This window comes from Botryllus schlosseri, chromosome 8 (genome assembly GCF_051294905.1).
Source record: "Botryllus schlosseri isolate E-star chromosome 8, Bs_hap1, whole genome shotgun sequence".
Lineage (NCBI taxonomy): Eukaryota > Metazoa > Chordata > Ascidiacea > Stolidobranchia > Styelidae > Botryllus > Botryllus schlosseri.
Window position 1 is genome coordinate 24,311,622 of NC_137243.1, and position 72,089 is coordinate 24,383,710.

Here is a 72,089-nt window from a genome sequence, read left to right on the forward strand (position 1 = left end):
TTGATACTCCGTGAAAACAGCCCCGAAATTCCTCAGGCTATCTTCTTGATTGAAAGATTGAACTACTTCTACTTGACAAACTGAAAATAGCGAAAAGTAAGTAGATCACAAAATATTACGAAGTAGAAGTAGCAAAAATCAGATCTACTTGAGTAAGTACCAGAAGTAGAGGATAACTACTTGAGTACTTCGAAAACGTAGAAGTACTTCGTTACTGAACACCTCTGTTATGTACACACTTCCTCTGGAAGGGATCGGTATTCCGCTTCTGGATTTGGACTCCAGAATGCTTCAATGTGCGTATAAATAACATATTATAGTTAAAAAATCAAAATATTCCTGTATTAATTTTGGGTCGACATGTGCCACGTAATCGCACTCATCAATGAATGTCTGCGTAGGGATTGTTCACAAACGTAATTCTCATCACAGGATCGAAACAGCAGTTTGATCTTATTTATAATGTCGTCAGAGTGATTGACTGAGAGAAAAATCGGATGAGATCTTGTTCGTGTCGTTTCAAGGTCATAAACGTTGCAGTGGTGGTAGCGAGTAATCGTATTCTACACGGTATTAACCCGATACTTCCAGCGGAATTTACGACATCATATCGTTTCTAAAAATGCGGAGTTTATATTAGAGTTGATTTAATCCCTTTGATTCCGTCTACTGAGATGCATCAAGTGATTAGCAGGTGACATTCTAGGAATTTTTATTAGTTTGTTTTGTTGTAATCCGGCACTGGGTTTAATAAAGCTTGGCATGAACAATTTACTTCGGCAGTTATTTTATGTTCACAGAAACTCCAACATCGTGACTTGACGATTTTCACATGTGCCAGGCGCGAAATGTTGCATGCTTTTATTATGTCATGAACTTTTCTTCAAGAACGCATGGCGATTATTCAGTTTTATTGACGCTGTATGTAATACAATGGCAGTTCCATCATCGAAAGATGTGAGACGACAATAGCATGAGCTGTAGTTGCTAATAAATGTAAAATGATCAACTTTATAAGTTTCGCTGAGATTAGTATCTTCTTGCTGCTGAGTTAAAGGCTCCTTTATGCCTTTTGGTGATTTTTGTTGGTGGCATTGCATTATGGTGCAGCAATGGCCTATAGTGCACCAGGCCTATTCTATTTTCATTATTTCACGTGATGTCTCTCCCTGTCAACAAAACAAATTGGATTGCTGGGGAGAGAGTGGCGGGATGTGTCAAGATGCTTTCTTTAGAGATTGGCATGCCTTATTGCTTAGCTTCATATTCCAGGTATTCCCGCTCGCCTGAATATCTGGGGCAATGGCTGAGGAAATGATAAACAAACTCTTGTTGCTGGTAAGGCAAGTACGACATAACCTGACTTCGTGGTTCTAATTCGGAGTATATGGTGGGCAAGTCGGCAGTGCTTAGTCTGTTGCCGTAGGAGGATTGACAATTGTACTCCGACATCTTGATCGGTAGGTCGTGGGTGCGATCCCCGGCCGAGTCAGACCAAAGACCTGATTAGTAACACTGGTATCCATGACTTCCCTGCTTGACGCTCATACATTACTGGGATAGCATGGAGGGTGGTGCAAGACTTAGAAAGCCGTAAAGGGCTATATCTGCACCGAGAACATTAGAACTTGAAGTTCGCCCCAATACTACTATAAAAATCACTGAAATCTCAACAAACTTCACTATCACATCACTTTTAAAAGCTACCATGCGATAGAAGATCAGGTATTACGTCACATTTCCAGTTCATGGTGATAAAACATGACCCGTTGTTGATTCGTGACTGAAAGTTGTGACCTTTCGTAAAATTACTCGATTTCGGATTGACTGGGTAATTGAATAAAAATGACTCCAGTTGAGTAGGTCAAACGTTAACATCAGAGAAGGACTTGCGACTCGCGACGGTGACTTGGTAATCCTACGGGCGATACAATCTATGAAACTTTCATGGGAAATAGTAACATATCAAAAGGTCGTAGCTTAAGTTGCGTAGGGTATAGCCAAGTTAAAAATTGTTGAGAACCTTCGCCCAAACCTACTCACGGCATATGTGGGAAGCTAGCGAATATGTGTGCAGTAATAGCAACTATGCAATCCTGAACTCTCAAACCCGCGTATATCAAATCTACACAACTACGTAGGCTATATAATTTTGCTGGGACGATTTTTATCTATATCCAATTGAATTAGTAAGTCAGTACTACGTAAAATTCTGCATCACTCGAAATGTAGATAACGATACAAGAGTTATTCGTCCGCCACGAGCGTTGTTGCTGTTGTTGTTTTAGCAATTGTTAGTATTTAGCTATGGTGATCGGCTACTATGGCCTTTTAATCCAGGTCTGAAGAGTCTAAAATTCCGTTCGGTATCAATTCTTTGCGAGCGTGTGTGTACGTACGTATACTAGTAACACTCAGTACTAGCCTACCGGTCACTAGTACTTTTCCTGAAATGGAAAATCCTGTTGAGTTGATTTCCATTAGGGTTGCATTCAAAACAAAGGGTGTTTTAAGACACTTTGTTTAAAACATGTTTTGAACAAGGTTTTTAAAAAATTGTGTTTTTTTAAGCTGCAAAATCATGCCATAATTGCTGTAAATACTTTCCAAAACATGTTGTATTAGCCTACGGACAATTACCATTCGATATAGCCGACGTATATCGATATGGGATGGTTGGAGCCCTCAAAATAGTCGGTTCGACATTAATAGTACAGATATTTCGTCAAAGGAGTTATATTTACCCTATATTTTCAATTGTCCATGTCAACCACTATCACGTCACAATTGAATATTAGTGACGCCATGGCTTAAAAACATGTTTTAAATTAGGGCCTTGTTTTAAAAATGTTTGTTTAAAATTGATTTTGGTTTTAAATGCAACCCTACTTTTCATGCACCCGACAATTTATTCTTCATGGTCGTTACCAGCCACGAACCATACGTTATGGTAGCTTGCCCTTGGAAAAGACGCTTCTACTGATCTGATGCGTTTCTCAAATGAAATTTTTTTCTATTTCAAAATGAACTAAAATTACCAGAAATGAACGCCGATATTATCCGATTGATTTGCATTGCTGGTATTGCTATTTATTTTCGTCTCCGCGAGCCCAAGAGAATACCAAAACGACCCATAGGAGTCGCGAGTCTAGGGCTGGGCAAAATCGAGTAACTGAGTGATTCGATTCTGAATCATGTAAAATGCTTCGAGTCGAGTCGAGTAATCGAGTATCACCCATTATGACGTCATAACAGAGTATAATATGTCGAAGTTCAAATATGTACCGTTTATGCGACCAAAAAGGATATAATGCCTATTATCCATTACATTAAAGATACTTTGGTATTTTTTCGACCATGACGATTTCATTGCGCTATAGGTGACAATGTTGTGGGATGATCATGAGTTCGGAAATGTGCTATTTCCAGTAACGTTCGTAACTTTGTACTATATGTTTCGTATGCTACGATGCAGCCAATCACTGTTTCAAGGCATCCACAGCGAAAATTAGTATCTAAACTATCATTCTCGTTGATAAATTACCTTTCAGGGGCAAGGAGCGTATAATTGCAGTACTGGAAAAAATCCTCTTTTACTACTCGACTCGAATCATCCAAATTAATACTCGATTCAGATTCGAGTACTCGAATCATTGTGCCCAGCCCTAGTCGCGACCCCAGGTTGCGAACACCTCTGCTAGATAATCAAACTTACATACCAAAGTCATGTCGGTAAAATAGATGAAATTGTAGGAGGTAGTATCCCAATAAAGATCATGGAAGTTCCATTTTATTCCTGCTAGATGTATGGATTTTATTAGCTGTGCTTATTTCATAGATTTCCTCCTTAGAATCTCTGTACTAATCTACCATCACCTGGATTACGCAGAAGATATTTGTTCTCAATGATGCCATACAACTTACTTGTGACATGTCTCGCCGTGTACCATGTCTATTCATCGCCAGGTAATAATAGTATGACGCAAACCAGCTATGTGTGCAATCTTTATTTAGTTGCGACTTCATTGGTAATTTTTCACGGGCTCCTATTCTTTAATATGATTTCCGAGCTGACATGTTGTATCGCAGCTACTATAGTTCTAGGCTTTATTTAGGATACCTTTCACACTCATTAGAGTCGTTGTTCAAGTCTGCTAAATATATTTATGACGTGATGGGTAGCCTATGTCCCTATCTATGATTGTTCTTATACATGACCGGAAGGCGATTCTATCCTATGTTCGAGCCCTTGGTTAGTCACGTCAATTGGAAAAAATGATCACTCTGTATAACAAAAATACCCTTTGCAGCCTACGGACAGAAAGTTGTGATTGTCGGAGGAGGTGTTAGCGGTCTGGCAGCTGCTCAGCATCTCTGCAAAGAGGGTGTCTGTAACATCACGGTCCTTGAAGCAGAAGATCGCATCGGTGGTAGATTGTACACGGATCGTTTTCATGACGAAGTTATCGAGCGAGGAGCCCAGTGGATGCACGGAATCAGAGGGAACCCTGTGTACTGGGTAATAAAATAATTACTAATTTATCATTTAATCCATCACAGTTTGCCCCCCGATTGTGACATTTGATGCCAGTCGTATCGCATAGTAGCTTCCACACTGCAAATCTCTGAGTAAAAATGTATGTAATAATCAGATTTTCAGTATAGCGTGGTCTGTAAATCAGGTGAGCGACACTTTTCAGGTACCAAGTTGTGCTTTCGCACCCATTCCAGTATAAATGACAAAACTCGCCAATTCCAATGAAAATATGTCGCATAGGGATGTAGAGCAATGATTCCGAACTTTTTTGGCTTGTGTCACACTAAAAAAAAAAATTCGTAAGTCAATGAGCTGTTCTTCTGCAGAAAAAATACTTGATTCGCTGCTTTCAAATAGACTAGCTACTAGGGATGGTGTGAAGGTGAGGTTCACGTTCGCATTCTGTGTGTGCACCACCGAAATTTAGAGGTTCACGTTCACAAGCAAACCCTGGCAGGTTCTGTACTGTGAACCTTATTCATATATTACAATTTTAATTTCATTAGAAAATATTTGGTTGAAATTTATTGCATTTCAACTACGGGCTACTATATGCATGGTGAAAAAAACTGCATGTATTGTATAGGTATAGTCAGTCAATGATGCTTATTCAACCAATCCATAATATTGATATGAAGAATTCATCAATGTCTGCTAAATATCAACGTAGCTATACTCAAACGCCTAATACATTGTCCGGTCTGGCCTAGGTCGTTGAGGCGTAAGCTTATATTCCCTTGCCATTCCTCGTCGAAATTGTTGGCAAAGCGACGGAGGATATTGATTTTATGGGATTACAATATCATTTCATAACCCCAGTTGATACATTCGGCGACATTTAAAACATCAGTATGTAGGATTTTTCAGCATTCTGGGGCATTATATGGACCGAGTCGTCGCTATAGGTATCGTGTACGACTGTACGTACATTAATATAGGCTATCACTTCACTGATATGTAGGGCTAGAATTAGCGATATGACTCCACGTGACGTCATGAGGTTCACGTTCGCGTTCACACAGAACCTTTCAAAAAGGCTCGCGTTCACACGAACCTGAACCTTTTAGAGCAGTGATTCCCAAGCGCGGCCCCCAGATAGCCTTCTTGCGGCCCCAATATATATTAAGAAATCGATTTATGACAAAAATAAAATTTATATTTATTAAATACTCTTGCTTGGCTTGGCCTCTGTAGTTTTTAATTATAGAATTGCAGGAAAGTTGTGAGTATAGACTGCTAACGTTACGTCACTGCTGTTTCAATGCAATGTGCCCTAACTTTCCAGTTGAACGAGCAGTAGCTATAGATATAAATAGGTATTGATAACTTTCAAAACCGGAGGAAAATCCTCACAAATGGTAAATTTTTCCCACTTCGTGGTCGCTTGACTAAAAGAGAAAATAGGCTTAACTCCCGGAAAATACAGTTTTTCTTTCACATTAACAGGTGGTTGACTGAAAAAAAGGTCAACTTTCCGGTCCATCTCCCGAAATAGCCGCCGTAGCGTTCCTACAGTGCTGACTCAATGTATATCAGTCGAATTTGGCCCTATATGTAACCAAAATCCTCAAAAAAAGGACAAAATCTCAAAAAAGAAGACATTTGGACGTCCTCCGAGGACACTTTTAAAAAAATCAAAAAAGAGGACAAATCATCAAGAGGACGTATGGTAACCCTATGATAACTGGATGTGCAACACGTGACTCACGGTTGAATAAGCCGAGAGGCATACTGCTTAGCCAGCTAAAAGCAGCATAATTGGTAGTCTCATAGTCAGGGCCGTAACTGCCGCACCCCAAACCCCCCAATTGAGGGGGGCCGAGCTCGAAGGGGGCCCAAAATTATTTCGTGGATTAGCATAAATTATAGAGTATTTTTTGAAAATTTATGCAACTTTTTCAAAAAATTTTCGCGCCTTGCGCGATTTCAATTCGCCACATATCTTGAATTTTGGGTACTCTTCCCCAACAAAAAATACGCTAGATTTATAGTAATGGAAATATCAGCGTTGGCCATGACCGCACCACAGCGCACCAAGACATATAAAGTTTTAGGCCATGTAACATGTGACTCCCAAGAAGTGTGTCAGAACGATCGGCAGCGACAAAGCCTTGGCCGTAAAGGACTGCTTTTATGCTGACCAAAACTTCGAAATACCAGAAACTTCGTTATATATACAAACACATATAGGTTTAATTGTCCATATAGGCGCCTAAATGACTGGCGCCGAATGTTCTTATCTTGGCAATCTGAACCTCACAAGACAAATACCATCCCGCAGCAAAGAAAATTATATGCCAGTGAAGAAATACCAATCTGAAATCGTGTGATCTATCAGTTTAGAAGGTTTGGGCAATTCTACATTTTTTGATGTAGCAGACAGGAGGTCACGGAATAACATCATGTAAAGAAGTCATACCTAGGGGTCCGCTCGTCCGAAGATGTTTAATTTGACGGGGTCTGCGGTTTCAAATACACCTCTCACTCAGCTCTACCGGTAAATCTGATTACGTGGGCAAAGAAGACAACCATGCAATTCCCGATCTTATTCACTGATTTTATCATGAATTATCGAAATATCCGCGCGTCGCACTGTCTCACTAAACATTACAACTTTAATTTCGTGGCAAAAGTGAACAACGTGATGCGGGGTCAGTTTATCACCCTATGGGAGCCCGGGGTCCTGACGAAGTGCTGTTATGTTCCTGCCTACGGGTATACTCTCGCAGATGTTTAATTACTATTGAGGGGGCCTATACCTTTTCAAACACACCTCACTCCGCTCTACCGGTAAATCAGATTACGTGAACAGAGACAGGATGAAAATTGATAGCAATACATGCAATTCCCGATCATATTGACCGATTCAATGATGAAACTAAAGAAATTTCTCGCGCCTCGCGCGTTTAGGCGAAAAAAGCTGATTCACTCAACGGACACCCAATGCAGCAGATAAGTAGCGGTAAACAGAGTGTACAGTTTTGAAATCTCGCCAGGGCAATAATACTACTCCGAAAAAGTCATGATGACTGTCTGGGTCCGTTTCATAGCCGTAGTATTCGTGCGGCCCCGACCGGACTCTGAAATTCTAAATTTGGCTATCACACCGAAGAAGTTTGGGAACCACTGTTTTAGAGGTTCGAATCATCCCTACTAACCACTCATCTAAAGCTTGAACTAACTGTATTACTGCATTAGAATTGAAGTCCAGATATGAGATAACAATTACTCAACTCGTCGCCGATGCCATTATTGGTTCCACTGTAATGGTGACATATGGGTATTTATCAGCTATGAAGCAGTTAGATCGCATTAAGTCGCATATACTAGCATGCATGTCCATTTCAAAGAGTTATGATACTTTTGTTCTGAATTACAAAAAGTTTCGCGGCACACCTGAGAATCTGTGGCGGCACACTAATGTCAGCTATGTATGTCCATTCGTTGTCGGCCGAACTCGCGCCTTTTTGGACGAAGTACGGTTGTTTAGTGATAGAAATTGCCAGCGACGAACAACTGAACAGAGTGCCAAATTCTCAATACAAGCAAATACGATAAATTACATTCACAGCAAAGTCAAGTATAATTCTTACTAAACCAATAATGGTTAAATACATATACGACAAATATCGCTTCTCACACCACATATTACTTTTTTCAGATCGTATCTCGCAACTACGATGTTGTATTGGACGAGTGGGGCGTTATTAGCGGGACCAGCAAGTTGAGTAGCGGTAGGAAATCTCACCCGGCGACAGACAAACTTCTAACCGCTTCTCAGGAACTTTACGGCGAATTTTACAAGAATTTGTCCACGATTGCCAATCCAGATTTATTGAAGGACAAGATTCTTATGCACGAAATGAGAAAGGCGTGGGAAAGGAAGCTCGTATCGTTGAATAATACCATTGACAAAGATATCACGGATGCCGTTTTCTACTACACCATGACGAAATGGTCCTTGGAAACAGGAGAGCGGGCTCTGAACGTTAGCATTTTGGCTTTGTTACATTATCGCTATCTCGTTGGTGGCGATATTACAATACCGCAGGGGTATTCCGTTTTTCTGGACATATTACAAAAATCAATCCCAAAATCAGCCATAAAAGTTGATAGAGAGGTAACGAAAATAGTATGGCAAAAGTCAAAATCCGATGACAGGCTGGGCGACGCGACAAACAAATCCGTCGATTCCCAAGTGAAAGTTGAATTTGTCAACCGTGAAGGCGACAAAGAGTCGATATTTGCGGATCACGTGATTGTGACTGTGTCGGTTGGCGTCTTGAAGAGGTATCACCGGAATATGTTTCTACCAGAATTACCAAAGCAGAAAGTCCGAGCGGTTAATAACATGGAATTGGGAGTTGTGAACAAAATATTTATGTACTACGAAATCAAATTTTGGAATGATACCGATTTCCCTATGCGCCTGCTTTGGGATGCGCTCAACGCGTCTAAATTCACGGACGATGCGCGCTGGTATCGTGACATTGATCTGGTAGAAATCCACAGTGAAAACATGTTGCGGGTATGGGCAAATGCACATGTATCACGTGAAGTGTTGGATCTTTCCAATGCAGAAATCGGACGAAGAATCACGGAAATTTTCCGGATATTCATGCGCGACGAAGTGATACCATTTCCTGATGACGTATTCGTGACAAGGTGGCATAAAAACAAGCATTTTCTAGGATCCTACAGCTATATAGCACCCGGCCTAACAAAATTTAAAAAGAGGATTGCAGCCAAGCCGCTGTCTGTTGACGGGATTCCAAAAGTCCTCTTCGCGGGCGAGGCGATGCATCTAAATAGATATGCAACTATCGACGGTGCTTACAGAACGGGTATCAGAGAAGCCCGCAGGATTCTTAAATTATATTCGAAGCAGTAAATCATAGATAATTCATTGATGCCCGCCGATGTGTAAATTTTGAATGAATGTTGCTGCCAGGGCATCTGATTTGGTAATCAAATTCTTATCTAATTTGTGAAATGTTTTAAGATTTAAATGCCAATCTGATTTCTGGTTTTCCTGCAAATGCTACAGGAGAGCTGTATAGTGTGTAACACGCCAAGCTTATGGTGTGTGTACACTGCCGTACAGACATTTGCCGTTCTTATGCTAATGAAAATGAACTCTGTTATGATATGAAGTGGAATTGATTTTTGTTGTATCCCTCTGATTCGAATTTTATTTCAATTTTGAAGTTTATGATAAATCAGCAAACACTATCGTCCCAATGTGATAAATTCTTGGCTTCATAAAACAATTGGTCCCTACAAGGCCATCCGGGTTTTCCCTTCGGGTGATTTATTAATAACCTGTAATAACAGCAAGCAGGTTACCAAATTGGTTACCAGCAACTTGATAACTGACGGTAAAACGAATATAGAAATCAGGGCGTCACAATACCCTGCTCGATCTTACGCAAGTCGCGCCGTTATTTCTGGTGTTCCACTAAAGTTCACTGATGATGAATTGAACGAAGATCTCTCGGAATTCGGGGTCAGCTCCGTGAAAAGACTCACGAGAATGAATAGTGAACGTAAGAAGGTGGAGACAATGTCTGTATTGCTCCACTTCCAGTCAGAACAGTACCCCCGCTCTGTATCGATTGGTTACTTATCTTTCCGGACGAGACCGTACAAACCACCTCCATTACGTTGTTATAAGTGCAATCGTTACGGGCACACCAGCGACAACTGCCGTGGGAAAAAATGCTGCACAAAGTGCGGTAGTCGAGACCACGAATATGAGCAATGTCAAAACGACAAAAAATGTGTTAACTGTCTCCAGTGTCACAGCGCAGCATATGGCGGATGTCCCGTATATAAGTATGAAGCCAATCTTAGCAATAAAAGAAAAGACCAATGTGCCATTCGAAAAAGCAAAAGAAATGTTCGCAGAGAAAGTTGTTCTGTTGGGGAATGATACGTTGCCTAGCCCGACCGTTGGTTCAGTACCACGGAATACACGACGCACGAGTAGGAACTGGCGATCCGAATACCAAGCGGCATATCCTGCTCTTAACGATGGTGACCTCCGAAACGTGCACAGCAATCAACAGCAATCCACACCAGCTGAGAAAACGCCGAACTACGCAAATCCTTTGAATAGCACTGGGCAATTCGACACCGTCCGTCTTTTAGCGCTAATAGCCGAGATAGTCAACATTGCCATATCTGCCTGTCGTTCTGGTGATCATGATGTTTTCAACATCGTCAGTGAAGCTTCCTCCAAGTATCTTGGAATGTCCATTGAACCTCAAACTCTGAAAAATGTCCTCAAAACGGCTTCCCGATGAAGTGCTCTTCCGCGATATCTTTCTTACAATGGAACTGCCGTGGAATTTATAGAAAATTACCCGAATTTAAACATTATCTCACCACTCTCCGACCACCACCGGATATTATTCTGATCCAAGAAACCCACCTCATCAGTAAATATACTCCGCGACTTAACGGCTATACCCTCTATAGGAAAGACCGAACCCTGCACTCGGGAGGTGTAGCAACCTTTGTTACAAACTCATTGCATTCATCATGCCACCGAATTAGGACTCCACCAGAAATCGATGCCATACTAGTACAGGCGGGTGGTCTGAAATTATGTAACGTGTACATATCCCCGAGCTATCAACTGCAACCAAGTGACCTGGAGTTCCTCGAAGGGCTAACTTCAAAGTCCATCGTGTTCGGCGACTTCAACGCACACCACTCATCTTGGAGCACAACAACAAACAACCGTGGTATCCATCTTTACGATGTCATAGGAAAACATAATTTCGTGCTTTTGAACACCTCGATACCTTCCCGCCTTAACTTAGCATCCAATGCCAGATCACGGAGGTCCCTTCTTGACCTGACTATCACTTCGCCAGATGTTGCCAGTAAATGTCATTCGACTGTTACCGATCAATTGCTGGGAAGTGATCATTTCGTGGTACGCACTTCTTACAATGTTAGGACAATAAAAACTTCAGTGACGATGGATTCGTGGAATCTAAATAGAGCCGATTGGAATAGCTTTTCCGGACTCGTGGATTCCGAGATCATATCCACTTATCCCGATGATGTGGAACGATCTAATGAGGGCATCAGGCATGCGATCGTATCAGCAGCGACAAGGTCTATACCCCGGTCAAAACACTGTGGTAAAAAACCAGTTACCTGGTGGAACGATCTTTGTAACCGAGCGATCAGGCGTAAACGGGCGGCCTACATGAAAATGAAAAGCTCGTTCAATCCTAACGATATTGTATCCTTCAGAAAAATGCGAGCGGAGTGCCGTAGAGCTATTCTACAAGCGAAACGAGCGAGTTGGGAAAGCTTTTGCGGATCATTGGATCGGAAAACGAACCTATCAAAAGTCTGGAGAGTAATCCGGTCAATTTCTTGGGGGCAGTTCGTACGACACATCAAGTTCGTCATCTTCAAACAGTTTGACTATGCTCGACGATAAATCGAAAGCGGACCGCCTAGGTCTTCACTTTGCTACGGTGAGCAGTAACGAGAATCACAGTGATACTTTCTCGCAACTCCGATTAAACTTCGAGGCGGACGAGATGCAAGCAGTAATGTTTCAAACCGACGTCAACAAGGATTACAACGTCGCCTTTTCAATAGACGAGCTGAAAGATGCCGTACATTCTCGCCGGAGCACATCACCCGGTGAGGATACCATATGCGCGCCAATGTTGAAAAATCTTTCCCCTAGTGCCTTGAACCACCTTCTCTCTTTATATAATGCTAGTTGGGACCAGGGTACTATCCCACCTGAATGGAAAAATGCAACGGTCGTCCCTATACTCAAAACAGGAAAGGACCCAGCATTACAGGAATCGTACAGGCCAATCTCTCTAACAAGTAACGTCTGCAAAGTAATGGAAGCAATGGTGGCGAGTAGATTGAGATGGTATCTAGAGAAAAACGGACTATTTGACAACTCGCAATGCGGTTTTAGACAGGGTAGAAATACCCTGGACCATATTTTGAGACTACACGACTCGGTATATAAGTCTATTAACAGCCAAAGGTCAGTGATAGCGGTGTTTTTAGATATTGAACGCGCGTACGATATGCTATGGCGGAACGGGCTATTGTATAAATTGTCGCAACTAGGCATATGTGGGAAAATGCTCTCTTGGATTCGAGCCTTTCTAGATGAAAGGACTTATCGAGTAAGGATAGGATGTACATTATCCAAATCGTATGTTCTCGAAAACGGTACTCCTCAAGGGAGTACAATTAGCCCCCTCTTATTTAATGTCATGATTAACGACCTTCCGTCGAGCGTACAGTGCGAACAGCAGGCACTTTTTGCCGACGATTTCGCGATGTGGGAAAGTGGACTATCCATCGAGTCACTTCTCACTTCGACGCAATCTTCTCTGAACCGCGTGCACGATCGGTGTACGAAATGGGGATTCAACGTATCGATGAGTAAGTCAGCCGCCATCTTGTTCACTCGGAAACGTAAAATCTGTCCGCTCTCGCTTAGCGTGGGCGGCGTGGAACTTCAATTCGTTCAGTCGTACAAATATCTTGGAGTCGTTTTCGACACATCCTTGTCCTACAAACATCACGTCGACCATATCATTTCAAAGTGCTCAACGCGGCTTAATATCCTTCGACTTCTTACAGGAACGTCGTGGGGTGCCTCCAAAAAGTCACTCCTTTCTATATACAGAGCTACGATTCGCTCAGTAACAGATTACGCACTACCAGCTTATGGCTTCGCCCCAAACCGCTACCTTGAACAAATACGCAGTATGCAGAACATGGCTCTACGCCTTTGTTGTGGAGCCATGCGAAGTACACCCATCTGCACGCTGCAAGCCGAATGCCACGAAATGCCCTTTCATATTAGACATCAATACCTCTGTTATAACTACCGCAGTCACCTATTGAGTAAGTGTTCTGCCCACCCGTCTCGTTGCCTAACCGAAGATTCCTGGCATGAAATCTACTATCTCATGAACGACAGATTGAATTCATTCAACACGGTCACTAAATCATTTTTCAGAGAAATCTCGTTGGATACGCGTGAGGTACTCGATAGTCCTCCGTGGATCATGCCTCGGCCTCACGTAGAGTGGCATCTCTCAACTGAAATTGATAGACACACGAAACCGAATTCGATGCATCTTTGCCTAGACTATGTTTTGGAAAGCTGTGCAGATTTAATTCCCGTGTACACTGATGGTTCAAAATCGCGTGGTGGCTGTGGGCTAGCAGTGTGGATTCCATCCCATAAAACCATTTTATCAGAACGATGCCCTAGTGAACTGTCTATTTTCACTATCGAGCTTTTAGCCATACCTATTGCGTTGCGTTGGATATTAGAACAGAATGCACCGTCGAAATACGTGATTGCCTGAGTGCTCTAAAATTAATAAGTTCTTGCCCTTCTAGACCAATCGATGGATTCCTTGCAGAAATTCTCTCGCTACACGTGCGCATTACGGAAATAGGTGCCAGCGTCAAATTTGTATGGATACCGGACACGCGGGGATACCTGGAAACGAATACGCCGACGAGCAAGCAAAGAAAGCGATACAGAAAATAACAACTGCGCGTTACCCAGTTCCCCAAAAAGACGTTAAAGCACTTGTCCGCTATCACTGCGAAAGGGCGTGGAACATTGAGTATCAATCCGATACCAGAGGTTCCCACTACAAACAGTTTGTGGAATCAATTTTCGTATTTCCGCCTCAGGCATCCATTCGAGTATACGACCGTATATTATTCCGTCTGAGGACGGGTCATTGTCTCCTGAACTCGCATCTATACCGTATCAACTGCTCGGATACCCCCAATTGTGGAACATGCGGCACTCCAGAAACAGTATCGCATTTTATATTATATTGTTCTCGATTTGATTTTCACCGTCGATTTCTAGTTGAATCGTGCAACTATTACGGCATCGCATTTTCTCTTGAGAATGTTCTCACGTCTCCCCAACTGGTTACCCCGGTGGTGGAATTTGTTCTGTCGTGTGCAAAATATCTTTGAAATATTGTTTACGCTAATCATCTCGTACGTGGCGCAAAAGACCTAATCGGTTATAAGCGCCACTATTCCAATAATAATAATAATAATAATAATAATCAACATATTGTATCTTCTGATCAAGAGCTTCCAACCCCTTCTGCTTCGGTGAACATTATGGGCAACTGAAATTTAGTGTAGAATTTGTGACAAAATGTTACGGCGTATATCAAAAATAAACTATTTAACGAAAAAGAGAATTCCTGCGCGTTTTTGCATTGTAGTTTTCAAGTGTGTGGAAAGGTTAGTGCAAATTTGATATTTGAGCTGGCCTCTTCATTGAGTTGTGCATGGCCTACAACAGGGGTTCTCAAACTGGGGGCGCGCCCCCCTTGGGGCGTGAGAGCATCTGAAGGAGGGCGCGAAATTGCGGTCAACTGAATTTTTTTCGCGCTTGGTGCGATTTACCGCCAATTTCTAGTTGTGGCTCTGTTTATAGTCCGAATATCATATTTGACAATTATCTCATCAAATTCATAACTTTCCATGCTATGAAACTATACGTTGGGATTGCCAGAATTCTGGTTGCATTTTGAGATTTGACGATAAGGAGGCGCGGAATTTTTCACTATCATAAAGGGGGGCGTAATTTAAAGAGTTTGAGAATCACTGGCCTACAGGATTCAAGAATGGAGAATTCACATTCGAGATCATTAGTAGACCCGATATTATGTTTAAAATTTGCGATTTATTGACTCGACATTTGTTTTTGTTTGGTATGAATTGAAATTGCTTCGTGATATCTCTAATTCAAAACAAAATAAAAATTAGATTGTCGACCATTTTGCAAATTTGGAGGTTTCACGGAGCCCTCAAAATTATTCGCGGACACCCGGTTGAGAACCACTGAATTGAATGATACCTTTCGTGCGGTCGTAATTAAATTTATACCCTTCGCGGCCCCTGTTTGGTTGATGGTATGATATGCTAATTGAAAATAGTCTTGATATTTTCCGTGAAATGTGAGCATTTCTCCGATGTCCAGTGGCGGCTCGTGACAATATCGGGCGGTGGGGCAAGGGCTGCGAGCGACTTTTATCAACATGACGTCACAATGGCGTTTTCCAACGTTAAAAAGTAACTTTAATATGATGGTCACATGAATTTCCCGACAACAGTGATTTTAACGTAGGTGCCGCGAGAGGTTTGCCGGTGAGCCGTGACTTGAAGTGTGGTAACAAATGTTTTATTCATTTTTTTTAATCAAAGGATTATTTTACATAATGTACGTGAACTAAGAATCGTCCCTATGCCACGAATCAATTATCAGGTCATCCTTAGTAGCATGCGTTATGATTTCATGGTAGAGTTAGAGATTACGCAAATCGATAGGCCGTCCGAAAGTGTTTCGTACACGATCCTGGTGTGTTACGACCACTGAGCTGGTGGTTACGAGTTACGAACAGGTGATAGGCAACCAAAGCGGAGGTACCCGGCGTACGATTGGATCAATGGACTGGACAATTTCTAGACCTTTAATTTTCGCTCTAAAGGCAACTGCGTAAACTAGCCTACGTACGGAGCAAAGATTCAATACGATTCATGTTCGCACTTGACTTGACCAGACTAATTCCAATGACTAGAACTCGAGAGATTGCGTAAGCCTAACTGCAAAGGTCAACGACTTCGGACACATACGCAATTGTTATCTCATAGATTGGGCCTGTCATATTGAATCCAGAACATCAATTTGAATGGTCTTTGAAGAACTAAGGACAGCAGCCTCGGAACTTCGGTCTCGGAACAACATAGTACATTTTGGCCTTGAAACTGGAGATTGTGACGCAACCAGAGTTGGATCAATTACATTATTTCAGTTCAATTACAATTACAATTACAATTACTTTCATGCATCTTTCAATTACATTACAATTACAATTACTCCATGCTAAAAATATCAAATTACAATTACAATTACAATTACTCCTTGCATGCTTCAATTACATTACAATTACAATTACAATTGCTGCTGTTGAACATGTAATTGAATAATCATAAATTCAACCGTGCTCCTTGACAACCGTAGCGTCGTAATTACCAACAATTCAAGTATTCATGTTTCATTCATAATGCGCAAATACCCGTTAATTAATAAAAAGAAAAAACGTTTTCGAACTATATGCAGTATGTCGTTGAAAAAAGTATTATAATATATGCAAGTGTTGGATTTGCGTATATAGTATATAATTAACGAAATAATATCATTTTTATCGAGGGACGTATAGGAATTAGGATGAGGAGTAAAAACAAAACCGTGCTTTGTCAGATAAGACGTTATATAATATACAATGATCTGGTTAGTTAGCCAGACGAAGTAACGATGCAGTATCGTGATCTGAAATCGTATTGTAGATTGCCAACCCACGAATAGATGCGCAAGATGTGAGTCACGGATGAATGCACCGACAAACGTACTGCAGAGTCGGCTAAAAGCAGCAAACCTTGTAGTCCTAGAGCTGGAGATCCAAGCGTCTAAATTTGATGCATCTGGTTTTTATCGTACGCTATCGATGCACTAATTCCGAAAATTAAAATTAAAATCTCGTCAGGGCAATGTAACTGCTCCAAAATAGCCGTTTAAGGCCGACTGTTTTGAAAAGTGAGAGCGCCGCAGCAGCATGACCACAACAATGACCAATTACGCCCAGCGATTGTTCAGAACAATGCCGATTCCCAGACTTTCACGACTATCTTGGGATGGTACCATTGCCTGGAAAGATACTTTTATTGCGGAATCAGTGCGACACTAGCTTCCGATTAGGACCATACATATCAAATTTCGACGCTTGGATCGCCAGCTATGGGACTATCAATTCTGCTGCTTGTAGTCGGCTCAGCAGTTCGCTTCTCGGCGTATTCAATCGTGAGTCACGTGTTGCGAATCCATCCGTTGGTTAGTAAGCTAATAATTGTATACAATGGCGGCCGAGGCCAGCATAGCGGTAAAAATTTTAAAAAAAACTTCGCCCGCAAGGGCGCAGTCAAGGGCTTCCGCAAATGGATCCATCAAATTCCTTGTCGACATTTAAAGAGAATGCATTATAAGTCAATTATTTTATGTTGTGCTTGTCAGGTCTCAATAGCAATTTAATGTAATTAAAATTGTAATTGATCAACATTTTTGTCAAATTACAATTACAATTACAATTACACAAAATAAAAATGCTTCAATTACAATTACATTACAATTACATTGAAAAATGTAATTAATTACATTCAATTACAATTACAAATTACAATTGATCCAACTCTGGACGCAACACATACGGCTTACTGTCTATAAGTCTGCTGCGAAATAGCCGTTGGAAAATATATTAATCAATAAATACATGAATGAAAGCCGTAAACTTAGCATACTGTTACATGAAATCATCGAGAAGTAGCATTCGCAATGTCATAACCCATTCCGGCATGGTACACTGTCAAAATCAATACAAACAGACGAACACCGAACTTTGAGTAAAATAGATTGAGGAATAGGCTGATCGAATGATCAGCTGTTAGCCGACATCGAAAATGAAATAGCTATCGCATTTGACAGGGGATTGTAAGCAAATGGTTTGAAGGCCACAATTTCACAGTGAAATGCACATTGGCGAACATAAAATTATGTGAATATTTGAATGCAAACCGAGAAACTTAGTTAGCTGTTTCATGCGATCATCGAGATATACCATTGGAAATATCATCACCGATCTCGTTATGGAACGCAGACTAGATTAGCACAGACAGACACCGGCTTTTGCGTGAGATCCGCAATGATGTGGGTAGGCTAATAGTATCAGATCAGCGCGCATCTCTCCCATACTCGACCTCGAAAACGAAATAACTGCCTCAATCATTGAGCGTCAACTTTAAGACTTGGCACCGCGTTCGATACTAAAATCAAGACATACCAGTAGTGTAGTTGGGTTCGTTTCGTGCAGGCCAATCAAATTACGCCACGTCGCCTTAATTGCCACGCCTACATTGCCACATCATCCACCCATTGCCGCACCTATAGCACACCTATTGCCACATCATCCAGCCATTGCTGCACCTATAGCACACCTATTGCCACCATCATCATGAATATGCGTACTGAGCTGTTTTTGAGAATATGAATTCTCGTGTAATACACTAAACTTTGAACTAATTTCATAACGTCATCACAGAGGAATCAGCCAACTATCTTGATCTAGGTTGTAGGTTCGAACCCTGTAGTCACCGCATTTCATACGACCCTTTTCATGTCTCCTAACTTTTACTCGGTCTCATTGAAATAGCATTGTATAGTGTACGATTTTATTTCGAAAAAAGAGCATATCAATGATATCGTTGATCGTTATTGCGCCGATTCGCGTGCTGAAATCCTCCAGATCGCTTGGTGTTTTCAGCTGGATTCAGAGGTTGATAATGCTCGATCCCATCGCGAGTATACGTAACGACCATGGATCACTAAACTATAGGCAGTTATATTACTCTATTGGTCAGAGATAACTCATCCGTCCATATTTTTAAACTTGATTTTATGTATACAAGTTACGGTCTCTGCAGCCTCCACATTTTACGACTTACTTTCATTAGACGCGGGCAAGCGATTCTCAAGTTCGGAGCTACGGAAACAAATCACTAGCATGTGCGCGTTCCGGATAGTCTTGTATAATTTTCTAAAGTCGTAACAGCTTAGTAGCATATACGCGAATCCCAAGCGAAAATAATCGAACGAACTATAGCCGCAGGCGTGCGATTCGCAGGACTTTAATTATAGAAACACTTCCGATGCCTGTACGCGAACCCCAGCGTTATAACGATTAGGTCTAATTAGCGCGTTCTGAAGCCGTAAATTTAGTCAACATCATTGGGATAGCCATGATGTAAAGATGGTGATAGAGTGTGACAATAGCACTCGCCAAGGTTAGACAAACATAACCTTAAACTACTCTATACTTCACAAAATATAAAGTTATAAAAGTAAGCAAATTTCTATGAAAACCCGTTAAATAGAAGTAAAATTAACCTTAAAACATAACTACTTACTGAAAAATCGTTACGTAGAAGTGGAGTTAGTCTACGAACATAACCACTTACTTACTTTGAAATCTTTACTTGTACTTGTATTCGAGCAGAATTGCAACCGATGCATTATTGACTTTAATACTATGTACTTTAAATTATCCACACCTATGGGTCGAAATGTTGTTAAGTTACTCATGCTTTAATTTCATGCTGGAACAACTTTAAAACTAACGCAGTTCTATAGCAACTTTTGCCTAAATCTGTTTTCGGTAGCGTGTTCATATACATAGTCTGCTTTAATAACAGAATTACCATGCTAATATGTGACTCCTCACCTTGAAGCTTGGTACGTAGTTGTAGGACATTGTGATTATGCAGCATACCAAATTTCCTCGCGCATTTCATAATGAAGCAACTTTAAAACTAACGCCGCTCTACATCGACTTTTTATATACCTATACATAGTCAATTTTAATAACAGATTTACCGTGTTAAACATTGAATTCCCACCTTTAAAGCTGGTACGTGGTTATAGGACATACCAAATCCAAATCCACCATACCACACCCCATCACACATTTCATGATGGAACAACTTTAAAACGAACGCGGCTCTACATCGACTTTTTGCGTACAACTGTTTTGCGGGAGCGTATAGAACGTACCTATACATAGTCAACTTTAATAACGGAATTACCATGCTTAACATTGAATCCCAACTCTAAACTTGATACGTAGTTGTAGGACATTATGGCAATGCACCATGCTAAATTTCATCACACATCTAATGATGGAACACCTTTGAAACTATCGCAGTCGAATATCGACTTTTACGCATATCTGTTTTTCGTGAACATAGCATATACCGATACATAGTCAATTTTAGTAACAGAATTAGCATGTTAAACATTAAATTCTCACCTTGAACGTTGGTACGCAGTTGTAGGACATAATAACAATGCACCATAAACAACATGAATTCAGTCTTCACACCACAGAAACACAGCCGCTTGGTTAACATCACAAAACCGCAATTGAACTCAAGATTGCCATACACGGAATCGCTGTTAACGATGTCTGACTGCGGCGTTTCGACGAGTAACGAATTCTCGTATTTAGTATTGATTGTGACACATAGTCAAAACAGCGACAGTTTTCACAACCCGGTACATACATTGAACCAAGTGATGTAAGGTGAAACACTACGTTCGCAGCAAAAAAAAGTTTGCAGGGCATGACCACCACCAACATATAGAGTAGTGAGTGAGTAATTAAACTACATACCCCGATTTTACTATATTCCGAGATCCGGATCACGATTCAAGTCTACCTGAGAATCCGAACTACCCTGTGAAGTTGATATATCAAGTTGTGAACCGTGAAAGGGTTGTAATCTCGGTGAAATAGTGTGCGACACATTTTTCCACAAGTCGAATGCATGTAGGCTCATACTAAGACCATTAGGAATTTGCACAATGACAGGTTATTGAAACCGATGCCAAAACTCAGTATAATAGATTGATATTGACCGCGTGTATGTTTGACATATATGCAGCATCTTGGATCGGCGCTGGAGCACTGAATGGCACTGCAGAAGTCATCTACTCTCCTAAGCTTGGACTGATCTGGGCTATTGCGCCACTGTGTTACGGGTTTAGTGTTCAAGTACTTTATCTTTACACGACGTTTTTTGTAAAATGAATACTAATTTTATTGAAAAAATAAAAAATAAAAAAGAGCGAAAAATTACATTATATCCCGGAACGCAACAAGAAAAATCGTATGAATTTGTAAACTACTTGTTCATGACATAATAATAATTCTACTTGTACACTTTTTCACATTTTATAACACTTTAATTAATACTTAACAGTTTCAGTTTTAAATAAAATACGGAATATGAACTAATCGAAAAATTCGGTAACCAATTTCGCGTAGGCTATGCATGCATACAAATGAGGAAAGTTACATCAACGCGTGTTAAAGTAGCTGTATCGAGTTATCGAATGATTTTCTCCTTACATCAAAACAACTAGAATGTATAACTAAATTAAAAAACGTATCTAAATGAGCTCCAGGGCATTGTGATTATGCTGCATACCAAATTTCATCACACATTTCATGATGGAACAACTTTAAAACTAACGCAGTTCTATAGCAACTTTTGCCTAAATCTGTTTTCGGTAGCGTGTACATATACATAGTCAGATTTAATAACAGAATTATCATGCTAATATGTGACTCCTCACCTTGAAACTTGGTACGTAGTTGTAGGACATTGTGATTATGCAGCATACCAAATTTCCTCACGCATTTCATAATGGAACAACTTTAAAACTAACGCGGTTCTACATCGACTTTTTGCGTACATCTGTTTTGCGTGGGGGGCGTATAGCACGTACCTATACATAGTCAACTTTAACAACGGAATTACCATGCTTAACATTGAATCCCAACTCGAAACTTGATACGTAATTGTAGGACATTATGGTAATGCACCATGCTAAATTTCATCACACATCTAATGATGGAGCACCTTTAAAACTAACGCAGTCGAATACCGACTTTTACGCATATCTGTTTTGCGCGAACATAGCATATACCTATACATAGTCAATTTTAATAGCAGAATTACCGTGTTAAACATTGAATTCCCACCTTGAAAGTTGGTACGCGGTTATAGGAGATTATAACAATGCACCATACCAAATCCCATCACACATTTCATGATGGAGCAACTTTAAAACTAACGCGGCTCTACATCGACTTTTTGCGTACATCTGTTTTGTGGGAGCGTATAGCACGTAGCCTACCCATACATAACCAACTTTAATAACGGAATTACCATGCTTAACATTGAATCCCAACTCGAAACTTGATACGTAGTTATAGGACATTATGGCAATTCACCATGCTAAATTTCATCACACATCTAATGATGGAACACCTTTGAAACTATCGCAGTCGAATACCAACTTTTACGCATATCTGTTTTTCGTGAACATAGCATATACCCATACATAGTCAATTTTAATAACAGAATTAGCATGCTAAACATTAAATTCTCACCTTGAACGTTGATACGCGGTTGTAGGACATAATAACAATGCACCATACCAAATTTCGTCAGACATTTCATGATGTAACACCTTTAAAACCAACGCAGTTCTATTCAGACTTTTGGCTGAATCTGTTTTTCCGTAGCGTAGCACGTACCTATACATAGTCAAGTTTAATAACGGATTTAGCATGTTAATAATCGACTCCCCATCTTGAAACTCGGTACGCAGTTGTAAGACATTATGACAATGCACCATGTCAAATTTTGTTACGCATTTCATGATTGAACAACTTTAAAACTAACGCAGTTCCATACCGACTTTTGCGAGTGCGTAGCACGTACCTATATGCATACTCAACTTTCATAACGGAATTACCGAGCTAAACATTGAATGCGCAACTTGAAGATTGGTTCACAGGTGTAGGGCAGTATGACAATGGAACACATCAAATTTCATCACACATTTCATGATGGAACACCTTTAAAACTAACGCAGTTCTATACCAACTTCGCGTGAATCTGTTTGCGGGAGCGTAGCACGTACCTATGCGTGATCAACTTTAGTGATGGAATTACATATGTAATTAAGTTTCAACACTTTTACAATGATTCGTCTTGCTTCCTATAACACCCCACTCGAGAAAATGCGTCGTAGGATATAGATGAAACTAGCACCACTCATCAAGACCGCTGAAAACAGTACATTTCAACATTTAGTAGCAGTAAATTTCTAGTAAAGTACAAGACGTGATGATTTCCGAGTGAGTTAAAAAGTAAGTATTGCAGGTATAGTTTACCTGAAAACCGAATACTCTGAAATAGAAGTAGATGCAGTGTAAATAGTTAATCACTTAATTAAGTTTAGTGCAAGCAGATAAAACCTATACTTGAGTAGTACAAAATGCACGAGTACTTCGCTATCGCCTCCCTCCACGTAATAAGTGTCTACGGTTTAAGACTGCTTTTACCGATACTCGTCGGTTTCAGTTTTAGATAGAATTCGGAAACCAAATAATTTCATAAACATAAGCTAATTTAATGAATTTACTCGAATGTACTATGCCGCGCTGATAAGATTAATTATAATATACTTATCATGTTACAGCGATTTTTCTAGCGTAGAAATCTTTAAAATGTAGTAAGCAGGCCAAATGAAGATATTCGTTGAGCTGAATAAACAAAAAAAAATACTCTAGACTACTTTATCGGTACTTTACAGTTACAGTTTTAGATAAAATTTGTCCCTTTCATCTATAATTACAACTCCTCGCTATCTAAACATGTTTAGAATATATTATTTGCGATGATACGAACCCGTGAAGTACTCAAGTTGCTTTTCGTAGGATATAGATGAAACTGACAACACTCACCAAGACCAGTGATCCACTGAAAAAAGTACATTGTAGCAGTAAAGTCCTACTAAAGTACAAGAAGTAATGATTTCCCAGTTAGTTAAAAAGTAAGTATTGAGGTATAGTTTGCTCGAAAAAGCGAAAAACTCTGAAATAGAAGTAGATGCAGTGTAAATAGGTAATCACTTCATTAAGTATAGCGCAAGCAGGCCAAACCTATACTTAAGTACTGCAAATGTACAAGTACTTCGCTATGTTCTCCCTCCACGTAAAAAGTGACTAGGTTTTAGAGTACTTTATCGGTAATCGACAGTTTCAGTGTTAGATAAAATTTGGTAAGACTTTAAATTTTAAAGTAGTTTGAGCTTACGTTTGTATCACCTTGACAAGTAACATTATCAGACATGAAAATGATACTATCACCGAATATAGAAGTTAACACGCGTCAATGTGCTTCGGAATTCACGAGAAATTGCTTACTAAGAGAAGTATATTGTTGTATACACAATAGTGGAGAGAATATTTAAAATGTAGTAAGCAGGCCGATGGGTATTCGTTTAGTTGTATAGACATAAAAAACATTCCCGCGCGCTCTTAAACAAAACACTTCCTAACCCTACCACCTAATACTAAGACGCGCGCGGGAATGTTTTTTATGTCTATACAACTAAACGAATACCCATCGGCCTGCTTACTACATTTTAAATATTCTCTCCACTATTGTGTATACAACAATATACTTCTCTTAGTAAGCAATTTCTCGTGAATTCCGAAGCACATTGACGCGTGTTAACTTCTATATTCGGTGATAGTATCATTTTCATGTCTGATAATGTTACTTGTCAAGGTGATACAAACGTAAGCTCAAACTACTTTAAAATTTAAAGTCTTACCAAATTTTATCTAACACTGAAACTGTCGATTACCGATAAAGTACTCTAAAACCTAGTCACTTTTTACGTGGAGGGAGAACATAGCGAAGTACTTGTACATTTGCAGTACTTAAGTATAGGTTTGGCCTGCTTGCGCTATACTTAATGAAGTGATTACCTATTTACACTGCATCTACTTCTATTTCAGAGTTTTTCGCTTTTTCGAGCAAACTATACCTCAATACTTACTTTTTAACTAACTGGGAAATCATTACTTCTTGTACTTTAGTAGGACTTTACTGCTACAATGTACTTTTTTCAGTGGATCACTGGTCTTGGTGAGTGTTGTCAGTTTCATCTATATCCTACGAAAAGCAACTTGAGTACTTCACGGGTTCGTATCATCGCAAATAATATATTCTAAACATGTTTAGATAGCGAGGAGTTGTAATTATAGATGAAAGGGACAAATTTTATCTAAAACTGTAACTGTAAAGTACCGATAAAGTAGTCTAGAGTATTTTTTTTTGTTTATTCAGCTCAACGAATATCTTCATTTGGCCTGCTTACTACATTTTAAAGATTTCTACGCTAGAAAAATCGCTGTAACATGATAAGTATATTATAAATAATCTTATCAGCGCGGCATAGTACATTCGAGTAAATTCATTAAATTAGCTTATGTTTATGAAATTATTTGGTTTCCGAATTCTATCTAAAACTGAAACCGACGAGTATCGGTAAAAGCAGTCTTAAACCGTAGACACTTATTACGTGGAGGGAGGCGATAGCGAAGTACTCGTGCATTTTGTACTACTCAAGTATAGGTTTTATCTGCTTGCACTAAACTTAATTAAGTGATTAACTATTTACACTGCATCTACTTCTATTTCAGAGTATTCGGTTTTCAGGTAAACTATACCTGCAATACTTACTTTTTAACTCACTCGGAAATCATCACGTCTTGTACTTTACTAGAAATTTACTGCTACTAAATGTTGAAATGTACTGTTTTCAGCGGTCTTGATGAGTGGTGCTAGTTTCATCTATATCCTACGACGCATTTTCTCGAGTGGGGTGTTATAGGAAGCAAGACGAATCATTGTAAAAGTGTTGAAACTTAATTACATATGTAATTCCATCACTAAAGTTGATCACGCATAGGTACGTGCTACGCTCCCGCAAACAGATTCACGCGAAGTTGGTATAGAACTGCGTTAGTTTTAAAGGTGTTCCATCATGAAATGTGTGATGAAATTTGATGTGTTCCATTGTCATACTGCCCTACACCTGTGAACCAATCTTCAAGTTGCGCATTCAATGTTTAGCTCGGTAATTCCGTTATGAAAGTTGAGTATGCATATAGGTACGTGCTACGCACTCGCAAAAGTCGGTATGGAACTGCGTTAGTTTTAAAGTTGTTCAATCATGAAATGCGTAACAAAATTTGACATGGTGCATTGTCATAATGTCTTACAACTGCGTACCGAGTTTCAAGATGGGGAGTCGATTATTAACATGCTAAATCCGTTATTAAACTTGACTATGTATAGGTACGTGCTACGCTACGGAAAAACAGATTCAGCCAAAAGTCTGAATAGAACTGCGTTGGTTTTAAAGGTGTTACATCATGAAATGTCTGACGAAATTTGGTATGGTGCATTGTTATTATGTCCTACAACCGCGTATCAACGTTCAAGGTGAGAATTTAATGTTTAGCATGCTAATTCTGTTATTAAAATTGACTATGTATGGGTATATGCTATGTTCACGAAAAACAGATATGCGTAAAAGTTGGTATTCGACTGCGATAGTTTCAAAGGTGTTCCATCATTAGATGTGTGATGAAATTTAGCATGGTGAATTGCCATAATGTCCTATAACTACGTATCAAGTTTCGAGTTGGGATTCAATGTTAAGCATGGTAATTCCGTTATTAAAGTTGGTTATGTATGGGTAGGCTACGTGCTATACGCTCCCACAAAACAGATGTACGCAAAAAGTCGATGTAGAGCCGCGTTAGTTATAAAGTTGTTCCATCATGAAATGTGTGATGGGATTTGGTAGGGTGCATTGTTATAATCTCCTATAACCGCGTACCAACTTTCAAGGTGGGAATTCAATGTTTAACACGGTAATTCTGCTATTAAAATTGACTATGTATAGGTATATGCCATGTTCACGCAAAACAGATATACGTAAAAGTCGGTATTCGACTGCGTTAGTTTTAAAGGTGTTCCATCATTAGATGTGTGATGAAATTTAGCATGGTGCATTGCCATAATGTCCTACAACTACGTATCAAGTTTCGAGTTGGGATTCAATGTTAAGCATGGTAATTCCGTTGTTAAAGTTGACTATGTATAGGTACGTGCTATACGCCCCCCACGCAAAACAGATGTACGCAAAAAGTCGATGTAGAACCTCGTTAGTTTTAAAGTTGTTCCATTATGAAATGCGTGAAGAAATTTGGTATGCTGCATAATCACAATGTCCTACAACTACGTACCAAGTTTCAAGGTGAGGAGTCACATATTAGCATGATAATTCTGTTATTAAATCTGACTATGTATATGTACACGCTACCGAAAACAGATTTAGGCAAAAGTTGCTATAGAACTGCGTTAGTTTTAAAGTTGTTCCATCATGAAATGTGTGATGAAATTTGGTATGCAGCATAATCACAATGCCCTGGAGCTCATTTGGATACGTTTTTTTAATTTAGTTATACATTCTAGTTGTTTTGATGTAAGGAGAAAATCATTCGATAACTCGATACAGCTACTTTAACACGCGTTGATGTAACTTTCCTCATTTGTATGCATGCATTGCCTACGCGAAATTGGTTACCGAATTTTTCGATTAGTTTATATTCCGTATTTTATTTAAAACTAAGTCGATTATTAACATGCTAAATCCGTTATTAAAGTTGACTATGTATAGGTACGTGCTACGCTACGGAAAAACAGATTTAGTCAAAAGTCTGTATAGAACTGCGTTGGTTTTAAAGGTGTTACATCATGAAATGTCTGACGAAATTTGGTATGGTGCATTGTTATTATGTCCTACAACCGCGTATCAACGTTCAAGGTGAGAATTTAATGTTTAGCATGCTAATTCTGTTATTAAAATTGACTATGTATGGGTATATGCTATGTTCACGAAAAACAGATATGCGTAAAAGTTGGTATTCGACTGCGATAGTTTCAAAGGTGCTCCTTTATTAGATGTGTGATGAAATTTAGCATGGTGAATTGCCATAATGTTCTATAACTACGTATCGAGTTTCGAATTGGGATTCAATGTTAAGCATGGTAATTCCGTTATTAAAGTTGGCTATGTATGGGTAGGCTACGTGCTATACGCTCCCACAAAACAGATGTACGCAAAAAGTCGATGTAGAGCCGCGTTAGTTTTAAAGTTGCTCCATCATGAAATGTGTGATGGGATTTGGTATGGTGCATTGTTATAATCTCCTATAACCGCGTACCAACTTTCAAGGTGGGAATTCAATGTTTAACACGGTAATTCTGCTATTAAAATTGACTATGTATAGGTATATGCTATGTTCGCGCAAAACAGATATGCGTAAAAGTCGGTATTCGACTGCGTTAGTTTTAAAGGTGCTCCATCATTAGATGTGTGATGAAATTTAGCATGGTGCATTACCATAATGTCCTACAATTACGTATCAAGTTTCGAGTTGGGATTCAATGTTAAGCATGGTAATTCCGTTGTTAAAGTTGACTATGTATAGGTACGTGCTATACGCCCCCCACGCAAAACAGATGTACGCAAAAAGTCGATGTAGAACCGCGTTAGTTTTAAAGTTGTTCCATTATGAAATGCGTGAGGAAATTTGGTATGCTGCATAATCACAATGTCCTACAACTACGTACCAAGTTTCAAGGTGAGGAGTCACATATTAGCATGATAATTCTGTTATTAAATCTGACTATGTATATGTACACGCTACCGAAAACAGATTTAGGCAAAAGTTGCTATAGAACTGCGTTAGTTTTAAAGTTGTTCCATCATGAAATGTGTGATGAAATTTGGTATGCAGCATAATCACAATGCCCTGGAGCTCATTTAGATACGTTTTTTAATTTAGTTATACATTCTAGTTGTTTTGATGTAAGGAGAAAATCATTCGATAACTCGATACAGCTACTTTAACACGCGTTGATGTAACTTTCCTCATTTGTATGCATGCATAGCCTACGCGAAATTGGTTACCGAATTTTTCGATTAGTTTATATTCCGTATTTTATTTAAAACTAAGTCGATTATTAACATGCTAAATCCGTTATTAAAGTTGACTATGTATAGGTACGTTCTATACGCTCCCGCAAAACAGTTGTACGCAAAAAGTCGATGTAGAGCCGCGTTCGTTTTAAAGTTGTTCCATCATGAAATGTGTGATGGGGTGTGGTATGGTGGATTTGGATTTGGTATGTCCTATAACCACGTACCAGCTTTAAAGGTGGGAATTCAATGTTTAACACGGTAAATCTGTTATTAAAATTGACTATGTATAGGTATATAAAAAGTCGATGTAGAGCGGCGTTAGTTTTAAAGTTGCTTCATTATGAAATGCGCGAGGAAATTTGGTATGCTGCATAATCACAATGTCCTACAACTACGTACCAAGCTTCAAGGTGAGGAGTCACATATTAGCATGGTAATTCTGTTATTAAAGCAGACTATGTATATGAACACGCTACCGAAAACAGATTTAGGCAAAAGTTGCTATAGAACTGCGTTAGTTTTAAAGTTGTTCCAGCATGAAATTAAAGCATGAGTAACTTAACAACATTTCGACCCATAGGTGTGGATAATTTAAAGTACATAGTATTAAAGTCAATAATGCATCGGTTGCAATTCTGCTCGAATACAAGTACAAGTAAAGATTTCAAAGTAAGTAAGTGGTTATGTTCGTAGACTAACTCCACTTCTACGTAACGATTTTTCAGTAAGTAGTTATGTTTTAAGGTTAATTTTACTTCTATTTAACGGGTTTTCATAGAAATTTGCTTACTTTTATAACTTTATATTTTGTGAAGTATAGAGTAGTTTAAGGGTATGTTTGTCTAACCTTGGCGAGTGCTATTGTCACACTCTATCACCATCTTTACATCATGGCTATCCCAATGGTGTTGACTAAATTTACGGCTTCAGAACGCGCTAATTAGACCTAATCGTTATAACGCTGGGGTTCGCGTACAGGCATCGGAAGTGTTTCTATAATTAAAGTCCTGCGAATCGCACGCCTGCGGCTATAGTTCGTTCGATTATTTTCGCTTGGGATTCGCGTATATGCTACTAAGCTGTTACGACTTTAGAAAATTATACAAGACTATCCGGAACGCGCACATGCTAGTGATTTGTTTCCGTAGCTCCGAACTTGAGAATCGCTTGCCCGCGTCTAATGAAAGTAAGTCGTAAAATGTGGAGGCTGCAGAGACCGTAACTTGTATACATAAAATCAAGTTTAAAAATATGGACGGATGAGTTATCTCTGACCAATAGAGTAATATAACTGCCTATAGTTTAGTGATCCATGGTCGTTACGTATACTCGCGATGGGATCGAGCATTATCAACCTCTGAATCCAGCTGAAAACACCAAGCGATCTGGAGGATTTCAGCACGCGAATCGGCGCAATAACGATCAACGATATCATTGATATGCTCTTTTTTCGAAATAAAATCGTACACTATACAATGCTATTTCAATGAGACCGAGTAAAAGTTAGGAGACATGAAAAGGGTCGTATGAAATGCGGTGACTACAGGGTTCGAACCTACAACCTAGATCAAGATAGTTGGCTGATTCCTCTGTGATGACGTTATGAAATTAGTTCAAAGTTTAGTGTATTACACGAGAATTCATATTCTCAAAAACAGCTCAGTACGCATATTCATGATGATGGTGGCAATAGGTGTGCTATAGGTGCAGCAATGGCTGGATGATGTGGCAATAGGTGTGCTATAGGTGCGGCAATGGGTGGATGATGTGGCAATGTAGGCGTGGCAATTAAGGCGACGTGGCGTAATTTGATTGGCCTGCACGAAACGAACCCAACTACACTACTCATACCGTGCAAAAGCTCATGACAGATCTAGGTATGGAACATCGTTAAAATCAATAGAGACCAATAACGGCTTTTGCGTAAATCTGTTAGCGATAAATGAAGAGTCAGCTCTCACTCGACTTTGGAAACGAAATTACCACCCACATAGTTCAGTGACAAACTTAAAACTTGTTACAGCGGTCTATACTAACATTAAGACTTACTGTGCCAAATGTCATGACCGATCTCGGTATGGAACGTCAAAATCAATGGAGACCAATGCCGGCTTTTGAGTAAAATCTGTTTGCTGTACAATGTACATGATAGATCAGCACACACTGAACTTCGGAAACGAAATTACTACCCTTATCTTTAAGTAACAAGCCTGAAACTTGGAGCAGTGCTAAATACTACCTTCACGACATATCATACCAAGTTTCAAGAATTATCATGGTGCGAAACACCGTCAAAATCGACATATACCAGCAAAGGTCGACTCAACGCATATCATGGTAACCGAGTTCAGATATAGATACGATTGTTACATCACACCTTAAGGGCGACAGGCATAGTTGCCCCACTTGCTCGGCCATTTTACGAATAAGAGAGAGTAAATCACCGTTTCTTTATTGTGCGCGGCTTTGAGAGAATAGATAGTGAAATCTTGTTATGAGCGCTACCGGGGCAAGCCCCGGCTAGGCATTCACAAAGCGAAAACACAGAAGAGAATTCGATTTTCGCAGAGACTTCGCTATGTATAAGCATTTGTTAGCGAAAGCACAAGAATAATGCGGGTTTCGCTGTGATCTCGGTATATACTGATTGCTGTGCGTCTATAAATGATTAAATTGTTATGGAACAGAATTTTAGGTGGGGCAATGCCCCAGTTGCCCTATAGGACGAGCCGCCACTGCCGATGTCACTTCTTCGGCCAATCCTTTTGTTAATCTTTAAAAATGACATTGTGTACTCACCCAGTGGATACATACTGCTTTTTTCTGTTTATACAAATTTGATGACATTGACGCGCCCAATTATTGGAAAACCTACCTTAATCCCGTTCCACCTGCCAATGCGAGGAATAATTCTTATCATATGTAGACTTTGTCTTTTTAGTATTGAGATAAGGCATCAATTAACGAAGTGTTTCTCTACGATTTTGACAAGAACGATTTGTGTTAGTGATGGCAACATATTTGTCATCGCTACGTAATGATAACACAAAAGAAACTTCAAAGCTTCCACACCAACAAGCTATCTCAAGATGTTATTAACGCCAGCGACCGACAGGCCTCGTGGCGATAATAGATCAAGGTGGATTTATTTACATGCACTCGAATGAACGAGCAAAACGTCGAAATACGAGCATCATCGTAGCCAGGATGAAAATCGGCGAAAGGCGGAAATCTCTTTAAAATTACGGCCGTCGACATGCGAATTGAATTTACGAAATGACTCCTGAACTTTTGAGAAAATCTTGAAATTTTCTTCGCGCTAGCCGCGATTCAATGAGGCTTCATTTTTTGATTTTAATATTGTAGCACATTTTGCAATCTAATCCCCACAGTACAGATGCCAACAGTGAAGGAAAATGCTTCGCACTTCTAATATATGTCCACTATACCGACAATCCTGATGGGAGGTCAAGAAATAACAACATGCAACAAATTGACAAATAATAATTGGTCCACCCGAAGTTGCTTCATCATTCATAACTTGCCCTAAATTTTCGAAAACACTCTACCGGTGAATCTGATCACATGGGCTGGGAAAGGATAGATATTTGATAGTATTATGTGACACTACTAATCTAAATGACGAAATTCCTTCGTGGATCTGAAAATATTTTAGTGCTTCGTGCGACCATCCCGAATCCCAGTAGCATTTCATAACATGGACATGGACAGTTTAACATGGGCATTTCGCGTCCAGTTAGTTCATTTAGGACATTGACGTGCGGTCAAATTAGGTAAGTGAGGCAGTGCCTCGCCTGTCGTCAGGGTGAGCAAGAGAAAATTGTGAAAACCCTTGACGATTAATGATATTTTCCATCGATGTTCATAAATAACTAAATTTGAACATTATTTCCACTCAACATCATCAATTTGCATGATTATTATTCAGAAAAACAGCGCGAAGGGAAAGGTGCCTCACCTGCGACAATGCAATTCGTCGTAAACAGATCGGAATTAATAAGAACTGGTATGAATCAAATGTTATCGTCGCACTGATTCTGAAAATTCAAATATTAACAGTGTCAGAGCACCAGAACCCCCTCAAAATCGCCAAGGAATGTGACATTCGGCTTCATTACAGACAATGCTATCGCCGAGAAACAATAGCCAGGTGAGGCACAAAGGAATTTGCCTCATGCACTATTCGCTAACAATCGGACAATCTCACCACAGTGACACACGCTATCGCTTCGGCCAATGCGTAATGCGGAGCAAATACATTCCCTTACTGATGTAGCTGATATGTATTTCCCACCCATTCCTATAACCTTAAATTGTGATCACTGTTTGTGACCTTTACCGTGTTGTCGGCTGCAATAGTCATTTAAACCAGGTCGATATTCTATGTTTGATTTCATATCTGCCTCGTAGCACGCCCCACTTCTAGGTTTTGTAAGACACCCTGACATGGAACAGATAGAGAGGAGTAGCCCTTAGATAGCTTGCGTGTGAAGATGGCTAACGTTATGAGAAACAGGACGCCGACTCAATCAGCTAACCTTGTACGTTTTATATATTTGCGAATCTTAATCCGAGGAAATCTCCATCCAAAGTACGAATGACGTGTTCAACTAAGTTTGTTCTTAGTGAGTGACATATTTAGTTTTGCTAATACACTGTCCATTTCAATCTGGCAAAAAAGGACACTGGACGGGCAAGGGGCAATAGAGACTATAAAACCTAAATTACGACCTTTTCCTTTAGACCTTTTCGTTGAGCAATCTGTAATAAATAACTGAGAAAATGTAAACATGTAAGAATGTAGAATTGGGTACTGTACGTGTGTGTGTGTGTGTGTGTGTGTGTGCGTTGGGGGTCAGTGCCTCACCAGCCATGAACCTCACCGCACGTCACTGATTTAGGACTACGCCCTGGAATGCGGACGTAGGCTGCATAAGTAGTCGAAATGCGGCCGTGAATAGTAAAAACGTTTGCCACCACAGGCTCCTTCTCGCCATCTGATCCGCTTAAGCCAGCGCTTCTCAACCGGGGGTCCCCTAGGGGTCCGCGAGACCTCTAAAGATTTAGTATTGTTGATATTATAATTTTTATTTTATTTTTCAATTTGAAAAAGCATGAGGCAGTTTCGTACCACAACTGCTAAAACCTCATGACTCATATCATCATAATAATAATCGTCCGACATGAACTATCGTAGTGCGGAAATTCATTTTCATTGCCCATTTTCCATTAACCTGCTGATACAAACATATTGCTGTTTAGAGACGTTTTGTAGGAGTTTGTGGAAAAAAATAAAAATATGGAGATTGTAACGTCAATCAGGGTGACTTCGTAATGTCTGCAAAACCTTCTCGATTTGAAGTTTTCAGTCTCATCAAATTAGTGTACAGTCGTTTGAAATAAAAATTTCCGAAGTATATCCTTAATTTGTCCCAATGTAGGTATTGAAACCTCGCCACGAAATCCATTTTATCCTGTGATATACATAACCACTATTTGAACAGCTTTTTGGAGGCACAGAATTTCAATATACAATTGAATAGTATATTCATATTGAAATGAACCCGAATATTTTCGGCTGACATCCGTCATAAATCGAGCAATGATATACCTGCTCTTAAAGCTCGGCTATCAGATTTGACGCATTCTTATTGCGGATGCCCTATCGACAAGGCTGGTTTTTTGAAGAACAAGGAGTGTTTCGTTGCTATCAAAGCATTGCGCTTCAACCCTGAAATTCATATCACTATAGTTGTATTGGTATGCAGCCTTGTCTTGTTAATGTTCCATTTTTCATGGTCGAAAGTGTTTTCTCGTTAATATATATATAAACCAGAACAGAAAAAGTAGTTCCATGAAAGTCTTTCTCAGGTGGGAAAACTTGGATCCATTCTTTGGCACATAAAACTTGTCTATACTTTTAGATTAGGATTTAACTTTGACGGTAGAAACTTTCTGCGGGCCGATCAAAATGCCGGCCCGCGGTCTGTAAGTTGCCCATCCCTGCGCTAGATGCTGGACGTGGTATGTTCATAAAATAGATGTTTCTTCATTTTGGTGCCATAAATGTTGCGATCAACCGAAAGTATCGCGAAAGCGTTAGCATCCATCTATCTTTCCGGAAATGGTTTTCGGCACTCCTCGTTCATATCAAAACGAAGACGCGGATTTTCAAGACACGACCACGTACTTCAAGAAATACAGCAGCAAAATTAGCTTTGAAATAATAGAAGTCTACCAATTTCTACATAAATAGTATGATGATATTTTCAAGAAAAGTCATTATTTTTCTGTTTATCACAAGCTTACAGTTCATATTTGCACAAGACAGATATGAAGGTTGCACCATAATCGAGCTAAAATTGAACTAAAACTTGAGGGGGTCCGCGAGAGTCCGTGACGGTCAAAAGGGGTCCACGAAGCCAAAAAGTGTAGTAGTCGACAAACACCATGAATACCCCAAACCAAACAAACAAACGCACGACTGCTCAGCGAATGTTCACAGCGCAAACGTAATTCTCATTTCAGTATCGAAACAGCAACCTATTTATAATGTAGCCACACTAATCGCCTTAGAACATAATAGAATGAAGTCTTATCCGTATCCTTTCCAGGTCAAGAACGTTGCAGTGACGGTAGCGAGCAATGTTATTGTCCAGCGCTGTGATAATCCGTTACCTCAAGTGGAATTTATGACAACTGACAACATATAGTTTGTGAGAATGCACAGTTTTACTTAGATTTGATTGAATTTATTTGCTTGCATCAAACGAGATACATTAAGTGATTAGCAGTAGAAATTCTAGAAATTTCGATAAAATATGTTTGTTGTAATCCGACACTGGGTTTATTAAGGCCTGGTTCGGATATTTCACTATGCCAGATATTGTATGTAGGCTACAAGTACATGCTCACAAGTTGGTTTAAGTCATAAGCACAGAAACTCCTATATCAGGTTTTACGATTTCTCACTTCTATCACATGCAAAATGTTTCATGAGTTTATTACGTCATGGCCTATTCTTCAAGAACGCGTCAAGTACGCGTCAAAATGCGGGGATTAATATAGTCATTTAAGTTTTAATGACGCTGTAGGTAATAGAATGGTGCTTCCATTATACAAAGTTATGAGACGACAAATGAACGAGCTGTAATTGCTATTGAATTGAATTTTGTATAAGTTTCACAGAGATCAGTAGCCTCTTGCTTGGGGAGGCTGGATTAGTCGGTTTATCCTCATCTTGTGAACCCCGATAATCTGGTTATTATACACCTATTCGGGCGAGATAAGACGAGTTTTCATAATGGTAGAATGTCTAATCGTATACTAATTCTCGTGCTAGATTGTGGGTTCGATCAGCAGCCTGCTGATCAGTCCAAAGATTTGCCTGACAAATAGGTAGGCCTATCTATGGACTTCGGATTAGGGGCTCATGCTTAGAACTCAGGGATATGAGCAATGCTGGTGCTTACTTGATAACCATGCGGCTCCTACACTAACTCTTGTGACAGTTTGAATTGAAAAAAATAATGCTTGACACAATAATGAGAGCCCGCATTGCTCTAGTCTAGTGGGAACAGGAGGAGATTGACATATGCTATTTCTTTTATTTATTTCCGATATCGCAATATCCGGATAAAAGGACAAGCGGTGCTACGTTTAATATCAATAATCTTGATAAACTTAAACGGAATTAGTCTAATTTGTTAGGAATTCGATAAATATAGGATCTTCACGTTTCTAAAGTATTCTGCTGAATCAGGGGTTCCCGACCTTTTTATGATCGCGACTAAGATTTTCGATTGGAAAATGTTCCGCGAAGACGATACAAGAGTTATTTGTCTGCTCCGAGCGTTGTTGTTGTTCTTGTTACGATTTAAACATGTTGATCAGCTACTATATTCTATATGGCCTTAAAGGTTTAGGAGACTGATATTCCGTTCGGTGACAATTCTCTCCGCGGCAATCTTGTGTATATCTAAACTTCGCTGAATGTGAATTTTTCAAAAGTAGTATCGAGTACCTTGGTCATATAATCGACAAGGACGGCAAACGCCCGTCTCACAAATCCGTTGAAGCAATCAGACAGTTGCCTAAACCTCAGGATGTTCAACAGCTACATGCATTCCTGGGCAAAGTCAATTATTATCGCGCGTTTATTCCTAATTTCACGAATAAAGCCGCTGCCTTGTACCGTCTTCTTCAAAAAGACGTGGAATTCATTTGGAATGCGGACTGTGACGCAGCTTTTCGCATTCTCAAAAACGCGTTAATCGACGCTACGCAGTTAGCTCATTATGATGTAAACAAGCAGCTAATTTTGTCAACTGACGCTTCTCAATTCGGAATCGGCGCTGTCCTCTCAATCGAGCACAATGGCGAAGAGAGACCGATCGCGCACGCATCGAAAACGCTTTCCGATTCGCAAAATTCCTACTCTCAAATAGAGAGTCAATCATTTACGGAGTCACTAAATTTCGTCAATTCTTGTATGGTAGAAAATTTACGCTCGTAACGGACCACAAACCGCTTTTAGCTATTTTCTCGCCAGACAAGAAAATTCCCGTGATTACAGCGCAACGCTTACAGCGATGGGCACTAACGCTCATGGCTTATCAATACGATATTCGCTATAAACCGACTAATCAGCACGGAAACGCCGACGGTTTATCTCGCCTACCAAAGGGTCCAGACCCTGAGTTTGACGAACTGGAAATTCGTGAAAACGCGGAGATCGTTCACGCTATTAATATGGCATTCGATGGCTTACCGTTAACTCGCAATGAAATTCGCGACGCTACGCTGAAGGACAAAACCTTGAAACTAGTAAAATTATCTGTCACTCATGGTAATTGGAATCCAAAGACGCACATTGATAATTTTTCTTGGTTTTCGACTCGCAAACATTCGTTTTCTCTGCACGAAGACATAGACATGCTCAATATTGATGGTTTTCAGCGCGTAGTAATTCCGCAGTCACTTCGCTCGCGAATCTTATCATTGTTGCACGAAGGACATTGGGGTATCGCGAAAATGAAACAGATGGCTCGACGTTACATCGCATGGCCTTCCATTAATCGCGACATTGAAAATCTCGTGAAGAGTTGCGACGCTTGCCGTAAGGTAATGAAAGCGCCTGATCGTCAGTATCGCGAATGGCCAAAAACGTCTGAAAGCTTTGAACGAATTCACTTGGATTTCGCAGGTCCAATAAACAATAAAATGTTTCTTGTCATCGTCGATGCGCATTCGAAATATCCTTTCGTTAAAGTAATGAATGTCGGTTCCACCACGACCTTGTGTTTGGTCAACGCTTTGAGGGAAGTCTTCTCCATCGAAGGCTTGCCCATAACAATTGTCACGGATGGCGGGCCGCAATTCACATCGAATGAATTCGATACGTTTTGCTCTAATTTGGCAATCAGCCATATCGTATCACCGTCTTTTCACCCTGCCTCGAACGGGGAAGCGGAGCGTTTCGTCCAGACTCTAAAAGCTGGATTGATAAAAAATTGCGACGGGGGAAAATATCTCAACTTCGCGCTCCAAACACTTCTCGCTACGTGCCGATGTGCACCGCACCCGGACATAGACTGGAAAACGCCTGCCGAGATTTTACATGGTCGACAGCTGCGCAATTTGTTAAGTTTGTGCTCGCCCTTCGATAAATCGAAACCAGTTACGCCTATACAATCAGTCACTCATTTCGAGATTGGTTCCTCGGTTTACGCTCGCAGTTACCGAAGCGGACCAAAGTGGGTTGCTGGCGTGGTGACGGAAATACTGGGGCTTGATTTCCGCTGGTCATGATAAAGTCACACAGGAAGTTGCTCAGCCGCAACAGTCCCAAGCTGAGCAACCATTGGTCAGGAATAGGGCACAACGCCCTGCAGCTAGTCCTGCTCGAACGTCGGGCAGACGTTATCCGCTTAGAATTAGGACCCAAACTGATTACTATCGGCCAACGTAAATTACCTTGTACTCCTAACTTACAGGGGAGGACTGTTATGTTCATGCATTTTACGTTGGTATCGTTTGCCACTTATTTGTCTAGGATTAGTAATTACCGCCAATCATTATTTTTACGTGTGTCGAGCTTCGTATTCATATCCTGTGTTCTGTTGTCTCGTGGTCTTTCATTTAACTGCACTCTGGATCGTGTCGCCTGCCTTAAAGTTATACTGCTGATAATATACTGATTTCTTATTGCAACCTCATCGTATTGAGTTATTGTTCAAACAAGATCAAGAACATAACACTAGTGTTGTCCGTAATTTGGAAAATCTCAAAAATGATGCGTATCCACTATCCATGTCTCATTCTATAGATTATTGATGAAAAAACATCAATGAGCCTGCAATAAGCTCGCAGGAAAGTCGTTGAGATTTGTCGAAATGCGTTTGAAAGTAGCTGCTGTAGAGTGGCCGTGCCAGCGATGGGAGGGACGTATCGAAATATCAGGGTTCTAATGACTCTAGTCATTTTCTTGAAATGGAAAAATGACTCGAGTCGAGTCAATAATTGAATTGACTCGACTTGTACTCGAGTCATTACGCATGACTAGACCCAAGTCGATGACTCGGCTTATTTTATATGACTTGAAGATGAATAAATTTGCGAATCGTGATGGCTAGTTCAATACATCTGACGAATTTTGGCGACATCGCTATTTGTCACCACTGCTTTCGTTGCACTCGTTTGATATCAAACCGCAAAAAACAACAGACAATGCTACATAGTGACAATGCATTGTTTTGTTACGAAGTCAAAGTACCGTAACTCGTTTCTTCCGGCTGGACGCATGTCAGAGAGCAGAGTTCGCGGGGAGATGTTGTTACGAATGGTATCGAGCATGTGTAAGATGTTTAGCGGTTGTGGAGATCGGATTTTTGCATTGTTTCTATGGCAATCGCTAATACGCTGAGACGGTTTCGCAGGTTACTTCGATTTTAGTTACTTCGCTATGTCCAGACCACCTATATCGCGGACTTTTACTACATGAATATCCGCCTTTTCAAAAAATATTTATAACCGTTTAAAGTTTGTTGCTCGAACGTGTCATCGGTCCCCACCCGATGGGTCCAATGGCACACGACCAAAGGCACAGGACCTATGAAACATACGCCAAAAACTCAAATTTGTTAACTTGTTTTGTTGTGTACTATAAGCTAAGCTACGGCGAGCCAATGGAGAATGTTTCGTCGCGACCTTCAATAATAAAATAGATTATATCAACTCAAATGTTGGCATAAAATCATGTTTTGATTTACGCCTATACTTACAAAATTAATGCCACATACATATTACCCGTAAATCGACATTTTGACATTCAAATACCTCGCAATAGCGATAAAACACCACAGGTAGCTATGATGTACAGCAGGGGTCACCAACACGCGGCCCGCGAGGTCATGTTTTGCAGCCCGCGACTTGATTCGAGATTTGGGAAGAAAGCTATAAGAAAAGGTTTTGAAATGCTGAAATTGACGTGCAATGGTCAAAACACGGCCGAGACCGAGATGCTCAAAAAAACGCGTAGGGCAGTAGTTCGGAAACTGGGGACGTGAAAGTATGTGAAGTAAGTGTCAGGGTCGCGAATCTGCGGTTAACTGAATTTTTTTTCGCGCTGCGCGCGATTTACTTTGAGTTCATAGTTATAGTTATTTCGCTGTGTATAATCCGGAAATCATAGCCTATATTCTAGAATTCTGTCATCAACATTCGCAACCTTCCATGCCATCAAACTATCCGTTGGGATTGCTGGCATTGTGGATGCAATTTGTGATATGACGATAAGGGGCGCGTGCTTTTTCATTATCATAAAGGGGGCATGTCTAAAAGGATTGAGAACCACCGGCTTAGGGCTTAACACGCGATCAAGGTTTACGTGGAGATGGTCTTTCAGCTAGTATCGTATTTCGCTTTCCAGGTATCGTGCACAGCTCAGAGTTCAACATAAAATGAAATTAATTACAGTAATCCTTTGTTGCAATTTCATTCCTTAAAATATTACTTCTTTTGTGGTCACTATACCCATTGCCCATGTTATGTAGCACAGCGTGGTACTGACGTGGAGTTTTAAGACGCAGTTGCCTACTTTATATCGATATTGAATTCATGCGGCCCGTGGCCGCGACAAAATTCGAAACGTGGCCCGCGACCCGTTTTGAGCTGGCGACCTCTGATGTACAGCCTATATATATGTAGGCGAGTTTCTGTGGTTAAGTGATCAGTTATCCTATCTATTTTGCTTGATTTGACTGTGGTACCATAGGTCCCCCACCCCATAAATATTGTAATTGACTTGAAAATAGTCCACTCGAGGATAGAATTGATTAAAAAAATATCTGCCATTATATACCCTGATAAAAGCGCTATACTTCACATCAAAAATTATGGCGGGTTTGTTAGTCCGAAAGGTGATACAGAAAAATGCAAATGTCGATCCAAATTTACTTTACACCCCCTAAAACGTAAATCATTCGTCACAGACCCCATAACTCCCGCAGGTCGAATTTTTTCGCATGCGAGGAAAAATTCTGGCAGAATGTAATTGTAGACAAATTCACGGAGTGCAATCATGGAATTATCATGGAGAATTTTTCAAGTATTTTGGGTCCCAGTGATACATCGGTACCACATCTTCCCTACATTACGTTAATAAATTCATTGAATACTGTTTTAGGTTTCTAAAACGTGTACCACCTAAAAATAGTACATTGAACGCTCTCTCATTCGAAATTTCATGCTGGTGACGTCATATTTTGTGATACGATTGTTGATACACAATGTTCTTTCCAATTCTCTACTAGTTGCTGACGATTACCCCTGACGAGTGTCAGCCGAAAATATTCGGGTTCATTTTAATATGAATATACTATTTAATTGTATATTGAAGTTCTGTACCTCCAAGAAGCTCTTTAAAAACTTTACAGAAAATACGGTTTATTCCTTGCATCAAGTGGATAAAGCATTATGTGGATAAATCCGCGATTAATGTATCGATTCAGGAATCCGGCCCGTCAAGTGGAAATAGAGAATTTGCGGACCCGAAGCGATCCATCAAAACAAACTGCCCATGATACTGAGCATTTCTCTAATTTGCTTTTAATTTTTTCTTCTACAGTTTTTTCGCAAAAAGTCGTGATCGTTGGCGCAGGTGTCAGTGGACTTGCGGCAGCGCAACATCTATGTCGGAATGGCATCTGCGATATCGCCATACTTGAGGCCAAGGATCGTGTTGGTGGAAGATTGTACACGGATCGCTTCAAAGGAGAAGTGGTCAAATGGGGAGCGCAATGGATGCATGGAATCATGGGGAATCCTGTTTACTGGGTAATATAAATGACCAGAACCGATACGCACGTGGAAAAGATTTTTAACTAGCAGCCTACAACTTTCGCCAACGAAACGAGTGGTGCTTAGTGAAATCATGGTACCATAATAGTAGTGCACCATTGTAGTCTGAACGAAGGCGTTCACACCATAACAGCTAGTATCTGACGGCGTTATAGCATCGAAAAGGTCGGTATTAGAGCCTGAACAATAATTTGATTTAAATGTACTGTATATTGACTTTGTATTCTACCTTGAAAACTAAAAATCAAATGTTCGCTGACGTATGCTGTATATATATTAGGGTTGTCCAAAATTTGGAAAATTTCACAAATGCTGCGTATCAATGGCTCATTCTGTAGATTATTGGTCAAAAACATTAATGAGCCTGCATGAAGATCACAGAAAAGTCGTTAAGATTTGTCGCAAAGCGTTTGAAAGTAACCGGTGGAGAGTGGGCGGGGAATTGATGATGTGGGCGGGCAATCACGAACCACTAATCTTGATTGGTTGGAGCTTTTATCAATAAGCTCCTCATTGGCTGAGAGAGTGATGATTGCTGGTAAAGATTACTTTCCCTCTTTTGTGTTGGTTTGTAAATTATAGTTAGGAAAATTTTAAAAAATGTATACTATTGGACGTGAATGTTTGTGGACATTGCCTTTACTATATTTCATGGTTGACGAATAAAAGAACTCTCTCTCTCTCTCCCTCTGTAGCCATTTCTGTTGGTGGCACTGCAGATGTGCTCAATCGACATTGTTATTGTTGCCATTGAGAGTCCATAGTACAACATAATAGGCTATCCCCAGAAGTTATTTCCTACCTGCAGACTATGAACTATGAACAATGACAGGGGTTCTCCCCAATTAGGATATAAATAATCTAGATTCACGCATCTTGTTACCTTCGAGCCTTCCAAAACTTAGTGACAATGAGTTAAACTAAAACATTTCTTATGAGCAGACAACATCTTAGTACTACTTACTATGGCTAGTCGACGTCTCCCCCTTAAAACGAATGGATATTACACTTTTTATTCAAGATTTATTAATGGCAAAAAACACTATTTACAAAAGAAATCTTTATACAAGTACATTGCTGGCTCAGTGTTGCATTATCAGGCGGAGGTTGCAGATTACAGGCCATTGATAAGAGTAGACTTCCTGCTGTCTCCAAATTTCTTCGTATGTTGTTCCACAGCTTGAAGCAGACTGTCTCTTTGCTGTTCATTGTCAGTCAAGATTGCAGCATAGTCGGTGCTTAGCTTTACACCTCTCTCTGCGGCATCATTGACAACTTTGACAGAACTAACGTAGGACTTCATTTTGGTGAATGAATCTGAAAAGTGCTAATCATCAACCGGTTTACTCAGCCAATCCCCAGAGCATTCAAAAACTTCAAATATGTACCACGACTGGGGCCCAATAAGATCAGACAAAGTGGTGTCCTTGTTGATCTGTATATTTGTATTCAATGACGGTGGGCCCCTCCTGAAACTTGAAGTTCGCTCTACTTGGAGAAGCGCCTTTGCCATATTTTCCCGGGTTTCCTTACTTTCACTCGGTGAAAACAAGGCGTATACAACGGTTTCCTCCACAATATACCAGTCATGCTTTGAAAGCTTTTGTGAAGCAGCTGTGGAAACTTGTTCATCATGTACCTTGTAACTCAACATGTCCTGGATGAATCTCAAGTCATTACCGGCTGCAGCACGACCGATGCTGGAATCAACCCAGGCAGGGATATAAAGAGAACTAAAAATAAATTGAATCGGCGCAGTAGTTCTACTTCTTCCGATTTGTAATGTAACTGGTCGGCCCACATAAACATTTTCTGAGCATACAGAATTGTGCCCATCCATCTCGCATGGTGTGTTGCGCCAGGTTTGTGATGATGTATATCTTCACCTGCACCGAGAAGAGCAAGAGCATTAGTTACACATTGCCTATAGTCATTCCGTGTGAAAAATCTTTTCTGTTCAGCAGTGTCTTGAAATGATCAACTATCATTACTGCTCGTTCTTCAAAACATTGAGGAATAGTCAGAGTCTTGAATTGCAGTTTTTTGTCAAGACTGTTCCAGTTCCTCTTAAGGTGGGCAAACCATATGTTCTGTGGTCCAGTTGTGGCCTTTCCAAATAAACATTTCCAAACGTCTTTTACTACCAGCTCGTACACATGATGCCGACAGGCATGGTAGAATACCTTCTTTTCTAGAAGGTCTTCAAGCATCTTCGCGGCACCTTTCTTCCAACCGCTGTTGCTTGCTGTGGTGTCAAAAACCAAAGCTGTAACAGCATCTTGTATATCCCACTTTTCAATTATGTTGAATGTGGTTTCGGCTTGAGTCTGACCTGTAGCATTTTGCATCTTCTGAATGCCCAGTAGTTTTCCTTCTGAGTATTGATGACAAGATAGAACAATTGACAGAGCTTCATATTGATTTCCTAATCTATCCTCTGTGAGCTTTCCATCCCAATGAATGGCAACATGCTGCAGTTTATTTAATGCAAATTTTTCTGAAATGTCCTGGGAGATTTCCAAACGATTTGTCTCCCTGGCTCTTTTCGTTGAAGATCTAGACAGAGAAAACATTGCTATATCTCCTCCACAAGCCTTAATAAATGCTCCCATCAGCATCGTTGCCTCATTGTCAGTTATTTTCAATCGATCCAGAGCTTGGGACACATGGATATTTTTCATAATATTTTTAGGTTACATCAGTTTAATGGATTGAGTCGAGGTGCCAAGACCAAGATCAGTATCGTAGTCAGAACTTGAACTCAAACTATCACCCTCTTTTGAAGATAACGAAGATGCTAAAACAACATAGTCATCACTTGAGTCGTGTCTAATGTTTTCAACAGTTCGATCCGCAATGGATGCTGTTTTCTTTTTGAGGTCTTTAGCCAAAATCTTGTCTCTTCCCAACATTATTGACTTGCGAGATTGCCGTTGATCTTCATAGAATGCAATGTCTTCAAGCTTTCTTTCATGTGATAGATATATGTCATTTTCTATTATTTCTATGGCATCTCTGCTTCCAATATCCCACAGTTTGTCCAAATATTCCGTAAATTTTTTCCTCTTACCCTTGGGATCACTTTCCCGTTTCGAACACTTCTTCAGATCACGCCATCTTTCGTGCAGTTTTAGAAGTAATTGCACCGCATGTGCTTTCTGTATTGTCGCAATTCTCGCCATTTTCCACACTGTCATTACATCATCCACCACCACATTACATAGCTCGTGAGTAGGTGTTGACTGACGGCAATGTTCTTTCAGATCCAGCAAGTAACTCATTACTTCTCGTGAAGTAGGTAATCCCGAGCCACAGATGCGATCGCAAGCATATCCGACCAAGTAATGCTCAGATTTAGATCTTGTTGTCCGCTGCGGCAAATCTGCAATTTTCCGCCGTTTTGCCTCTGCCATGACTGCAATATTGTTGCATAAACTACTGCTACGACTAAAACTTTCAAAGAACATGCATTAGGCTACTATAACGTGCTTGAACAGAATCACAGCCGTTACTAACAGACTCTACCTCATCAAAACGGAAACTACTGTTACAATTATAACATTCAAAGAACACGTGTTACATTACCACTACTGACTCAACAACCAACAACGTCTTTGTACAGGATCACAGCCGTTATTCCCAGACTTGAACTCAGCAAAACAAACTCCTTCATAACAAAGCGGAACACCCGAATCAGAGGCAGCCAACGCCGTCATCATTGAAGCATAGCCGATCACCCAATCAAGAACCGTTGTTTCGTGATTGCCCGCCCTTTCGCAATTTTGCCGTCAGTAACCCGCCCACTCGTCGGCAAAGACTTTCAAACGCTTTGCGACAAATCTTACCGACCTTACTGAGAGCTAATAATCTACAGAATGAGCCATTGATACGCAGCATTTGTGAAATTTTCCAAATTTTGGACAACCCTAATATATATATTATCATCCACATCATATATCGTATTATATAATGTAGATACTCCCCGAGCATGAGAGGGGTGAGATACGTAATTTCATCAACCGCGACAGAATATAGTTTTTTGTGCATAACGCAGTGTATTGACTCTCACCGGCGATATAATCGCGATGGCGTCTAAACAATGGGGTCAATGGTATTTGGTTATTTCAACATCATTAGCCAAAAAATTACAAAACATTGCATAAACCCGGTATTTCACTATATCTGTGTAAATATCACGTATAAAATATCTATGAGGCAATATAAATGCATTGAATACGGTGAATAGTTGGGTAAAATTAATCAAATAAGGTGTACTAGGGCGTGGATGCAGCGCGCGAAACTCCGAAAACTCTAATTACAAACAACAATATTAGACATACTGAGATGTCCCGTGAACCTGTATTCATTGTACCTGCGTTTTCCTCCAGTGCCCCTTTCCAGAAATGTACATGGTCTAGCACCCCTCTCATATTTTAAGTACTGCTCTAAAGACGATGAGGTGGAAGCAGGGCTTTGGAGCAGGCGTAAATTTTAAACTGCTCCAGCTCACTCTCTTCTATGATGAATTAGCTCCTGAGCTCATTCATAACGCTGCTCCGGCAACTATGGTTCGGTTGTAACCGTCGCAAGGAACCATAATTTTGTGGGGGTATGCAAAGTCCTGTGATGATAATCACTTCGTGTCGTCATCGATGACGCCATATCCGCGCTATAACGCAATTTACTCCATGCCATTGCATGAATAATGTATATTGTACACATGATACAGCAATAAAACAGTGACGTGGTGTTTTAATACCGGTACTGACCTCGGTAATATCATGCAGTACAATTCAATTCAATCTTGAAATGGTGCAATTTGTTCAGATGTAACTGCAGAAATGCGCCCATGTCGCGACCTCATCAGCAGAAAGTTTAGTAGAGTATAGAATGTTCCCCTTCAAACAAATCGAATAAACTCGAGATGAGTGCCACTGACAATCTGGTAGTGCATCAGTATTTGAGAACTTAATTCAACGTCGCGCACTGTACAAGTCAGTAACCAAATGTACTGCAATCTCGCCAATGACATTGCGCGACAATTCAAGCAGACAAGAATGAATACACAAAATTGATGATTAGAAATTGGAAAGCGCGCATCCTATCACTAATCGCCCTCCTATATTTAACACCAGGGCAGGGTTCGGACATCGCATTGACTAGCTCGCGGCGCGGATATTGTAGGCTATGCGGACTATAATAGCGATCTGGGCTGCTTCGATGCATTTCCATATCTACATTCGCCAATCTTCACAGGAGTCCGCTTGAATGAAATTCAATTCATAGGCAGAAACGATAACACACTATCCAATTTGAGGCTGCGGTTAAAAAACTATCATCGAAGAGCGTGTATTTGCTCGTCCAATTCAGAAAGGAGACAATGTTTCTCGGCGTGCAGCATGCGCGCCTCTAAATCAACATGTGCAGCAATGTCGTGGTTATATCCTATGGCGTCACTTATATATTCGTCTCAGTACTAATTAGGTGTATTGCTCATATCATAATCATCAAATACGTTTTGTGACAAGCATGGTTTTCATTATTTTTCGAACCACACAATTGGCCACCGGTGTTGTGCTGATCACGAAATTGCGCTGGGTATACCTATAATATAGTAATTACGGAGTAAGCGCGGCAAATCCAGCCTTCCCAGGCTTGGCGCATGTTTATACACAATTATAAATTGTTACTGCTCAGTTAGAAAAGATGGTGTGACAACAATTCTCGATTATTTGAACGATTATCGTAAAATTATGTGAATTCAGCCATCAGTAAAAGCACTGGCGTAGCAGCATGTGCGGCCGCCCCTGGCCTTCGCTTGAAATGACCCCCCCCCCCCCCCCTAAGTGGACCGCAGCAAATTTCGACATCGATTCATGTTCAAGCAATCTTTTCAATGAAAATCATTACAAATAATATAACGCGTCTCAGCCTCACCGTTCCAACGTTAATAAGGTCAAAAATATGAAAGACAACAAATAGCGAACGAATGTATTTTTGTCAATCGGACGATTATTACCAACTTAAACAGTTCCTAGGACCGGTTGACCTTCACAGCTATCTCGATCTGAGCGCTGAACAAATCGTGACCCAGAGAATAGATCACTAACCTATGGATAGATGGGCATTGGGCAACTTAGTTGCCACACTTGAATTCCCGGACAAACCTCCTGCCGAGACAACTAGGAGCAGCATAATTGGTCATGGCCATGGCCATCCTATAGTTGGCCAGGCCCTCCGAGCGCTCAAATTTAACAATACTGATCTTAATCGAAAGTGGGGCCTACGATGCTTAAGTATCGTAGGCCCCGTCGAAAGCTATTGTTGCCCTGATTCCGGAAATACAATTTAAATGTTGGTCAGAAAATCGACTTTGTTCCGAATAATCGCTCGATATAATTTCCATTATCATGGTCAATGGTCATCGTGTTGCGGCACTCCGATTGTTAGGAACAATAGGCCTTGGCGGCTATTTTGGAATGGTTCCATTGCTATGTTAACATATTCGGAATCAGGGCGACACTAGCTTTCGATTAAGAACTGTTTGATTACATTTTAGCTCACGGGACGCCAGTCACATGACTACCAATTACGCTGCTTTTAATCGGCTGTGTACACTGTGCAGCCTCATTTCGCCGCCCCCTGGAGCCTACCGCCCCTGGCGCAGAGCCAGAACCGCCAAGTGGCTGCTACGCCACTGCCTATACCTAGCCACAATCACAGCGGTACTTTGATGAAGCGCAGGAAGAACGCCTACACGTTGGGTTGGGAGCAGTTGGGTTGTCGCACAAAGTTTTGATATGTCATATATACCGAATTTCTTGCAACAGAACAATATTCTTCGTGATTATTCAAGTTCACTGTGTACGGTATTATAACCAACAAGCGCCTCGCGCAGAAAAGTCCTCACGGTGATATGGCATGATCATGAAAATGCGATGCAGACATTGTTCTAAAGAACTCCAAGTTAGAAAAGATATTGAATATCAAAACTGCCTAAGTTCTAACTTTTTCGAGTTTCAGGCTATGATAAAATTATAAATAAAACTCTGACTTGGGTTGCACTCAAACAAGTTTACGAATAACTGGTTTACAGGAATATACAATATACATATACTTGTAAATGACTTGTAAATAAAAATCGCTGTTGCGTGAAAAACCTATTAGGTTAAAATGAATCAAATTCGTCAATTGTTACGGAGATAAATTCCTGGGGTATAGCGGAAACTGAGCTCGTCTACCGACCAAAGAAATCCGAAGCATGCAGTTCACGTAAGCAGAACCCTCTACGCCAGAGTTGGGCAACTTCACCAGTCTGCGGGGCTGATATGGGAAAATGAAGTACTCGGCGGGCAGGATTACAGAATCGATACATTAATCGCATATTAATCCACCTATACAAGGAATGTATCCTAATTAATGTAAACTTCAAGTTTGAAGCATAGAGACCAAACACAGTCAATCAGACATCTGTCGTTGGTTAAAGTTGTCAACACATTCTTTGAACTCTGGTTTCATGTAGGACGCATAAATCCTTAGTGTCCTTAGTGAACACTGCATTGAACAATGAACATCAATTATATTGGGACGGAGCCTTGTCTTGTTAGTGTTCATAGTCGAAAATGTTTGCTGGTAAAATGTATGTATGGACCCGAACGGAACAAGTATAGTTTGATGACCATCTTTTTCATATTGGCAAACGGGTTCATTCTATGACGTATAAAATTTGTGAATAATTTCAAATTATAATTTCACTTTCGAAGAGCTTCTTGGAGGTACAGAACTTCAATATACAATTAAATAGTATATTCATATTGAAATGAACCCGAATATTTTCCGCTGACACTAGGCAGGGGTAATCGTCAGCAACTAGTAGAGAATTGGAAAGAACATTGTATATCAACAATCGTATCACAAAATATGACGTCACCAGCATGAAATTTCGAATGAGAGAACGTTCAATGTACTATTTTTAGGTGATACACGAACTCCTTTTGTTGACAGAGTTTTGGTTGGTGTTTTTTGATAAAAGTTGATTCCAAGGCACACAAATGGAATTGTGAACGACCTCGACCTACGATTCGAAATCGGTCGTCTCGATAATTATTCGCACAAATCGGATTATCCAACAGATGTTTGCCGATGGCAGAATTAACGGCCTTTGATCGATCAGCATCAATCTTAAGTGGATGAGTTAAGGGTGAGCTTTTCACATCGCGTGACGCACGTGTTCTGATAAATCTGGGGACATGTTGGTTTATGCGGTCCTGCAGACGTCTTGACGTTCTTCCCACGTAGCCACAATCACAGTGGCACCTATATTCGTACACTGCATTACTTTGTTGAAGTGCAGGAAGCACGTCTTTGCGTGTTGAAGGGAGCAGTTGTGTTGTTGTAAAAATCACATTGGTTTTGACTGTATCGTAACATTTACCGACAGCAGAAATCAATTGTTTTTCAAAGCGGGTGGAAATGGGGCCAATCCAAGGTAGATGGATATAAACATCTTTTATTGTTCGTGCGGTGGGCTCTGCTCGTTTTTCTGCGTTGAATTGCGTTAATTTCCTCTCCATGCCGCGGCTGATGACGTGTTCGGGGTAACCGTTATCAAGTAAGATTTTTCGGATGTAGTCAAGTTCTAAACTCAGTTTGTTACCCGAACATATCATCAACGCTCTATGCACGAGTGTGCCTATGAGGTTAATTTTTCTGCGCCGAGGACTAAATGAATTCCAGCGGAGGTATTGGCCTGTGAATGTCGGTTTTCTGAAAACAGACGTTTCAAATTTGTTGGTATTGCGCTTTTCAACTAATACGTCCAGAAATGATACCGAGTTATTGCGTTCTTTTTCTATTGTGAATTGCAAGGCCGGGTGAAGCGAGTTTAAGCGAATGAGAAATTGGTCACACTCCGATTCATTCCTGAAAATGACAAATGTATCATCTACGTATCGGCGGTACAATAGTGGTTTGGTGGACTCACGCTGGGACAGAAGCTCGCCCTCGTAATACCCTACGAAAATGTTGGCCAAAATAGGTCCCAGGGGACTACCCATGGCTAAGCCGTCTATTTGGCGAAACATGACCTCGTTAAAGCTAAATTCCACGCAGCAAGTTGCCGCTTGTAAAAGTTCAACAAAGACGTTACGCGGGATTGATGGTGGCGGTAACTTACCACCGTACAGCGCGTTGGCACAAATATCAATAGTCTCATGCAGCGGAACGTTCGTAAAAAGACTAGAGATGTCAAATGAGCTCAGAAACACGTCTGGATTCGGCAAATCCAGGTTTCGTATTTCACCAGCGAACGTGAACGAATCGCGAACACATTCCGTGCCGTACAATTCCCGAACCGGTTCCAAAATGTCAATAAGCCATTTTGCCAGCTGATGGTGAGCAGACCCGATCATGGAAAGTATAGGTCTCACTGGGACATTGTCTTTGTGAGTTTTTGGCAGTCCGTACATGCGTGGTCTTTGCGATCCCGTCGGTCTGATGGCGCTGTATGTTTCTGCCGTTAGGACACCGTTTTTCTTCAATGTCGGCAAACGGTTGGTCAGTCGCCTTTCAATTTTAGGTGTATTATCAAATTCCGAAACCGAACCAAGCGAGATAAATTTGGTTTTGTCATGCAATATTGATTCCATTTTCAAAATGTAGTCAACTTTGTTCAGAATGACAACACCGGATCCTTTGTCTGGTTTGGTGATGTGAATTTCAGGGTTGGATCGCAATGCTTTGATGGCTAGGAAACACTCTTTCTTCATCAGGAAGTCCGCCTTGTCGACCGGGCATCCACAATACGAATGCGCCAAATCTGATAACCGAGCTTTGAGAGCAGGTATACCCTGGCAGGTATTGCCTGCCGCCTACCACTGTCAAGAATGAGGAGGTATTTGCAGAATTTGAAGTTCTCCTCGGCCAATTAAAACACCACGAACCTAAATCAGACGAGGGTATACCTGCTCTCAAAGCTCGGTTATCAGATTTGGCGCATTCGTATTGTGGATGCCCGGTCGACAAGGCGGACTTCCTGATGAACAAAGAGTGTTTTCTAGCCATCAAAGCATTGCGATCCAACCCTGAAATTCACATCACCAAACCAGACAAAGGATCCGGTGTTGTCATTCTGAACAAAGTTGACTACATTTTGAAAATGGAATCAATATTGCATGACAAAACCAAATTTATCTCGCTTGGTTCGGTTTCGGAATTTGATAATACACCTAAAATTGAAAGGCGACTGACCAACCGTTTGCTGACATTGAAGAAAAACGGTGTCCTAACGGCAGAAACATACAGCGCCATCAGACCGACGGGATCGCAAAGACCACGCATGTACGGACTGCCAAAAACTCACAAAGACAATGTCCCAGTGAGACCTATACTTTCCATGATCGGGTCTGCTCACCATCAGCTGGCAAAATGGCTTATTGACATTTTGGAACCGGTTCGGGAATTGTACGGCACGGAATGTGTTCGCGATTCGTTCACGTTCGCTGGTGAAATACGAAACCTGGATTTGCCGAATCCAGACGTGTTTCTGAGCTCATTTGACATCTCTAGTCTTTTTACGAACGTTCCGCTGCATGAGACTATTGATATTTGTGCCAACGCGCTGTACGGTGGTAAGTTACCGCCACCATCAATCCCGCGTAACGTCTTTGTTGAACTTTTACAAGCGGCAACTTGCTGCGAGGAATTTAGCTTTAACGAGGTCATGTTTCGCCAAATAGACGGCTTAGCCATGGGTAGTCCCCTGGGACCTATTTTGGCCAACATTTTCGTAGGGTATTACGAGGGCGAGCTTCTGTCCCAGCGTGAGTCCACCAAACCACTATTTTACCGCCGATACGTAGATGATACATTTGTCATTTTCAGGAATGAATCGGAGTGTGACCAATTTCTCATTCGCTTAAACTCGCTTCACCCGGCCTTGCAATTCACAATAGAAAAAGAACGCAATAACTCGTTATCATTTCTGGACGTATTAGTTGAAAATCGCAATACCAACAAATTTGAAACGTCTGTTTTCAGAAAACCGACATTCACAGGCCAATACCTCCGCTGGAATTCATTTAGTCCTCGGCGGAGAAAAATTAACCTCATAGGCACACTCGTGCATAGAGCGTTGATGATATGTTCGGGTAACAAACTGAGTTTAGAACTTGACTACATCCGAAAAATCTTACTTGATAACGGTTACCCCGAACACGTCATCAGCCGCGGCATGGAGAGGAAATTAACGCAATTCAACGCAGAAAAACGAGCAGAGCCCACCGCACGAACAATAAAAGATGTTTATATCCATCTACCTTGGATTGGCCCCATTTTCACCCGCTTTGAAAAACAATTGATTTCTGCTGTCGGTAAATGTTACGATACAGTCAAAACCAATGTGATTTTTACAACAACACAACTGCTCCCTTCAACACGCAAAGACGTGCTTCCTGCACTTCAACAAAGTAATGTAGTGTACGAATATAGGTGCCACTGTGATTGTGGCTACGTGGGAAGAACGTCAAGACGTCTGCAGGACCGCATAAACCAACATGTCCCCAGATTTATCAGAACACGTGCGTCACGCGATGTGAAAAGCTTACCCTTAACTCATCCACTTAAGATTGATGCTGATCGATCAAAGGCCGTTAATTCTGCCATCGGCAAACATCTGTTGGATAATCCGATTTGTGCGAATAATTATCGAGACGACCGATTTCGAATCGTAGGTCGAGGTCGTTCACAATTCCATTTGTGTGCCTTGGAATCAACTTTTATCAAAATACACGAACCAAAACTCTGTCAACAAAAGGAGTTCGTGTATCACCTAAAAATAGTACATTGAACGTTCTCTCATTCGAAATTTCATGCTGGTGACGTCATATTTTGTGATACGATTGTTGATATACAATATTCTTTCCAATTCTCTACTAGTTGCTGACGATTACCCCTGACGAGTGTCAGCCGAAAATATTCGGGTTCATTTCAATATGAATATACTATTTAATTTCACTTTCAGGATAGATAACTCTCTGAGGGCCGCTCAAAATCCCGTCGCGGGCCGTATGTTGCCCGCCCAACAACATGATATAGTGACTTTCGATTCCTTGATGAAAGGGTTGTCACAAGTGACTTTCGATTCCTTGATGAAAGGGTTGTCACAAGTTTGAAAACATATTTTTGCTGTTGCTAAAACTTATTCTGCCAGTTTCGCCGTGGAAAATTTGAAAATAGACATATCAGATTGGCAATTTGTTTTTGCCAGGACACTCCACAACAATCCAAGAGCTACGACTGTGGGTTGCACGTTATTGTGAATATTTATTGCCTGATGCATAAGCTTGCATTGTCACAGTCGATTTCGTCAGGGAAGTGTTGGCAGTGGGTTAGCAGTTTACTTGCTTCTGATCCTTCGGGGGATATCACTCCGCTAAAGCCGGAAAATACATCAGGAAAGAGACAGCATACAAAAAGGTGTCAAAGCACTGGATTAAAATGGCCAGAAGTGGAACTTCACGAACATTTGGCAGATTGCCACATTGTCACCAGTGATCGACAAGGAATATGGTCTGTTTGTGCGAAAAACCGTCGTCGTGGTGATGAAAGGTAGTGTGAGGCAAGTCTTTCTTTGGTGTGCTTAGTAGTAAATGGTACCACCAAAATGCATAGATAAAGATGTTGAAGGGTGGCCAAATATATGTTTGCGACAAACCTGATATCAATTAGCCTTTTGATGATAGCTCCATCAACAATTTGCTTATTGAAAGTTTTTGCATCAATTTTTTCCTTGAAACTTCTCTCATCAGTTTCTTATTAATAAAATTCCGTTTATCAATCAATGTTGCATCGTAACGGCAACCATTGACATGCAGCGAATGTTGGCGAGCTGTAAATGCCTGACGCCCGTGAAATTAATAATCTTCTTGGTCTGCTATAACATTGTTCAGTCAGTCAACGATTCGCGTTTGTGTAATTTGCTGTCTGATCCGTCGTTTTCATCGTGGAATCCTTCCGGGATTTGTATGGCAAGTTGTTTTTAACTTTTCCCCTTGTCAAATTATCGTGATGGTGCGCAACAACTCTTTCTACTTGACAAAGTTAGGAGGAAGTAAACAGTTCGTATTTCAACTTTGAAATAATCGGTTACAGTGGAAATAGTCCAAAAACGTAATCACTAGAGCAGGGGGGGGGGTTGACACGGTAGTAGTTAGTATGATCGCTCGTGACCTGCGTGGGGTTCTTATGGCGGGGTCGCGAGCGGCTGGAAAACCGGGGGTGGCGAGCGGCTCCTTATGCCTTATGGTGGGGTGGCGAGCGGCTATTGCGTCTTATGGCGGGGGTGGCAAGCGGCTCTTATTTCTTATGGCGGAGGTCGCGAGCGGCTGAGAAACCGGGGGTGGCAAGCGGCTTTTATGCCTTATGGTGGGGTGGCGAGCGGCTATTGTGTCTTGTGGTCGCACGGTAACCCTTTTCAGCATAGGGATAGCTCGCACGCGGCTTCGTTGTTGGCATGTCGTACTTCGTGTTGAATATGTATCAAGTAAATAGTCATGTGATTGGTCCTTAGGTAATGTGTATATTCCAAATTACGGTGAGTACGACAATGATATATCGTTATTCTTATGGACGCGGCGATGATTCGTACTTTCGGGTATAGACTGCGAGCGGAATGTCGTACTTTCAACAAAAAAGGCGTGAAAATAGTTTGCAAAATCTAGGAATTACTCTCATGGTAATGTTTGAGTAATTAGATTACCCCAGAGCCGGCGTAGACGGCGATTCGAATACCAACAATAACCACGCTCACAAACTAACACTTCGAATAGGTGTGAAATATATAACAAACCCCGCAATCACTGACAAGATAATGTCTCGGACATAACCATCTTTAGCGACTTGGTGTTACAGGCATATCGATCACTCACGCGGTGAAATTTTCGTAAGCAGTTTGGCACAGAACTTGATTTCACTCGTAAGATTTAATAAGTAACGAATAACAGACCGCCGGTATCGGTAACTTGAATAGCGACAAATTGTCACTTATTTCCGCTCTAACCCTAATCCTTTGTGAAGTGAACGCTTATTCAAAAGGGTGTGATATAATTTTAAAATCCAACGACCGCTCACCGGATAATACTTCAGACATAGCAATCCCTCATGCCCGCTCACAAGGTAATATTTCCGCAATAAGTTTGTCACAGAGACGATGATTCGAAAACCAACAATTTGACACTTTCTGGTGGTTGCTATATATGTTTCACGCCTCCGGAATAGTGGCTGACTTTAGTTGCGTGATAAGATCCGTAAAATATTCAATCAATGCGTTAGTTTGTCAACTTGAAATGAAACTTACTACACAGCTCAAGTTGATTCGTATCTGAATGTGTTAATTCGGTACAATTCTAATTAATTTGAGAAATCTTTTCGTGATCTTTTGATTCGACCGTAACCTGAATATTACTGACGCCGACTTTCAGTCATATTGAATTATTCGCACATTCCGCGCCGCTGTTTTCACACCTATAGAATCAATACCAACTATAACTCTACAAGAATCAAGAATCACAAGTATGTGCATTATACAGTTATTATCTTTATCAACATGAATTTAAACTCTTAACAAAAACACGCAACTAATCATTTGCCAACTCTAGCATTACCAAAAAATTCAGGTATTGTTGATTGAAAATCCTTGAACCCGTATTATTAAGAGTGTTATAGCACGACGTCGGAATCCACTCGCGAGATGTACTAAAGGTAAATCCAGATAATCCAAAATGAAATAATTGGACTTTGACATAGTCTGAATTGAAATAGATTAACAAACATGACTAACAGCTTTCAACCCAGTCATATTTAGAGATTATACACACATTGATTCGAAACAAGTAATGAAACATTACAACTCTATTCGCGACCTGTCTTTACGTTTGTCAAAGAGAGTTTCAGAAATATTATCCCTATGACATCTCAACATTTTAACATCTTGCCATCAACAAAAGAGTAAAATACAAAAACCTTGTCAAGTCAATCCGTTTGTAACTCACCGAACCAAAGCGAAAAGTAGAAAAGACTACGCAAGTAATCACCACAACCCACAAACATATCAAGTTCGGTTTTAGGCATATACCACCAACTCGTCTTTTTTGTTCAACTGTAAAAGTCGTTACTATACCGCAAGACCAAGAAATTACTATGCGGTATATCTTGTAAGACAAAAATAATTACTTCTCGGTGTCGGCGACTTGAGGTTAACATAATATATTTGAGTATACGACATTTGAAAGTATGACCATCGTAGTTTCTTACAATCGAACGCAGGTGTTATATCGAAAATTATCGTGATGTAAACATAAGGATTGTCACATCGATTTAACATATGAGATTTCGTAATGGTCTATCATGACTTGATTATTAAATTATTCGCGTTAATTAGACCCGGCGTTGTGGTAAAGGTTATTATGACAGCAACAAACTTTTCAGTACCGTTGTTATTAACATATTGAGTTGTAAAACTATGCGTGTCTGAAATGTTCTTTAATGGAAAATTATTCCACCTTGGTACATATCACCCTGCGTATCGCGGATATCAGAAAATATTTTACAAATGTAATTGTCTCCACTAACCAAGACTAAAGATGAAACAACAATTTCCTTTGTTAAACAATAACCGGTACAATACTTTATCATCGTAATCAACAGTGAGAATTGAAACACTTTCGCACATTATCCGGTGTCAAGATATCACACTGGGTGAATTGACATATAGCCGCTTGATTAATACCTAATCCATTCGCACCATTTCACATACTTTGATCATTACAAAAGTAAATTGGAATATGTTTGCTAGATGCATTCAATTCAGTTAGAAATATCTGGTACACAACAATCGTAATATCAAGGAAGTACTTGCTACGCTGTAATCCACTTAACGTGCTTTGCATTGTTGTTCATTTGTAGTATTGATTGTTTTTGAACCCCCAAATAATAATTCCCGACATGAAACCAAACCGCTGAAAGTCGTTACCATCACAACGAAACAATTTGTACGATGTTTTTCAAATGCATCCTATAGTTAGGTGTACTAGAATTATTTGTGTAACACATACGCCGACAATGCAATCGAAAATTTTTCCGTTGTCATTCGCTAAAGTAAATGTCATCACAATACTCATCAAGCTGTCATCTGTAAATCAAGATTACATCCAACTTGTAACTGTATCGTTTAACTACCGGGTTGCATCAGTTTGCTATTTTTGTCATTTAGTGACTGCTGAACATACCAAACGATACACATTCACTTACGAAATACTGTGTTGGTCGTAATTTCCATCATCGTGATAATCGAAGTACATTTGTTTCGAGTTCATAACAACCGACTACTTTTCTATGACCCGATATATTTTTGACAAGTTATGCTTAGAAGATTGGTGCATCTCGCGAAAAATAATATACCACTCATATTGATACTGCTACTCCATCGACCGGTATTTTCAAACGAGTCGATTTTCAACCGAGCAAAATTTATTACTCGAGTTGTCCTGCTTACTATATTTAAATGTAAACTCACCCGTCTTTCAACAACAAACAATGATAAAAAGTACACAAGCAAACACAACAAGTTTTACTTTTGTAGGACACTAATTATTATTCCACGCATCTCATTTCATACTAAGTGTATATGAAAGATATTCATGGTACACGAATATATTCGCTCATGCTACGAACATACGCAATGATTGGTGACGCTTTCACACTATTTCGATTTAGTGTAACAAAAACAACAACAACAATTTTCACTCTCTTGACTTATGAAAACAACAGAAGAACCTTCATTCAATATTTTGTTTTTTTTGTCAACTAGTTACTTTTTCATGAGACCTCCACTACTCTTACAAAAGTACGAAAGATATTTACATCACACAAAGTAATCAACTTTACTCGATATTCCCATGCTACGAACCTGTACAATGATTGGTGACGCTTTCAAACTGTTTCGTTACCTCAAGACCTTTATTGTCTGAATGGTTGTTCATGTATCTTATTAATCAAATAGTTCAACACACAACAATAGTACGAACAGAAACATCAGAGTTGTTTACACAAAAGTTTGTATGCGTACAGTATGCGAATACCATGTGTAAGTCGAGCGCAATTGCGGTATCCATCCAAGTTTAGTTAACACAAATTCATTACAACGGAGCCGCGTAAACTTTCGTGAAAGAAAAGCATACCCACTTCCCGAGGGGTCTGTCAATGTCATAACAATAAACCAGATACTCCAACAACAGAGTACATATGTTTTCTAGTCGCGATCCTTACATCTTTCACATAGATCAATCTACTTTGCTATCGAAAAGTACTGAGTCATCATATGGTTATCCTCACTAGTAAAACATACTATCATACAAAATGGTCGTTATAGTTTGCACACCAACGGTACATCGTACAAGTAACAAGTCTCGAGAATCCAGTTATTCAAAAAACGTGAAAGTATTTCTACACCAAGTCGTTATGTTGACGAAAGCGTATATTGTAATATCATGATCGATTTGCATTCGTTGGCCACAAACTGTCACTACTCTAAATAATTCTTTTTCACTCAAACACAAACGCATACTTGTCACCATTCGTTTTCATCAAGCACGGGTTCAGGAAACTTACTTACGACATGAATTTTTATTTTTATGTTGTGTAAATAGGTAATAATTAATTCAAGTCAGACATGGGGTGATTACTTCATGAATGTAATCGATTGCGATTACGATTACTTATGAATCACGCGATTACGATTACGATTACGATTACAGCAAAATCCGCGAGTAGTCGATTACGATTACGATTACTTTGGAAAAGTAATCACGATTACTCACGATTACATTCATTTTGCTTCTGAGAAGTTATCTTTGGAAGAGAACAATGCGATGAAAAGGCCTCATGAGAGAAGATCTTTATTTTTAAATGAGACATAATGACGTCATTTCCTGTGTATGACATAATATACCATTGCATGATTCACCCAGAAATAGGCATTTCGGTGCCAGCCAATACCGCGCCGCAACACACCAAGACATGCTACATTGGCCGAAACATTGTGTATTTGTCCATTGTCCATAGCTGCGCTGGATGGTCGCGAAGAATAGTCTTATCAATCTCAGCCCCACAATACAAATGCCACCGGGGGCACTCACTGAGGAAAATGATCAATCACGTGCATAAATGACAATTTTTGGGTGCGTCTCACGACAGTTTTTCGTTTAGTTTTCTTTTCGTCTGCTACGTTTGGGCGACTCCAATAGCTGTTGACTATATAGCAGACAGGAGGTCACGAGTTAACAACATGCAATAAAGTTATAGTCGTAAATTATGTGCCTAAATATTCGCGCTTGGCGCGACTTGACAGCAAATGCACAGCGGATCCATCGCATCAAATCGTGTTTTCCAGTTCTTGTGAAAAGCCCGGTCTTTACGGGGGGTCTGGGGGACTTCGCCTGCCACAAGCTTTATTGATCGCCTTATGGGGAGCACAAGATCACCATTTGTGAGAATGGCGGTGGCGAAGTGCTGTTTCGGTACTGATTCTAGCTGAAATCCACGCTAACATGGTGTGTAAGCGGATGGCCAGTGGCATATCCGAATGATGAGTATAAAATTGCGAAAGAACAATTGTTGCCCGTTTTAAGTAGGGCCGTATGAGAACTGGATAAGGTACACATCAACTTCTGACTGCAATCGACTTAATACAGATATTTCGATCTGCCGTTAAGCGAGTAACGGAAAATAACGGCTCGGTTGTGATTTTTTTATCAGCAGCCTGGTTTTTAATGCTTCGATGTAGAAAATGTCATGTTTAATTTGACGGGTACAAAATTTCAAATCGTTGTCCATTGTATACGTAAATAGTCCTAACGCTCGCCAATCAGCTACGGTCAGATTGCGTTTACCTATGCATAACAAAACATCAATACATTGTACAATGTACAATTTGTACATACGTTACTATTCGAAACTAGGCCTAGTGATGATTTTTATCCAGCAGCGAGGTAGTGGTGTGTGCAGTGTAATGATCAGTGCAGTGACATAATCCACAGCGGGTGTTCTTACAATCACAGTACTACATATACATCGAATATCTATTTATTACGTGCGGATAATTCGTTACGCAATCAAGAACCACAAGCTAATACTTGTGACGGAATAATGAATATAGAGGCATTTGAAAACCCGACATTTCTGCTATCCAAAACGTGTTTTAAATCACACTCTTCGTTGCTCATGAATGTTCATTGTTCAGTTTATGTCATGGGCATTGCACAAATGAAAAGTAATCGTTCTTTCTCAAAGAAATCGATTAGATATGTGAAGTAGTCGATTACGATTACGATTACTTCGGATTTTTTTCGAATGTAATCGATTGCGATTACGATTACTTGGAAATGCTGTAATCGTCGTAATCGATTACGATTACTAATCACGATTACCCCATGTCTGATTCAAGTAACACTATATCAACATCATCGACTTGTGCTAATAGATTTACATGCGGTCTTGTGGTTTTCGTCGGGACATACAGCACGAACTAACTGTAGACTCCTCTCTGTTGTACAACTACTCGGTAATCGAAATGCATTAACATGTAAACAACGATCTTGTTTCGTCACACCAAAAATATGTTCACTATCGCGATACTCCGCACAAGACGTGCATAGCCTTTTCACACTCGTAATAGTATACCAACGTCAAGCGATAACGTTTAACAAGACCAACGACACTGAACCCACGACGTTTACCTATGTAAAATTACCACTTTCACTTGCCAGTCCATCGTTTACCTGACTAAACATATTATTTTCCTTTGGAGATCTGACGTTTACCCAGAGTAAGAAACCATTTTCACTTGACAGTCCATCGTTTACCTGACTAAACATATTATTTTCCTTTGGAGATCTGACGTTTACCCAGAGTAAGAAACCATTTTCACTTGGAAATATATTTTTTCCTTGGCTAACAAACCTTTTTTCACTTGGAAATATATTTTTTCTCTGGTTAACAAACCTTTTTTCACTTGGAAATATATTTTTTCTCTGGTTAACAAACCTTTTTCACTTGGAAATATATTTTTTCTCTGGTTAACAAACCTTTTTCACTTGGAAATATATTTTTCCCTGGGTAACAAACCTTTTTTCCCTGAGCAACAAACCATTCTCACTTGGTGGTCGTCGTTTACCCGAGTAAAAATATCATTTTCTTTTGGAGATCCGGCGTTTACCCAGTGTAACAATACATTTTCACTTGGAAAAACACTTTTACCTAGAGTAACTAATCATTTCTCCTGGGTAACAAACCCTTTTCGTCTGGAAAACTATCATTTGCCTGAGTACCAATACAGTTTTCACTTGGAAATCTATCTTTCACCTGGGTAACAATACCATTTTCGTTTTGAAAACTGACAACCACACCGAACAATTTGATATTTTTGTATATTGTTACAACGGGCAGTGACAAAATATACACCAACAACGACTCCGATACATTTGTCTAATCAAATATTCACTTGCTCTGATGCATCCCATCGAAATCATTGGTTACTCGCATGCAATAACAATGTGCTGTTGTACATCGACATGTATGTTTTCGTAATTGGGGAATAAAGGGGTTTCCGATATGGCCGCGATGTCCGGGTTCGCGCTTTGGATTTTCCAGAGTCAAAATGTCTGAATAAAACACCTCCTCGACTTTGGTAACTGGTTGGTACACGGATAATGATGTTCGGAAAACGGATGAATTTATGTTCCCCATCGCGCTAACAACTCCGGGTTACTCGCGGGTTTCCTCAGGTCTGTTTACTACAGGGGTGGGCAAACTACGGCCCGCGGGCCGCATGCGGCCCGCAACACCGTTCTGTGCGGCCCGCGAGAGTCTAGAGAAACTTATTAAAAATATTGATAAAATGCGTACTAAAAATCGAATTATTGCAGGGACTTGATTAAACTTTTTCTTAGTATATTTCACCATGATAATTCCAAGGCAGTAGGTCTCAATCTGGTGGACGCGTGCCCCTTGGGGTCATGAAAGGGATCTCGAGGATCTCGAAGCTGAGCTCAACTGAAATTTTTTTCGCGCTTCGCGCGATTTACTTATAATTCATAATGATTGCTCTGTATTTAATATGAATTTCATATTTTAAAATCTCTCATCAGTAGTCCTAACCTCCAAACTATCCGTTAGGTTTGCTATAGCATCCTGGTTGCGTTTTGTGATGTGACGATAAGGGGGCGCGAAATCTACACATATAGTAGAAGCGTGTTTGAAGCTAACATGGTTATGATGCTGTGAGCATTGTGTGTCCTGGAACTGAGCCCAAAGCGGAATTAGTAAATCTATGAACAGATCACTGCTCACAGTTTTTTGTATTTCAATCCTGTTCTCAGAATCGGGACAACAGACTTTCATCTCCATAGTTTTGAAAAATTGGTTATTGAGGTCGACCAGCCTATGAAATCTCGCCATTGTTTCTGGCGCGTGTACGATATCATCATAGCAATGTTTGGTTTGTTTCAAATAAGCATGTATATTATCTCCATGTCCTCACTTTATAATCAAATACTAGCAATATTGCGTTTTGGTTTATGATCTCAATTTGATATAGTGCGGCCCGCGAATGGATTCAGATGTTGAATGCGGCCCGCGAGCTCAAAAGTTTGCCCACCCCTGGTTTACTATATTGTGTCTTTACTGGTCAATACATGTCGCTCCAGTCAGCCGAAACCGGATCACTAATATGAGAAAGTGTGTGGGCCTGATCCGGATATTCACTCATGAACCAACGACCAATATTCAAGTAAACATGTTACAGACCGTGTTTTGTCTCCATGAAAAATACCAATGCATACACCATCACATACAAGTAACGTCACGATTGTTCACAAGTATTCACGTAAACGAGGTGTACATACAATGTGTCGGTGTACAAACATCATGGAAAACAAATTCATGTTCTAAAGTATCATCATGCGACGACTCTGTACATTCAATGTGGGCATAGATGACGCACGACATGATACAATGGACAGTGCATTATGCATACCGATATATTCTCAGTCAAATATGCGAACCGTGTACTATCACGCATCCCGATTTTCGCTGAATATCCACAACACCAACAAATCTGTACATTTATTTTCCCTCGACCTCGACGATAGAGTTGTCATCCCAATGTACCAATCGAGTGTATGGTTCATCAGGTGTAAAATCCAAATCAAATGTCACCAAGGTATCGTTTTTCATTTTCAATATTTCCACCGCTGCATCTTGTCTGTGTCGTAAAACAACGGTGTGGGGCCAGAGGAATCTATGGACAGTTACGCGTAGTCCCATATTTACTCGTGGGTATACTCAGGTAACGACAACGCTTTCTCAGTGGTCTGCGTGGGTGAACCGTTTCAATACGTAGCTGGATCAACTAGACCAAAAGTTTCCAACCGTGATTTATGTTGACCTGTCGAGTTACGAGATAGCACCCTCTTGCGGTGTGATTAACACGAAATAAGCCTTCAACTCACAGAGACACACCTTGGAGTACATTATCTAATCGTAATCGAACTAGAGATTCACACACACACAGAGTCCCTGTTTACGATTTCAATCCAGAGTCACTGCTCACGATGTTTATCTGTAGTCGTTATGTGGGAGTAGCGACATCCGACATATTCATCGCGTGAAAGAATGATAACGATGGTGATCGCCAAATACATAAAATCAGGTTAAACACTGCGGTCTCAGCAAAAAAGTTTGCAGGTTAGGACGACCAATACGTGGAGGGATTGAGCGAGTTACGCAACCCGATTATGTCGAAGTCTGGATCACGATACAAGTCTACCTGAGAATCCGAACAATCTAGCAAAATCAAGGTGTGAACCCGTGAAAGGGTTGTACTCGTGTGAGATTCATTTTTCACAAGTTGGGTGGAGGTCGATTCATACTAAGATCGTGTTACGTCCAATTATGGCTGCTTGCCTGTCTCCAAGTCATCTATGCCCACATTGAATGTACAGAGTCGTCGCATGATGATACTTGAGAACATGAATTTGTTTTCCATGATGTTTGTACACCGACACATTGTATGTACACCTCGTTTACGTGAATACTTGTGAACAATCGTGACGTTACTTGTATGTGATGGTGTATGCATTGGTATTTTTCATGGAGACAAAACACGGTCTGTAACATGTTTACTTGAATATTGGTCGTTGGTTCATGAATGAATATCCGGATCAGGCCCACACACTTTCTCATATTAGTGATCCGGTTTCGGCTGACTGGAGCGACATGTATTGACCAGTAAAGACACAATATAGTAAACAGACCTGAGGAAACCCGCGAGTAACCCGGAGTTGTTAGCGCGATGGGGAACATAAATTCATCCGTTTTCCGAACATCATTATTCGTGTACCAACCAGTTACCAAAGTCGAGGAGGTGTTTTATTCAGACATTTTGACTCTGGAAAATCCAAAGCGCGAACCCGGACATCGCGGCCATATCGGAAACCCCTTTATTCCCCAATTACGAAAACATACATGTCGATGTACAACAGCACATTGTTATTGCATGCGAGTAACCAATGATTTCGATGGGATGCATCAGAGCAAGTGAATATTTGATTAGACAAATGTATCGGAGTCGTTGTTGGTGTATATTTTGTCACTGCCCGTTGTAACAATATACAAAAATATCAAATTGTTCGGTGTGGTTGTCAGTTTTCAAAACGAAAATGGTATTGTTACCCAGGTGAAAGATAGATTTCCAAGTGAAAACTGTATTGGTACTCAGGCAAATGATAGTTGTCCAGACGAAAAGGGTTTGTTACCCAGGAGAAATGATTAGTTACTCTAGGTAAAAGTGTTTTTCCAAGTGAAAATGTATTGTTACACTGGGTAAACGCCGGATCTCCAAAAGAAAATGATATTTTTACTCGGGTAAACGACGACCACCAAGTGAGAATGGTTTGTTGCTCAGGGAAAAAAGGTTTGTTACCCAGGGAAAAATATATTTCAAAGTGAAAAAGGTTTGTTAACCAGAGAAAAAATATATTTCCAAGTGAAAAAGGTTTGTTAACCAGAGAAAAAATATATTTCCAAGTGAAAAAAGGTTTGTTAACCAGAGAAAAAATATATTTCCAAGTGAAAAAAGGTTTGTTAGCCAAGGAAAAAATATATTTCCAAGTGAAAATGGTTTCTTACTCTGGGTAAACGTCAGATCTCCAAAGGAAAATAATATGTTTAGTCAGGTAAACGATGGACTGTCAAGTGAAAATGGTTTCTTACTCTGGGTAAACGTCAGATCTCCAAAGGAAAATAATATGTTTAGTCAGGTAAACGATGGACTGGCAAGTGAAAGTGGTAATTTTACATAGGTAAACGTCGTGGGTTCAGTGTCGTTGGTCTTGTTAAACGTTGTCGCCGGTAGCTGTTGGTATACTATTACGAGTGTGAAAAGGCTATGCACGTCTTGTGCGGAGTATCGCGATAGTGAACATATTTTTGGTGTGACGAAACAAGATCGTTGTTTACATGTTAATGCATTTCGATTACCGAGTAGTTGTACAACAGAGAGGAGTCTACAGTTAGTTCGTGCTGTATGTCCCGACGAAAACCACAAGACCGCATGTAAATCTATTAGCACAAGTCGATGATGTTGATATAGTGTTACTTGAATTAATTATTACCTATTTACACAACATAAAAATAAAAATTCATGTCGTAGTAAGTAAGTTTCCTGAACCCGTGCTTGATGAAAACGAATGGTGACAAGTATGCGTTTGTGTTTGAGTGAAAAAGAATTATTTAGAGTAGTGACAGTTTGTGGCCAACGAATGCAAATCGATCATGATATTACAATATACGCTTTCGTCAACATAACGACTTGGTGTAGAAATGCTTTCACGTTTTTTGAATAACTGGATTCTCGAGACTTGTTACTTGTACGATGTACCGTTGGTGTGCAAACTATAACGACCATTTTGTATGATAGTATGTTTTACTAGTAAGGATAACCATATGATGACTCAGCACTTTTCGATAGCAAAGTAGATTGATCTATGTGAAAGATGTAAGGATCGTGACTAGAAAACATATGTACTCTGTTGTTGGAGTATCTGGTTTATTGTTATGACATTGACAGACCCCTCGGGAAGTGGGTATGCTTTTCTTTCACGAAAGTTTACGCGGCTCCGTTGTAATGAATTTGTGTTAACTAAACTTGGATGGATACCGCAATTGTGCTCGACTTACACATGGTATTCGCATACTGTACGCATACAAACTTTTGTGTAAACAACTCTGATGTTTCTGTTCGTACTATTGTTGTGTGTTGAACTATTTGATTAATAAGATACATGAACAACCATTCAGACAATAAAGGTCTTGAGGTAACGAAACAGTTTGAAAGCGTCACCAATCATTGTACAGGTTCGTAGCATGGGAATATCGAGTAAAGTTGATTACTTTGTGTGATGTAAATATCTTTCGTACTTTTGTAAGAGTAGTGGGGGTCTCATGAAAAAGTAACTAGTTGACAAAAAAAACAAAATATTGAATGAAGGTTCGTCTGTTGTTTTCATAAGTCAAGAGAGTGAAAATTGTTGTTGTTGTTTTTGTTACACTAAATCGAAATAGTGTGAAAGCGTCACCAATCATTGCGTATGTTCGTAGCATGAGCGAATATATTCGTGTACCATGAATATCTTTCATATACACTTAGTATGAAATGAGATGCGTGGAATAATAATTAGTGTCCTACAAAAGTAAAACTTGTTGTGTTTGCTTGTGTACTTTTTATCATTGTTTGTTGTTGAAAGACGGGTGAGTTTACATTTAAATATAGTAAGCAGGACAACTCGAGTAATACATTTTGCTCGGTTGAAAATCGACTCGTTTGAAAATACCGGTCGATGGAGTAGCAGTATCAATATGAGTGGTATATTATTTTTCGCGAGATTCACCAATCTTCTAAGCATAACTTGTCAAAAATATATCGGGTCATAGAAAAGTAGTCGGTTGTTATGAACTCGAAACAAATGTACTTCAATTATCACGATGATGGAAATTACGACCAACACAGTATTTCGTAAGTGAATGTGTATCGTTTGGTATGTTCAGCAGACACTAAATGACAAAAATAGCAAACTGATGCAACCCGGTAGTTAAACGATACAGCTACAAGTTGGATGTAATCTTGATTTACAGATGACAGCTTGATGAGTATTGTGATGACATTTACTTTAGCGAATGACAACGGAAAAATTTTCGATTGCATTGTCGGCGTATGTGTTACACAAATAATTCTAGTACACCTAACTATAGGATGCATTTGAAAAACATCGTACAAATTGTTTCGTTGTGATGGTAACGACTTTCAGCGGTTTGGTTTCATGTCGGGAATTATTATTTGGGGGTTCAAAAACAATCAATACTACAAATGAACAACAATGCAAAACACGTTAAGTGGATTACAGCGTAGCAAGTACTTCCTTGATATTACGATTGTTGTGTACCAGATATTTCTAACTGAATTGAATGCATCAGCAAACATATTCCAATTTACTTTTGTAATGATCAAAGTATGTGAAATGGTGCGAATGGATTAGGTATTAATCAAGCGGCTGTATGTCAATTCACCCAGTGTGATATCTTGACACCGGATAATGTGCGAAAGTGTTTCAATTCTCACTGCTGATTACGATGATAAAGTATTGTACCGGTTATTGTTTAACAAAGGAAATTGTTGTTTCATCTTTAGTCTTGGTTAGTGGAGACAATTACATTTGTAAAATATTTTCTGATATCCGCGATACGCAGGGTGATATGTACCAAGGTGGAATAATTTTCCATTAAAGAACATTTCAGACACGCATAGTTTTACAACTCAATATGTTAATAACAACGGTACTGAAAAGTTTGTTGCTGTCATAATAACCTTTACCACAACGCCGGGTCTAATTAACGCGAATAATTTAATAATCAAGTCATGATAGACCATTACGAAATCTCATATGTTAAATCGATGTGACAATCCTTATGTTTACATCACGATAATTTTCGATATAACACCTGCGTTCGATTGTAAGAAACTACGATGGTCATACTTTCAAATGTCGTATACTCAAATATATTATGTTAACCTCAAGTCGCCGACACCGAGAAGTAATTATTTTTGTCTTACAAAATATACCGCATAGTAATTTCTTGGTCTTGCGGTATAGTAACGACTTTTACAGTTGAACAAAAAAGACGAGTTGGTGGTATATGCCTAAAACCGAACTTGATATGTTTGTGGGTTGTGGTGATTACTTGCGTAGTCTTTTCTACTTTTCGCTTTGGTTCGGTGAGTTACAAACGGATTGACTTGACAATGTTTTTGTATTTTACTCTTTTGTTGATGGAAAGATGTTAAAATGTTGAGATGTCATAGGGATAATATTTCTGAAACTCTCTTTGACAAACGTAAAGACAGGTCGCGAATAGAGTTGTAATGTTTCATTACTTGTTTCGAATCAATGTGTGTATAATCTCTAAATATGACTGGGTTGAAAGCTGTTAGTCATGTTTGTTAATCTATTTCAATTCAGACTATGTCAAAGTCCAATTATTTCATATTGGATTATCTGGATTTACCTTTAGTACATCTCGCGAGTGGATTCCGACGTCGTGCTATAACACTCTTAATAATACGGGTTCAAGGATTTTCAATCAACAATACCTGAATTTTTTGGTAATGCTAGAGTTGGCAAATGATTAGTTGCGTGTTTTTGTTAAGAGTTTAAATTCATGTTGATAAAGATAATAACTGTATAATGCACATACTTGTGATTCTTGATTCTTGTAGAGTTATAGTTGGTATTGATTCTATAGGTGTGAAAACAGCGGCGCGGAATGTGCGAATAATTCAATATGACTGAAAGTCGGCGTCAGTAATATTCAGGTTACGGTCGAATCAAAAGATCACGAAAAGATTTCTCAAATTAATTAGAATTGTACCGAATTAACACATTCAGATACGAATCAACTTGAGCTGTGTAGTAAGTTTCATTTCAAGTTGACAAACTAACGCATTGATTGAATATTTTACGGATCTTATCACGCAACTAAAGTCAGCCACTATTCCGGAGGCGTGAAACATATATAGCAACCACCAGAAAGTGTCAAATTGTTGGTTTTCGAATCATCGTCTCTGTGACAAACTTATTGCGGAAATATTACCTTGTGAGCGGGCATGAGGGATTGCTATGTCTGAAGTATTATCCGGTGAGTGGTCGTTGGATTTTAAAATTATATCACACCCTTTTGAATAAGCGTTCACTTCACAAAGGATTAGGGTTAGAGCGGAAATAAGTGACAATTTGTCGCTATTCAAGTTACCGATACCGGCGGTCTGTTATTCGTTACTTATTAAATCTTACGAGTGAAATCAAGTTCTGTGCCAAACTGCTTACGAAAATTTCACCGCGTGAGTGATCGATATGCCTGTAACACCAAGTCGCTAAAGATGGTTATGTCCGAGACATTATCTTGTCAGTGATTGCGGGGTTTGTTATATATTTCACACCTATTCGAAGTGTTAGTTTGTGAGCGTGGTTATTGTTGGTATTCGAATCGCCGTCTACGCCGGCTCTGGGGTAATCTAATTACTCAAACATTACCATGAGAGTAATTCCTAGATTTTGCAAACTATTTTCACGCCTTTTTTGTTGAAAGTACGACATTCCGCTCGCAGTCTATACCCGAAAGTACGAATCATCGCCGCGTCCATAAGAATAACGATATATCATTGTCGTACTCACCGTAATTTGGAATATACACATTACCTAAGGACCAATCACATGACTATTTACTTGATACATATTCAACACGAAGTACGACATGCCAACAACGAAGCCGCGTGCGAGCTATCCCTATGCTGAAAAGGGTTACCGTGCGACCACAAGACACAATAGCCGCTCGCCACCCCACCATAAGGCATAAAAGCCGCTTGCCACCCCCGGTTTCTCAGCCGCTCGCGACCTCCGCCATAAGAAATAAGAGCCGCTTGCCACCCCCGCCATAAGACGCAATAGCCGCTCGCCACCCCACCATAAGGCATAAGGAGCCGCTCGCCACCCCCGGTTTTCCAGCCGCTCGCGACCCCGCCATAAGAAACCCACGCAGGTCACGAGCGATCATACTAACTACTCACGGTGGTTATTCAATACTATCCTTTCGTCGCCATGGGCACGCTCGACTCGCCTCATCGGACGACAGAAGCACCACGTTTCACTCTTTCCCCCGACGGCCGTGTAATTAGCAATGTCATGACTTGCTCCTTATTTGGTAGGGCACTGACGTAATTTGTTTCATTTTAGAGTTTTTGCGAGTATGTTTTAACGTCTTGTTATCAGATGGGTTAGTTGATCCGGGTTCACTGTTCGTCAATGATACAAAGTACCAGAAAGACACTGTCTCTGGATTAGCAAGCTAGTTAAGAATATCGGATTTTTCAGAATAAACCGATCTAAGTAATCTGATTGATGAGAGATCTATCTTTTTCCAACAAAT

At 40.1% G+C, this 72,089-nt stretch overlaps 1 protein-coding gene across 1 annotated transcript; it reads left to right on the plus strand.

The window, feature by feature from the left end:
• Positions 1–3,836: 3,836 nt before the first annotated feature.
• LOC145445534 (peroxisomal N(1)-acetyl-spermine/spermidine oxidase-like) lies at positions 3,837–9,757 on the plus strand. Its single transcript, XM_080323715.1, has 3 exons — positions 3,837–3,966; positions 4,311–4,519; positions 8,199–9,757. Exons 1-3 carry the CDS (start codon positions 3,906–3,908, stop codon positions 9,426–9,428), a joined length of 1,500 nt encoding a protein of 499 aa, XP_080179841.1. The 5' UTR covers positions 3,837–3,905; the 3' UTR covers positions 9,429–9,757.
• The last annotated feature ends 62,332 nt before the right edge of the window (positions 9,758–72,089 follow it).

Coding starts and splice junctions, on each gene's coding strand:
- LOC145445534 (XM_080323715.1), top strand. CDS start 3,906: ATGATGCCATACAACTTACTTGTGACATGTCTCGCCGTGTACCATGTC. Junction 3,967..4,310: donor CCATGTCTATTCATCGCCAG/GTAATAATAGTA, acceptor TACCCTTTGCAG/CCTACGGACAGAAAGTTGTG. Junction 4,520..8,198: donor GAGGGAACCCTGTGTACTGG/GTAATAAAATAA, acceptor TACTTTTTTCAG/ATCGTATCTCGCAACTACGA.